General features: G+C 39.0%; 1 protein-coding gene across 1 annotated transcript; it reads left to right on the top strand.

The window, feature by feature from the left end:
* Window positions 1-42,943: 42,943 nt before the first annotated feature.
* On the top strand, window positions 42,944-52,821 carry LOC121474995 (olfactory receptor 2L2-like). The gene is made up of 3 exons (XM_041728141.1): window positions 42,944-42,998; window positions 45,267-45,385; window positions 51,877-52,821. The coding sequence occupies exons 1-3, from the start codon at window positions 42,944-42,946 to the stop codon at window positions 52,819-52,821; spliced, it is 1,119 nt and encodes a 372-aa protein (XP_041584075.1).
* The last annotated feature ends 19,268 nt before the right edge of the window (window positions 52,822-72,089 follow it).

Genomic DNA, 72,089 nt, shown 5'->3' with positions numbered 1-72,089 from the left:
GAAAAAAGAAAGAAACAAAAGCCATCCAAGGGGGAGGGGCCCTGCAAGTAGCCGGGTTAAGACCAGGACTAGTGTCCCCAGGACTGGAAAGCCCGGTCCTGGAGAAGCAGGAGCTGCACCAGTCTTCCCAGGTGGAAAGGCGCTTGCAGGGAGTTAGAGCAGGATCCCAGGAGGCTGGGGATGCCCTTAGGCGCCCAGGAACAATAACAGAGCACCTGCGCCCAGGGGAGAGCACCACACCCTGCGGCCGAGCTCCCTAAAGGGCTGCAGGACATGCCCAGCAGGGCCCCAAGAGCTGCTCAGAGGGGCTCAGGCGAGGCTCCACTCGGAGGGGGCTGCGCCTACGGGAACCGAATCCCACAGTGCAGGCCCAGGAGCACAGGGTGCCTGGGACACAGCTCAAGATCCGGTGCTCCCCCTGGGACAGGCAGAAGCCAGGAAGGCCCAGGACAGCAAGGACGCTCCAGTCTCCAGGCTGCCCAACTGAGCAAATCAGCAGCCCCGCACCAGAGCATCCAGGCCCCTGCAGACGGAAAGCTCCTTAGTTACTGTGGGAGCTGAATCCAGGGCTCCAGAGCTGACAGCTGCCACTGGAGTTGTTCCTCCTGGGGCCTCACAGAATAATCAACCCCCACTGAGCCTCACAGTGGCCTCACAGGATAAACAGGTTAAACATCTTTCATACCCCTGCACCAGGCAAGGGGCTGAGCAGCTCCCCCAAGTGCTAACACCTGAAAATCAGCGCAGCAGCCCCCTCCCCCAGAAGACCAGCTAGACAGACAGGAGAAAAACAAATTATTGACCAAGCATCACTAGAAAGTTCCAGGGGAAGTGGAGTGATTTACAGTATCAGAATCAGAGGATACTCCCCCTTGTTTTTTGATTTCTGTTTGCTAACCACCCCCCCTTTTTCTTTTTCTTTTCTTCTCTTTACTTTTTCCTCTTTTTTCTTTTCTTTTTTTCTTCTTTCTCTTATCCTTTTTATCTTTTTCCCATACAATTTGTTTTTGGCTACTCTGCACTGAGCAAAAACACTAGAAGGAAAATCTCACCTCAAAAAAAAAAAAAAAAAGATTCAGAAACAGTCCTAGCTCCCACAGAGTTAAAAATTTTGGATAATAATTAAATATCAGTAGCCAATATAGAAGCACTATTATAAAGCTACTGGTGGCTCTAGAAGAAAAGCATAAAGGACTCAAGTGACTTCATGACTGTAGAATTTAGATCTAATCAGGGAGAAATTAAAAATCAATTGAATGAGATGCAGTCCAAACTAGAGGTCCTAACGATGAGGGTTAATGAGGAGGAAGAACAAGTGAGGGACATAGAAGACAAGTTGATGGCAAAGAGGGAAACTGAGGAAAAAGAGACAAACAATTAAAAGATCATGAGGATAGATTAAGGGAAATAAATGACAGCCTGAGAAAGAAAAATGTACGTTTAATTGGGATTACCAAGGGCGCCGAAAGGGACAGAGGTCCATAATATGTATTTGAACAAATCATAGCTGAAAACTTTCCGAATCTGTGAAGGGAAACAGGCATTCAGATCCAGGAAATAGAGAGATGCCCCACTAAAATCAATAAAAACCGCTCAACACCTCGAATTTTAATAGTGAAGCTTGCAAATTCCAAAGATAAAGAGAAGATTCTTAAAGCAGCAAGAGACAAGAAATCTCTAAGTTTTATGGGGAGAAATATTAGATTAACAGCAGATCTCTCCACAGAGACATGGCAGGCCAGAAAGCATTGGCAAGATATATTTTGTGTCCTAAATGAGAAGAACATGCAGCCAAGAATAGACTTTCATTTAGAATAGAAGAGATAAAGAGCTTCCAAGATAGGCAGGAACTGAAACAATATGTGATGACCAAACCAGCTCTGCAAGATATTTTAAGGGGGACTCTAAAATATCCTCTTTAAGAAGAAGTCCAGTGGAACAATCCACAGAAACAGGAACTGAATAGGTATCATGATGACACTAAACTCATATCTTTCAAAAGTAACTCTGAACATGAACGGGCTTAATGACCCCATCAAAAGGCACAGGGTGTCAGACTGGATAAAAAAACAGGACCCATCTATTTGCCATCTGCAAGAGACTCATTTTAGACATAAGGACACCTACAGCCTGAAAATAAAAGGTTGGAGAACCATTTACCATTCAAATGGTCCTCAAAAGAAAACAGGGGTAGCCATCCTTATATCATATAAACTAAAATTTATCCCGAAGACTGTAGTGAGAGATGAAGAGGGACACTATATCATACTTAAAGGATCTATCCTACAAAAGGACTTAAGAATCATCAATATATATGCCCCGAATGTGGGAGCTGCCAAATATATCAATCAATTAATAACCAAAGTTAAGACATACTTAGATAATAATACACTTATACTTGGTGATTTCAATGTAGCAGTTTCTACCATCGATAGGTCTTCTAAGCAGAACATTTCCAAAGAAACAAGAGCTTTAAATGTTACACTGGACCAGATAGATTTCACAGAGAGCTACAGAACTTTACGTCCAAACACAACTGAATACACATTCTTCTCAAGTGCACATAGAACTTTCTCCAGAATAGACCACATACTGGGTCACAAATCAGGTCTGAACCGATACCAAAAGATTGGGATCATCTCCTGTGTATCCTCGGACCATAATGCCTTGAAATTAGAACTAAATCACAACAAGAAGCTTGGAAGGATTTCAATCATGTGGATGTTATGGAACACACTGCTAAAAGATTAAAGGGTCAACCAGGAAATTAGAGACTAATTAAAAAGATTCATGGAAACTAAAGAGAATGAAGAGACAACCGTTCAAAAGCCTTGGGATACAGCAAAGGCAGCCCTGAGGGGGAAATACATCACAATACAAGCATCCATCCAAAAACTGGAAAGAAATCAAATACAAAAGCTAACCTTACACCTAAAGGAGCTAGAGAAAAAAGGAAATAGATCCTACACCCAGCAGAAGAAGAAAACTAATAAAGATTCGAGCAGAACTCAATGAAATGAAGACCAGAAGGACTGTGAAACAGATCAACAAAATCAGGAGTTGGTTCTTTGAAAGAATTAATAAGATACATAAACCATTAGCCAACCTTATTAAAAAGAAGAGAGAGAAGACTCAAATTAATAAAATCATGAATGAGAAAGGAGAGATCATGATCAACACCAAGGAAATACAAACGATTTTTTTAAATTATTTTTAAAATTTTTTATTTATTTATGATAGTCACAGAGAGAGAGAGAGAGAGAGAGACAGAGACACAGGCAGAGGAAGAAGCAGGCTCCATGCACCGGGAGCCCGACGTGGGATTCGATCCAGGGTCTTCCAGATCGCGCCCTGGGCCAAAGGCAGGCGCCAAACCGCTGCGCCACCCAGGGATCCCAATACAAACAATTTTAAAAACATATTATGAACAGCTCTATGCCAATAAATTAGGCAACCTAGAAGAATTGGGTGCACTTCTGGAAACCACAAACTACCAAAACTGGAACTAGAAGAAATGAAAACCTGAACAGGCCAATAACCAGGGAGGAAATTGAAGCAGTCATCAACAACTTCCCAAGACAGAAAAATCCAGGGCAAGATAGCTTCCCTGGGGAATTCTAACATACATTTCAAGAAGAAACCATACTTATTCTACTAAAGCTGATCGGAAAGATAGAAAGAGTTGCAGTACTCTTGCAACTTTTTTTTTTTAATAAAAATTTTCATTTTATTGATATCTGTATGCAGATCTCTCTACATCATAAAATCTCAGAATTGGTGGTAAATTTACAAGCCTATCACACACAAACAGAGGTGAACCCAGGATACAATTATAACTGATAATGACTTTAGTCTCCTTCACAAATTCTTTAGTTTTTATAATGACAGGCCCTCCTTAAAGGAATTTCTCATGAAATTATAGCTGATTGTCTTAAAACACACCAAAGCTAATTATAGCTGTTGCTGGTGGTGGTGGTGGAGGAAGCTGCTGATTCTTTCTATGAGGCCAGCATCACCTTAATTCCAAAACTTGAAAAAGACCCCACCAAAAAGGAGAATTATAGACCAATATCCCTGATGAACATGGATTCAAAAATTCCCATCAAGAAACTTTAGGAAGATTATTCACCATGACCAAGTGGGATTTATCCCCAGGATGCAAGGTTGGTTCAACACTCTTAAAACAATCAGTGTGATTCATCATATCAGTAAGATAAAAAACAAGAACCATATGATCCTTTCAATAGATGCAGTTAAAGCATTTGACAAAATACAGCATCCATTCCTGATCAAAACTCTTTAGAGTGTAGAGAAAGAGGGAACACTCCTCAACATCTTAAAAGCCATCTACAAAAGGCCCACAGCAAATAGCATTCTCAGTGGAGAAGCCCTGGGAGCCATTCCCCTAATATCAGGAACAAGACAGGGATGTCCACTCTCACCACTGCTATTCAACATAGTACTAGAAGTCCTAGCCTCAGCATTCAGGCAACAAAAAGAAATAAAGGTCATTCAAATTGGCAAGGAGGAAGTCAAACTATCCCTCTTCGCAGATGACATGATACTGTATGTAGAAAACCCAAAAGCCTCCACCCCAAGATTGCTAGAACACATAGAGCAATTTGGCAGTGTGACGGGGTACAAAACCAATGCCCAGAAGTCAGTGGCATTTCTATACACTAACAATGAGACTGAATAAAGAGAAATTAAGGAGTCAATCCCATTTACAATTGAACCCAAAAGCATAAGATACCTAGGAATAAACCTAACTAAATAGGTAAAGGATCTTTGCCTTAAAAACTATAGAACACAGTTGAAAGATTTAGAGGAAGACACAAAGAGTTGGAAAAATATTCCATGCTCATCCATTGGAAGAATTAATTTAGTGAAAATGTCAACGTGATCCAGGGCAATTTACACGTTTAATGCAATCCCTATCAAAACACCATGGACTTTGTTCAGAGAGAATTGGAACAAACTATTTTATGATTTGTGTGGAATCAGAAAAGACCTTGAATAGCCAGGGGAATATTATAGTTATTTTTTTTTAATTTTTTATTTATTTATGATAGTCACAGAGAGAGAGAGAGGCAGAGACACAGGCGGAGGGAGAAGCAGGCTCCATGCACCGGGAGCCTGATGTGGGATTCGATCCCGGGTCTCCAGGATCGCGCCCTGGGCCAAAGGCAGGCGCCAAACCGCTGCGCCACCCAGGGATCCCTAGCCAGGGGAATATTAAAAGGAAAATCATAGCTGGGGGCATCACAATGCCAGATTTCAGGTTGTACTACAAAGCTGTGGTCATCAAGACAGTGTGGTACTGGCACAAAAACAGACACATAGATCAATGGAACAGAATAGAGAATCCAGAAGTGGACCCTCAACTTCATGGTCAACTAATATCTGACAAAGGAGGAAAGACTATCCACTGGCAAAAAGACAGTCTCTTCAATAAATGATGCTGGGAATATTGGACATCCACATGTAGAAGAATGAAACTAGACCTCTCTCTTGCACCATACACAATGATAAACTCCAAATGGATGAAAAATCTTTTTCTTTTTTTTTTTTTATTTATGATAGTCATATATATAGAGAGAGGCAGAGACAAGGCAGAGATAAAGGCAGAGGGAGAAGCAGGCTCCATGCACCGGGAGCCCGACATGGGATTCGATCCCGGGTCTCCAGGATCGCGCCCTGGGCCAAAGGCAGGCGCCAAACCGCTGCGCCACCCAGGGATCCCCTGGATGAAAAATCTTAATATGAGACTCGATTCCATCAAAATCCTAGAGGAGTACACAGGCAACACCCTTTTTGATCTTGGCCACAGTAACTTCTTTCAAGATTCATCCATGAAGGCAAGAGAAATAAAAGCAAAAATGAATATTGGGACTTCATCAAGATAAGAAGCTTTTGCACAGCAAAAGATACAGTCAACAAAACTAAAAGACAACCTACAGAATGGGAGAAGATATTTGCAAATGACATATCAGAAAAAGGGCTAGTTTCCAAGATCTATGAATTACTTCTTAAACTCAACAGCAAAGGAAAAACAATCCAATCATGAGATGCGGAAAAGACATGAGCAGAAATCTCACAGAGGAAGACATAGATCATGGCCAGCAAGCACATGAGAAAATATTCTGCATCACTTGCCATCAGGGAAATAAAATCAAAACCACAATGAGTTACCACCTCACACCACTGATAATGGGGAAAATTAACAAGGTAGGAAACCACAAATGTTGGAGAGGATGTGGAGAAAGGGGAACCATCCTGCACTGCTGGCGGGAATGGGAACTGGTGAGGCCACTCTGGGAAACTGTGTGGAGGTTCCTCAAAGAGTTAAAGATAGATCTGCCCTACGACCCAGCAGTTGCACTGCTGGGGATTTTCCCCAAAGATACAGATGCAATGAAACGCTGGGACACCTACATCCCGATGTTTATAGCAGCAATGTCCACAATAGCCAAACTGTGGAAGGTTTCAATCAAAAGTTGAATGGATAAAGATGTTGTTTATGTATACAATGGAATATTACTCAGCCATTAGAAACGACAAATACTCACCATTTGCTTCTACGTGGATGGAACTGGAGGGTATTATGCTGAGTGAATTAAGTCAATCGGGGAAGGACAAACATTGGAGTATCATTCATCATCTCATTCATTTGGAGTATATAAAACATAGTGAAAGGGATAAAGGGGAAAGGAGAAATAATGAGTGGGAAATATGAGAAAGGGAGATAGAACATGAAAGACTCCTCCCTCTGGGAAACGAACTAGGGGTGTTGGAAGGGGGTTTAGCGAGGAGTGTGGTTGACTGGCTGACTGGCACTGAGGGGGGCACTTGATGGGATGAGTAATGGATGTTATTGTATATGTTGGCAAATTGAACACCAATAGAAAATAAATTTATTTAAAATATAAATAAATTAAAACATTATAAATTAAAAATAATTTAAAAATTAATAAAATTATAAATGGTATTCTGTTACATACCACAGCATATAAAAATGCTAGGAGAATAACACAGATAAAATACTATTATATATTCTACAGTCAAAAAAATAAAAATAAAAATAAAAAAAGGATGAATATAAAATCACATGGTCATTTCAATATATTCATAAAAACATTTGCTAACGTGTAATAGTGATTTAAAAAATTATCTGAACAAATCGGTTGAAAGAGAATATTCCTCTCTATAATAATGGCCACAACCCACATCATACTTAATAGTGAATATCTGAGAGCTTTTCCTCGAGGATCAGGAAGAAGACAAGGATGTTCTATTTCACTACTTTCATTCAACTCTGGAAGAACTAGATACAGCAATCAGAAGAGAAAAATAAAAACCATCAACGTTGAATAAAACGAAGTAAAAATTTTACTATTTGCAGAGGATATGATACTACATATATAAATTCATATGGACTGGGAAAAGAAAAGCTACTAGGACTGATAAACAAAGTTACAGGATAACAGTTGATATATAAAAATTATTGCCTTAATATTTATTAATAATTAAGTAGCATAAAGAGAAATAAGAAAACACTGCCACTTACAATTGCATCCAAAATAATAGAATACTTAGGAATAAACTTAACCAATCAGAAGACAGACCTGTTTTATAAAATTGCAAAATATTGGTGAAATAAACTGAACATGACACAAATAAATGAAAACACATTCCTTGCACATGGATTGGAAGAAACAATATTGTTAAAATGAGAACTACAACAAATAATCCTAAACTCTGTATAGAACAACAAAAGACTTAAGATAGCCAAAGTAATCTTGGAAAATAACGACAAAATTTGAGGTATCACAAATCCCAGATTTCAAAATATCCTACAAAGCTGTATGTGATTATCAAAATATTGTGATATAGTCACAAAAAAGACACACATATCAAAGGAACAAAATACATTGCCCAGAAATAAACTCATACTTATATGTTCAATTAATCTATGGCAAAGGAGGAGAAAATATATATAGGGAAAAACAGTTTCCTCAATAAATGGCATTTGGAAAACTGGACAGCAACATTCAAAAGAATGAATTTGGAACATTTTCTTAACCCCCCCACACACACAAATTAGCTCAAAATTGATGAAATATCTAATTTTGAGACCTGAAACCATAAAAATCCTAGAAGAGGACATAGGCAGTAATTTCTATGACATGGCCATAGCAACATATTCTAAATATGTCTCATAAGACAACTAAAACAAAAGCAAAAATAACCAATTGGTAGTGAATAGGAGAAAATGTTTGTAAATGATACATTCAACATAGGGCTAATATCACAAATATATAAAGAACCTGTACAACTCAAAACTAAATTAGCAAATAATCCAAATAAAGAATTAAAAGGGAATCTAAACAGATATTTTTCCAATGAAAACATCCAGCTAGACTACTGATACATGGAAAGATACTCAATAACACTAATCATCAGAGAAGTGAAATTTATTTACTTGAAGATTTTTAAAATCCATTTATTAATGAGAGACACACACAGAGAGAGGCAGAGACACCGAGATAGGGGCAGCAGCAGGATCCCCAAATGCAGGCCAATGCAGGACTCTATCTCCAGACCCGGGATCATGCCCTAAGCTAAAGGCAGATGCTCAACTGCTGAGCCACCCGGGTGTCCCAGGGAAATGCAATTTAAAACTAACATGAGATGTCACTTTACATCTTTTAGAATGGCTAAAATCCAAAATAAATAAATAAATAAATAAATAAATAAATAAAAATGTTGGCAAAGATGCGGATAAAAATGAACACAACAATGTGCATTGTTGGTGGGAATGTACTGGCATAAACCACTGTGGAGGACAGTAAGGATATTCCTCACAAATACCAACAAGAAGTTGTGTACTGACCAGGGACAGGCACTTCAAGATGTGTCTCTGGTATGTGCAGCATGCAATATGTTGTTATGTTTTTGCTGCTATATCAATCAGCATGGTCATTTGAAGAGGCTCTCCTTTCTTGCTGTGGGCAGTGTTTGGTTGCTGATATGAATGTGGCCACATTTTGAATAAGTGTGTTCTGGTCTGCTTGTGAAATGAGACCTGACACCAACTCTATCAGAACTGAAATTCTACAGAACTCTCTAGTTGGAATCTCCAACTCTCTAGTTGGAGATTCTCCTGGCCTTCTGGGAGAAGGGCCTCTGTGCTGGGATTGAGACAAGATTCACTGAGGAGGACAATTATGCCAGAACACATGATGGTGGGGCTTGTTGTAAGCAAATTAGGCAGCCAGTGCTGTGCTGCTTCCCTTGGTGACTGAGTTTAGTTGAAGAGCAGGAGAAGGAATTGTTACCAACCAGTCCTTTGTTCCAGGAGAGGAATCTCTTTGAACAATTCCTCTCAAGAAATGTTCCTAGAAAGGTGAATAATTTCCCCCATGTGTGCACAAAATGTTTTTCAATTTACTTTTTCCAAGCCTTCTGTCTCCAGGTTGTTTTCTGCCTTTTCTCTAGGAGCAAAATTCTTCATAAGGCCATCACTTTCAGAAGGAGTCATAATGGGATTTTCTCACACAGAGAAGAATGCAGAGATCCCAAATGAATGAACAAATAAGGCCACATTTAGATATATAAGATAAAGAGATATAAGTAACATGTCTGATGGAGAATTTAAAGAAAAGTCATAAGGATACCGACTGGGCTTGAAAAAAAAATAATTAGAGATGCCTGGGTGGCTCAGTGGTTGAGTGTCTACCTTCGGCTCAGTGTGTGATCCTGGAGTTCTTGATAGAGGCCCATATTGGCCTTCCTGCATGGCGTCTGCTTCTCCCTCTGCCTATGTCTCTGCCTCTGCATGTGTGTGTCTTTCATGAATAAATAAATAAAATCTTCTAAAAAAATAAAATAATTAAAGACATCAAGCAGAACCTTATTACAGACATAATATTTTTTTTAATGCTGTGAAACTTTTATTTATTTATTTTTTATTTTTTTTAATTAACTTTTATTGGTGTTTAATTTACCAACATACAGAAAAACACCCAGTGCTCATCCCGTCAAGTGTCCACCTCAGTGCCCGTCACCCATTCCCCTCCAACACCCACCCTCCTCCCCTTCCACCACCCCTAGTTCGTTTCCCCGAGTTAGGAGTCTTTATGTTCTGTCTCCCTTCCTGATATTTCCCAACATTTCTTTTCCCTTCCTTTATATTCCCTTTCACTATTATTCATATTCCCCAAATGAATGAGAACATACACTGTTTGTCCTTCTCCAATTGACTTATTTCACTCAGCATAATACCCTCCAGTTCCATCCACGTTGAAGCAAATGGTGGGTATTCAGACATAATATTTTTAAAGTATTAATCAGAGCTGAATAATGCAATGAGATTAGAAACAAGCTTGATGCAATAAAGAACAGATGAGAAGAAACAGAGGAATGAATTAGTGATATGGAAGACAAATTAATGGAAAATATTAAAGCTGAACAAAAGAGAGGAATAATTTGGAACATGAGAATAGACTTAGGGAAATCAACAAATCTATCAAATGTAATAGCATTCATATTACAGGACTCCCGGAAGAAGAGACAGAAAAGAGGGAAGAAATTTTATTTGAAGAAATAATAGCAGATAATTTGTCTAATCTGGGAAAGGAAACAGACATTGTGATACAGGAGGTATAGAGAACATAGACATGGCCCACAAGCACATGAGAAAATGCCCCGCATCACTTGCCATCAGGGAAATACCAATCAAAACCACAATGAGATACCACCTCACACCAGTGAGAATGGGGAAAATTAACAAGGCAGGAAACAACAAATGTTGGAGAGGATGTGGAGAAAGGGGAGCCCTCCTGCACTGTTGGTGGGAGTGAGAACTGGTGCAGCCACTCTGGAAAACTGTGTGGAGGTTCCTCAAAGAGTTAAAAATAGATCTGCCCTATGACCCAACTATTGCACTGCTGGGGATTTACCCCAAAGATGCAGATGCAATGAAACGCTGGGACACCTGTACCCCAATGTTTCTAGCAGCAATGTCCACAATAGCCAAACTGTGGAAGGAGCCTCAGTGTCCACCAAAAGAGGAATGGATAAAGATGTGGTTTATGTATACAATGAAATATTACTCAGGCATTAGAAACAAAAAATACCCACCATTTGCTTCAATATGGATGGAACTGGAGGGTATTATGCTGAGTGAAGTAAGTCAATCGGAGAAGGACAAACATTATATGGTCTCATTCATTAGGGGAATATAAAAAATAGTGAAAGGGAATAAGAGGAAAGGAGAAAAAATGAGTCTGAAATATCAGAAAGGGAGACAGAACATGAGAGACACCTGAATCTGGGAAACGAACAAGGGGTGGTAGTAAGGGAGGTGGGCAGGGGGTGGTGTGACTGGGTGATGGGCAGTGAGGTGGGCACTTGATGGGATGAGCACTGGGTGTTATGATATATGTTGGCAAATTGAACTCCAATAAAAAATTTAAAAATTAAGAATATAAAACAGAAAAAAAGAGAACTCCCTAAATTCAACAAGAGCAGACCAACACCAAGATATATTTAATTAGGTTGGCAAAATACATTGATAAAGAAAAAAATCTTAAAAGCAGAAAGAAACAATATAAGGGAAAACCTATAGGGCTAGCTGTACATTCCTCAACAGAAAATTGGCAAGCCAGAATGAGTGGCATAATATACTCAAAGTGCTGAAAGGGCAAAATCTGCAGCCAAGAATACTCCAACCAGCAAAACTAACATTCAGGATAGAAGGAGAGATAAAGAGGTTCCCAGAGAAACAGACACTTAAAGGAGTCCATGACCACTAAGCCAGCTTTTCAAGAAATATTAAAGGTACTCTTTATGTACAAAGGAAAGAACAAAGGTCAAAAAGCCAAGAAGGGAACTGAGAAAATTTCCAGAAACGATGACAAAACATGTAATAAAATGGAACTAAATACATATCTATCAATAATTACTTTGATTGTAAATGGGCCAAATGCTACAATAAGAAAATACAGCCTATCAGAATGGATAAAAAGAAGACTCATATATACGTTCCCTAAAAGAGACTCATTTTATATCTAAAGACACCTGCAAAATACATGGGAGCATTGGAGAAACATATATCATATAAAGGGACATCAAAAGAAAGCCAGAGTACTTCTATCACACAAACTAGATATTTAAAAAAGACATCAAGAATAGGCAAAGAAAGGCATTATATAATCATAAAGGGAATACTCCAACAAAATCTAAATATTAATGCACCCAATATGGGAGCACCCAAAAATATATAATGATAACTAATAAACATAAAGGAACTAATTGATAATAATAAAATAATAGGATAATTTTTAACACTCACTTATATTAATGGACAAATCATATAAATATAAAATAAACAAGGAAATAAATGTATTGCATGTCACACTGAACCAGGTGTACTCAACAGATATGTTTAGAGGATTATACCCTAAACCAGTAGAATAGACATTCATTTCAAGTGCGCATGGCATATTCTCCAGAATATATTACATATTAAGTCACAAAACAGGCTGAAAAAATACAAAAATATTAAAATCATACAATGCATCTTTTCTGACCATGATGCTATAAGACTTGAAGTGAACCAGAAGGAAACAAAATTTGGAAAGACCCAAATATATAGAGGTTAAAGATCATCCAACTAAACAATGAATGATTAACCAGAAAAAAAATCAAAGAAGAAATAAAAAAAAATACATGGATCCAAATGAAAAGGAAAGCATAATAGCCCCAAACCTTTGGGATGCACCCAAAGCAGTTCCTAATAGAGAAATACATGGCAGTACAGGCCTACCTCAAGAAGTAAAAAAAAAAATAATAATAATAAACAACCCAACTTTACACATAAATTAGTTAGAGAAAGAGCAAAAAAAACAACGCTTACTCGCAGCAGAAGGAAGGAAATAATGAATATTAGAACAGAAATAAATGATATAGAAAATTAAAAGAAAACCACAATGGAACAGATCAATGAAATCACGAGCTGGATCTTTAAAACTGTTAAAAAAAAGAATAAAGGTCTAGTCAGATTGATGGAAAGCAAGAGAGAGGAAGAAAGAGGTAAAGGACTCAACTAATTAAACATCACAAACAGGAAAGAAGAAGTAACAATCACCATGATAGAAATGCAAACAATCATAAGACAATATTATAAAGCTCTATATGCCAAAAAACTTGATAATCTGGAAGAAATGGACAAATATCTAGATAGATATAACTACCGAAACTGATGCAGGAAAAACTAAACATGAACATACCAATAACAAATAAGGAGATTTTTTTAAAAATATTTATTTATTTATTTATTTATTTATTTATTTATTTATTTATTTAAAAATTAAAAAAAAATAAAATAAAAATTTTAAAAAAAGCTACAAACAAACAAAAGTCCAGGGCCAGATGTCTTCACAGACTAATTATACCAACCATTTAAGTCATATGTATTCTTATCAAATTACTCTAAAAATACAAAAGTAAGGAAAACTTCTAAATTTATTATATGAGACCAGCATTACTCTGATACCAAAACCAAACAAAAATTCCACTAACCATGAGAACTACAGGCCAATATCACTGACAAACATGAATACAAACATTCACAATACAATACTAGCAAAATGAATCCAACAATACATTGAAAAACTATTCACCATAATCAATGTATTCCAGGGAATACACTGCAACTTTCAATATTTTCAAATCAATGAATGTAATAAGCCATTTTAATAGATGAATGGATAAGAACCATGTGATCACTTATCAATAAATGCAGAAAAAAAAAACATTTGTTAAAGTAAAATATCCACTCATGGAAAAAACCCTCAACAAAGTAGGTTTTCAGGGAACATACCTCAACATAATAAAGACCATCTATGAAAAACAATGCAAACACAAAAACAGTATCGTTCTCAAGAGAACTTTTCATCTATGATCAGGGAGTAGATAGTTATGTACAATCTCAACACTGTTATGTAACATTTTGTTGTAAGATTAACCACAAGTAATAGGCAAATAAAGGAATGAAAAACATAGAAATCAGCAATAGGTAGTCAAAATTGCACTATTTGCAGATGATATTATATGCTATACAGAAAACTCAAAAGATTTGGGACGCCTGGTATCAGTGGTTGAGCACCTGCCTTCGGCCCAGGACATAATCCTGGAGTCCCAGGAACAAGTCCCACATCGGGATCCCTGCATGGAGCCTGCTTCTCTCTCTGCCTATATATCTGCCTCTCTCTGTGTATTTCATGAATAAAAAAATAAAATCTTAAAAATAAGAAAACCCAAAATACTCCAACAAAAAACACTGAAAATAATACAAAATTTCAATAAAGTCACAAGATATAAAACCAAAGTGCAGAAATCTGTTAAATCTGTTAAATTTATAAACAAAAATAATAAAGCAGCATAAATAGTAATTAAGAAATCAAACCTATTTACAATTGCACCAAAAAAAATCTTAGATGAAGAAGGAAAGAATAGTCAATGGAAAAAAAAGTCTCTTCAACAAATGGTGTTGGGAAACTTGCATAGCCACGTGCAGAAGAATGAAACTGGACCACTTACACGATACAAAGAAATAAACTCAAAATGGACCTAAATGTGAGACAGGAATCCATCAAAATCTGATAAGAGAACACAGGGACCTCTTTGACCTTAACAACAATAATTTATTTTTAGATAATTCTCCAAAAGTAAGGTAAACAAAAGCAGAAATGAAAAATTGGGGCTTCAAAAAGATAAAGAGCTTTTGTGCAGCAAAGGAAGCAATCAATAAAACTAAAAGACAGGCTACAGAATAGGAAAATATATTTGCAAATGACATATCAGATAAAGCACTAGTATCCAAAATCTATAAAGAGCCTATCAAAATGAATGCCTAAAAAGGAAACAAACAATCCAGGCAAGAAATGGGCAGAAGATATGAACAGATATTTCTACAACTAAGACATACAAATGGCCAACAAACACATGAAAAAATCCTCCACATCACTTGGTATCAGGGAGATATACATCAAAAGCATAATGTGACACCACTTCACACTGGTAAGAATGTATAAAACTAACTCAGGAAAAACAGATGGCAAGGAAGCAGAGAAAGGTGAACCCTCTTACACTGGTGGTGGAAATACAAACAAAACTGAAACAGGAGGAAATAGAAAACCTGAACAGGCCTACAACCAGGGAGGAAATTGAGGCAGTTATCAAAAAACTCCCAAAAACAAAAGCCCAGGGCCAGATGGCTTCCCAGGGCAATTTTATCAAACATTTAGAGAAACAATACCTATTCTACTAAAGCTGTTCTGAAAGATAAAGATGGAGTACTTCCAAACTCATTCTATGAGGCCAGCATCACCTTATTCCAAAACAGACAAGGACCCCACCAAAAAGAAGGATTATAGACCAATATCCCCAATGAACACAGTTGCAAAGATTCTCAACAAGACACTAGCCAATAGGATCCAACAACACATTAAGAAGATTATTCATCATGACCAAGTGGGATTATCCCTGGGATGCAAGGCTGGTTCAACACTCATAAAGAAATCAACGTGATAGATCATATCAACAAGATGAAAAACAAGAACCATAGGATCCTCTCAATAGACGCAGAAAAAGCATTTGACAAAATACAGCATCCATTCCTGATCAAAACTCTTCAGAGTGTAGGGATAGAGGGAACAATCCTCCACATCTTAAGTCATTTACAAAACCCCCACAGCAAATATCATTCTCAATAGGGAAACGCAGGGACCCTTTCCCCTAAGATCAGGAACAAGACAGGGATGTCCACTATCACCACTACTATTCAACATAGTACTGGAAGTCCTAGCCTCAGCAATCAGACAACAAAAAGACATTAAAGGCATTCAAATTGGCAAAGAAGAAGTCAAACTGTCCCTCTTCGCCGATGACATGATACTCTACATAGAAAAACCAAAAGCCTCCACCCCAAGATTGCGAGAACTCATACAGCATTTGGTAGCGTGGCAGGATACAAAATCAATGCCCATAAATCAATGACATTTCTATACACTAACAATGAGACTGATGAAAGAGAAATTAAGGAGTCAATCCCATTTACAATTGCACCCAAAGCATAAGATATATAGGAATAAACCTAACCAAAGACGTAAAGGATCTATACCCGAAAAACTACAGAAAACTTCAGAAAGAAATTGAGGAAGACACAAAGACATGGAAAAATATTCCATTCTCATGGATTGGCAGAATTAATATTGTGAAAATGTCAATGTTACCCAGGGCAATTTACACATTTAATGCAATCCCTATCAAAATACCATGGACTTGGATCCCTGGGTGGCGCAGCGGTTTGGCGCCTGCCTTTGGCCCAGGGCGCGATCCTGGAGACCCGGGATCGAATCCCGCGTCGGGCTCCCGGTACATGGAACCTGCTTCTCCCTCTGCCTGTGTCTCTGGCTCTGTCTCTGCCTGTGTCTCTGGATCTGTCTCTCCTTCTATCTCTCAAGAATAAATAAATTAAAAAAAAATCTTAAAAAAAAAATACCATGGACTTTCTTCAGAGAGATAGAACAAATTATTTTAAGATTTGTGTGGAATCAGAAAAGACCCCGAATATCCAGGGGAATTTTAAAAAAGAAAACCATAGCTGGGGGCATCACAATGCCAGATTTCAGGTTGTACTACAAAGCTGTGGTCATCAAGACAGTGTGGTACTGGCACAAAAACAGACACATAGATCAAGGGAACAGAATAGAGAACCCAGAAGTGGACCCGAAACCTTATGGTCAACTAATATTCGATAAAGGAGGAAAGACTATCCATTGGAAGAAACACAGTCTCTTCAATAAATGTGCTGGGAAAATTGGACATCCACATGCAGAAGATTGAAACTAGACCACTCTCTTTCACCATAAACAAAGATAAACTCAAGGTGGATGAGAGATCTAAATGTGAGACAAGATTCCATCAAAATCCTAGAGGAGAACACAGGCAACACCATTATTGTACTTGGCCACAGTAACTTCTTGCAAGATACACCCACGAAGGAAAAAGAAAGGAAAGCAAAAATGAGCTATTGGGACCTCATCAAGATAAGAAGCTTTTGCACAGCAAAGGATACAGTCAACAAAACTCAAAGACAACCTACAGAATGGGAGAAGATATTTGCAAATGAAGTATCAGATAAAGGGCTAGTTTCCAAGATCTATAAAGAACTTCTTAAACTCAACACCAAAGAAACAAACAATCCAATCATGAAATGGGCAAAAGACATGAAGAGAAAACTCACAGAGGAAGACATAGACATGGCCAACATGCACATGAGAAAATGCTCTGCATCACTTGCCATCAGGCAATAAAAATGAAAACCACAATGAGATACCACCTCACACCAGTGAGAATGGGGAAAATTAACAAGGCAGGAAACCACAAATGTTGGAGAGGATGTGGAGAAAAGGGAACCCTCTTACATTGTTGGTGAGAATGTGAACTGGTGCAGCCACTCTGGAAAACTGTGTGGAGGTTCCTCAAAGAGTTAAAAATAGACCTGCCCTACAACCCAGCAATTGCACTGCTGGATATTTACCCCAAAGATTCAGATGCAATGAAACACCGGGACACCTGCACCCCGATGTTTCTAGCAGCAATGTCCACAATAGCCAAACTGTGGAAGGAGCCTCAGTGTCCATCAAAAGATGAATGGATCAAGAGATGTGGTTTATGTATACAATGGAGTATTCCTCAGCCATTAGAAACGGCAAATACCCACCATTTGCTTCGAGGTGGATGGAACTGGAGGGTATTATGCTGAGTGAAGTAAGTCAATCGGAGCAGGACAAACAGTATATGTTATCATTCATTTGGGGAATATCAATAATAGTGAAAGGGAATATAAGGGAAGGGAGAAGAAATGTGTGGGAAATATCAGAAAGGGAGACAGAACATAAAGACTCCTAACACTGGGAAACAAACTAGAAGTGGTGGAAGGGGAGGAGGGTGGGGGGTGGTGTTGACTGTTGACGGGCACTGAGGTCGACACTTGACGGGATGAGCACTGGGTGTTATTCTGTATGTTGGTAAATTAAACACCAATAAAAAATTAATTTATTAAAAAAAACAAATTGGCAAAGAAGAAGTCAAACTCTCCCTCTTTGCCTATGACATGATACTGTACCTAGAAAACCCAAAAGACTCCATCCCAAGATTGCCAGAACTCATACAGCAATTTGGCAGTGATAGGATACAAAATCAATGCCCAGAAGTCAGTGGCATTTCTATACACTAACAATGAGACTGATGAAAGAGAAATTAAGGAGTCAATCCCATTTACAATTGTACCCAAAAGCATAAGATACCTAGGAATAAACCTAACCAAAGAGGGAAAGGATCTATACCCTAAAAACTACAGAACAATGCTGAAAGAAATTGAAGAAGATACAAAGAGTTGGAAACATATTCCATGCTCATGAATTAGAAGAATTAATATTGTGAAAATGTCAATGCTACCAAAGGCAATTTACACATTTAATGCAATCCCTATCAAAATACCATGGAGTTTCTTCAGAGAGTTGGAACAAATCATCTTAAGATTTGTGTGGAATCAGAAAAGACCCTGAATAGTCGGGGGAATATTAAAAAAGAAAATCATAGCTGGGGGCATCACAATGCCAGATTTCAGGTTGTACTACAAATCTGTGGTCATCAAGACAGTGTGGTACTGGCATAAAAATAGACACATAGAATAATGGAACAATAGAGAATCCTGAAATGGGCCCTCAACTCAATGGTCAAGTAATATCAACAAAGCAGGAAAGACTATCCACAGGATAAAGGACAGTCTCTTCAATAAATGGTGCCTGGAAAGTTGGACATCCACGTGCAGAAGAATGAAACTAGACCACTCTCTTTCACCATACACAAAGATAAACTCAAAATGGATAACAAATCTAAATGTGAGACAAGATTCCATCAAAATCCTAGAGGAGAACACAAGCAACACCCTTTTTGAACTTGGCCACAACAAATTCTTGCTAGACACATCTATGTAAACAAGGGAAACAAAAGCAAAAATGAACTATTGGGACTTTATCAAGATAAAAAGCTTCTGCACAGCAAAAGAAAGAGTCCACAAAACCAAAAGACAACCCCAGAATTGGAGAAGATATGTGCAAATGACACATCAGATAAAGGGCTAGTTTCTTAAACTCAACAGCAAAGAAATAAACAATCCAATCATGAAATGAGCAAAAGACATGAACAGAAATCTCACAGAGGAAGACATAGACATTGCCAACATGCACATGAGAAAATGCTCCGCATCACTTGCCATCAGGGAAATACAAATCAAAACCACAATGAGATACCACCTCACACCAGTGAGAATGGGGAAAATTAACAAGACGGGAAACAACCAATGTTGGTGAGGATGTGGAGTAAGTGGAACCCTCTTGCACTGTTGGTGAGATGTGAACTGGTACAGTCACTCTGGAAAACTGTGTGGAGGTTCCTCAAAGAGTTAAAAATAGATCTGTCCTATAACCCAGCAATTGCACTGCTGGGGATTTACCCTCAAGATACAGATGCAGTGGAATGCTGGGACACCTGCACCTGGATGTTTCTAGCAGCAATGTCCACAATAGCCAAACTGTAGAAGGAGCCTTTGTGTCCACTGAAAGATGAATGGATAAAGAAGATGTGGTTTATGTATACAATGGAATATTACTCAGCCATTAGAAATGACAAACATCCACCATTAGCTTCGACATGGATGGACTGGAGGGTATTATGCTGAGTGAAATAAGTCAATCGGAGAAGGACAAACATTATATGGTCTGTTTCATTTGTGAAATATAAAAATTAGTGACAAGAAATACAGGGGAAAGGAGAGAAAATGAGTGAAAATATCAGTGAGGATGACAGAACGTGAGGCTCCTAACTCAGCAAAACGAAGAAGGGGTAGTGGAAAGAGAGGTGGGTTGGGGGTTGTTGTGACTGGGTGATGGGCTCTGAGGAGGGTACTTGACGGGATGAACACTGGGTGATATGCTATATTTTGGCAATTGAACTCCAATTAAAGAAAAACAACAAGAAAAAGTTATAGCCATCTTGAAAACAGTATAGAGGTTCCTCATAAAGTTAAAAATAGAAGTATCCTGTAACCCAGCAATTGCATTTCTAGGTTTTCTCCAAAGGACACAAACATAGTGATTCAGAGAAGCATGTGCTCCCCAATGTTTATAGCAGCAATGTCCACAATTGTCAAAATATGGAAAGAGTCTTGATGTCCATCAACAGATGGGTTGACAAAGAGGTCGTATATATACATAATTGAAATCTCCTCAACTATCAGAAAAAAAGAAATCTTGCCATTTGCTACATTGTGGATGGATGATTTCACTCATATATGGAATTTAGGAAACAAAGTAAATGAACACAGAAGAAGGAAAGGAAAAATAAAATAATAAGAAAACAGAGAAACAAATCATAAGAGACTCAACTATAGGAAGCAAACTGAGGGTTGCTGGAGGGGAAGAAGGTGGAGGGATAGTGTAAACTGGGTAATGGGTGTTAAGGAGGGCACTTGATATAATGAGCCCTGGGGGTTATATGCAACTGATGAATCACTAAATTCTATCCAAGAAACTAATTATACAGTATATGTTAAATATAATGAAGTTAAATAAAATATTAAAAAGAAAAACAATTGCACCCAAACCAACAATTTACCTAGGACTAAACTCAATGAAAGCAAGTGAATGATCTCTACTCTGAAAATTATAAAACATTATTATAAGAAATTGAAGATAACATTAAGAAAGAAAATCATGCTCATGGATTAGAAGAAAAAATATTGCTAAAATGCTACCCAAAGCAACCTATATATTTAATACAATCCCTATTAAAATACCACCAGCATTTTTCACAGAGCTAGAACAAACAATCCTAAAATTTCTATGAAACAGAAGCCTCCTGAATAGCCAAAGCAATCTTTAAAAAGATGAATGGATAAAGAAGATGTGGTCTGTATATACAATTGAATATTACTCAGCCACTAGAAACAACAAATACCCACCATTTGCTTCGACGTGGATGGACCTGGAGGGTATTATGCTGAGTGAAGTCAATTGGAGAAGGACAAACATTACATGGTCTCATTCATTCACGGAATATAAAAAAAATAGTGAAAGGGATTATAGAGGAAAGGAGAAAAAATGAGTGGGAAATATCAGAGAGGGTGATGGAATGTGAGAGACTCCTAACTCTGGGAAATAAAAAAAGGGTAGTGGAAGGGGAGGTGGGTGGGGGTATGAGGTGACTGAGTGATGGGCACTGAGGGGGGCACTTGATGGGATGAGCACTGGGTGTCATGCTATATGTTGGCAAATCTAACTCCAATAATAAAATATATATACAGGGATCCCTGGGTGGCTCAGCAGTTTAGCACCTGCCTTCCAACTAGGACAGGATCCTGGAGTCCCGGAATCTGGTCCCGCATCAGGCTTCCTGCATGGAGTCTGCCTCTCTCTCTGCCAGGTGCCCTGCCATTCTGAGTCCACACACACAGAGGACTCTTCCAGCATCCAGCCAACGAGGCGATGGTAGCTTTGGCAGAGGCAGGCGGGGGGAGGGAAGGGATCCTATATTTCCTGTTGGCTCTTGTTAACAGAGTTAGCATTTCCAAATCTTAGACTTGAACAAACAAAACACCCAACAAAAAAGGACAAGAGAATAATTTAAAAGTTGAATCATTACTTGATTAACAGACTTCCGTCCACCATGTCCTTTTCACAGCCCCTTCTGGAACAGTCACCTCGTTAATTTTATTTTTGAAAATTCCTTTCCTTCTCTGCCCTTTTGCCTCTGACTTTCCTAGTCTGTCCCTGCCATTCTGTTTTTATAAGTGGCTACACTTGCCTTCTGAGTGATGGAAAGAAACTTTTACATCTTCTCTTCCAAAATAAAAGTAACAAGCTGACTGTGATACTTAAGTTGAGACTAGAGCAGCAGACAGAGGTCTCACTTTAAAGTTGTCTTTTTTTTCTTTCTTTTTTTCTTTTTTTGCACAGGGCATGGCTTGAATTAGTTTTATTTTTCTTAACTTTATTTTTTTCTTAACTTTAAATATATATATGAAAATATATATTAAAATGTTCTCTAAATATATACATAAAGAGAGAAATAAAATATATATAAAGAAAAAGAGAGAAGTTTGCTTCTGGATGCACCACGATTCCAAACTTGTAGTTATATTTCAAAGGTATAGTAAACAAATCAATATGGTATTAGCACAAAAATACACACATAAGTTAATAAATGAGAATAGAAAACCCAGAAATAAACTCACAACTATATGGCCAATTAGTCTTTAACAAAGTAGGAAAGAATATTCCATGGGGAAAAGACAGTCCCTTAAAAATATTGTTGGGAAAGCTAGACAACGATGTGCAAAAGAATGAAACTGGACTACATTCTAACATCATATGCAAAAAATAAGCTCAAAATGGATGAAAGATCTAAATATGAGACTTGAAACCATAGAAATCTAGAGGAGAACACAAACAGTAACCACATTGACACTAGTCATTGCAACTCACACATACACACACTCAAATATTTCTCCACCATAAAATATAGTAAAATATTGTCATTTCTAAGGACATGGTTGGAGCTAGAAAGTATTATGCTAAGTGAAATAAGTCAGAGAAATACAAATACCATATGATTTTACTCATATGTGGAATTGAAGAAACAAATGAACAAAAGGGAGATAATAGTGAAAGGCAGTCAAATCAAAACATAGACAACAAACTGATGGTTACCAGAGGGGAGGTGGGAGAGATGATGGATAAAATAAATGGTGAAGATTAAGGAGTGCACATGCTGTGGTAAACACTGGGTGATGTATGGAAGTTTTGAATCACTGTATTTTGCATCTAAAACCAACATTACATTGTATGTTAAATGGAATTTAAATACAAACTTAAATAAAAAGTAAAAATTAGAGGTACCTGAGTGGCTAAGTTGGTTAAGCTTCTGCCTTTGGTTCAGGTCATGATCCCAGAGTCCCAGGATGCATCGAGTTCCCTACTCAACAGAGGTCTACTTCTCCTTCTGCTCCTCTCTCTCCCATCCCCTCTATCTAAATAAATAAAATCTTTTAAAAAAGTAATTAAACAATAAATAAGCAAACACACCTACAAAAGGGCTGAGTTCTTTTAAAAAGTACAAGTACTGATTCTTGGGGGGTCCTCTCTATTTCTTGGTTCTGAATGCCTGTTTCCTTTCCACAGATTGGAGAAGTTCTTAGCTATGATTTCTTCAAATATACTTTGTGATCCTCTCTCTCTCAGCCTCTTCTGGAATCCAAATTAAATGAATATCCTTCCTTCTCAAGCTATCATTTACTTCCCTAAGCCTTTTCTCGTGGGTTCTTAATTGTTTTTCTCTCTTTTCCTTAGCTTCCTTCCTTTCCATCAACTTGTCTTCTTTGTCACTCACTGTCTCTTCCACCTCATTAACCCTAGGAGTTAAGCATCCAGTTTGGATTGCATCTCGGTTAAAGTATTATGCTGAATGAAATAAGTCATTCAGAGGACAATCATCATATGGTTTCACTCATACATAGAATATAAGAAATAGTGAAAGAGATTATAAGGGAAAGGAGGGGAACTGAGTGGGAAAACTTAGAGAGGGAGACAAACCATGAGAGACTCTTAACTCTAAAAAGCAAACAAGGTTTGCAGAAGTGGTGGCAGGTGGGGGGATGGGGTAACTGGGTGATGGGCATTGAGGAGGGCACTTGATGGGATGAGCACTAGGTGTTATACTATATGTTGGCAAATCGAATTTAAATTATGCTGAGTGAAGTAAGTCAATTGGAGAAGGACAAACAGTGTATGTCCTCATTCATTTGGGGAATATAAATAATAGTGAAAGGGAATATAAAGGAAGGGAGAAGAAGTGTGTGGGAAATATCAGGAAGGGAGACAGAACATAAAGACTCCTAACTCTGGGAAATGAACTAGGGGTGGTGGAAGGGGAGGAAGGCGGGGGGTGGGGGTGAATGGGTGACGGGCACTGAGGGGGACACTTGACGGGATGAGCACTGGGTATTATTCTGTATGTTGGTAAATTGAACATCAATAAAAATTAATTTATTAAAAAAAATAAACATCCCAGATTTATTTTAAAAAGGTAAAGAAAAAATAAAAAGTACAAGTACAATTATCTTGATAAGCACTGAGTTATATAAAATGACTGAATCCCTATACTGTAAAATTGAAAGTTATGTAACACTGGAAGTCAATTATAGGTGATTTTTTAATGGAGAAAATAATAAAAGTTAAGAAAAAATAAAGTGTTAATATTGTGGGGATAGGTGCTATTAGAAGGACTAAATTGTGAAGTATTTCTTTAATTTCATAGGCTCTTTCTAAAATAATTCTTTTTCAGATAAATTGTGTTCAATATAAGTGAAAAAATAAAGATTTAAATCATTTTTTGAATCTTACAGTTTATATCATGCAATGCCAGTGTTAAATGTAAATATTAAAGCATTAAATCTTTATGCAGACATCAAAATTACACAATTTATATTTTATTACATTGAATTATACATGTATTTCTTTTTCTTTCCAGAACAGTGGAAACCCTGCACAAATCTAACCTAACTATTGTTATTTCACTACAGCATACATGGACAGTCTCCCTAATTTCTGTATTAGTCTTGTTGTGAATGAGTAGAGACTGAAAGGAAAAGTAAGTGTGGATTCTCTTGTGGTAGTTTTTCCTTTCATATAAGTATTTTTATTATAAGTGATTATATAACCACTTCTATAAGTGTTTAAGCAGCCAACTCTTGACTTTGGCTCAGATTATGATTTTGAGTCCTGGGATTAAGCCTACTGCTCAGAGGAGAGTCTGCTTAATGATTCTTTCTCTCCCTCTGAGCCCCCCTACCTCTCTCACTCCCAAATATATATATATTTTTAAGAAATAACATCCTCAAGCCTCCTGGGTGGCTCAGTGGTTAAGCATCTGCCTTTGGCTCATGATCCTGGGGTCCTGGTATTGAGTCCCACATCAGGTTCCCTGCATGGAGCCTGCTTCTCCCTCTACCTGTGTTTCTGCTTTTCTCTGTGTGTATCTCATGAATAAATAAATAAAATTTAAAAAATAAATAACATCCTCATCTTGTTCTCACTTTGAATCTTACTGAACTACCATAAATTGTCAGTCCCTCAGAACTCTGCATTCATGGTTCACAATAGATACTATATAAGAGCAAATAAAACAAAAAACAAAACAAAAACCATGAAATAATGGTGGATATATTCTGCTGATACACATGCTCCATCATACCACAGCATTTAAAACACACAAGTTAAAAGTTTAAAAACTTTAAATCAGTGATATTAAAGTCTTTAACCAAGGAGGGATATGTGTTACTGCACATGTCACACACTTATGAAGCCATTCCTAAGTATAAATGTTTATTTACCTCAGAAACTACAGTAGATACTTTCCTACAGGAGACAAGTTGTTTCTTCAAATGTCATTAGGTTGTGACGAAGCTGCCATTATTATGTTTCAACCTATCCATATAAGGGGTTATAAGCATGTAATCCAGAGCATATTTTCTAAAATGCAATTCATGGAGCATTATTTTCATGAATTTACAGTAAGCACAAATAAGAAAGAAATGTTTTATGAGCCATATGAGTTTGGGTAATATGGCAGGGAGCAGTTGAATCTCAAGTTATCCAGAGCTATCCAGAGCCTTCACACATTTCTGTGATGGTAAGTCCCTGTGAGGGGCTTTGATTGGGAGGCCTTCCAAACTTACTTAACCACAAAACCTTTTGGTAAAAAATCAGTCAACTCATGGGATTGATAATCCATTAAATATAATTTAGGTAATATTAACACCTACCAGTTACATTCATGTGGATGTACCTGGAGGGTATTATTCTCAGTGAAATAATTCAATTGGAGAAAGACAATTATCATATGGTTTCAATCATATGTGGAATATAAGAAATAGTGAAAGGGACCATAAGGGAAAGGAGGGAAACTGAGTGCGGAAAATTAGAGAGAGAGACAAACCATGAGAGACTCCTAACTTTGGGAAGCAAACAAAGGGTTGTGTATTAGAAGGTGGGCAGGGGGATGGGGTGACTGGGTGACAGACATTTAAGGAGGGCACTTGATGGATGAGCAGTGGGTGTTATATGTTGGCAAAATGAATTTAAATCATATATATGTATATATAATTTATATATATATATAATTAACTTGGTATTTCTAAACATTTTGGGAAACTGAACATTTTCCCTATACAGTTTTATAATATAAGACCAGAAAAAATCACTTGGGAGTCCAATTAGAGAGTGCAGGAAACAGTAACAGGAGATTAGAATGCATAGGCACCAAAGGAAATGTCCACAATTCAATAATAGCCCCCTGAGGCTCTTGTTTATCAAGTTAGCCTAATATGTTGTAGACTATCAGACCAAAAAGAGAGAATTTATAAGATGCCACACATTAAATAAAATGAGCCACCTAAAAGATTCCTAAGGAGTGACCTTGGCAAGCTTTATGATTAGGAAGCCCTTAATCTATAAGAGAAACATCAATTTAACAATATATGGATCAAAATATTTTTGTTTTTTATTTTAAAATTATTTTTAAAATTTTTTATTGGTGTTCAATTTGCCAACATATAGAATAACACCCAGTATTCATCTCATCAAGTGCCCACCTCAGTGCCTGCCACCCAGTCACCCCCACCCCCTGCCCACCTCCCCTTCCACCACCCCTAGTTCGTTTCCCAGAGTTAGGAGTCTCTCATGTTCTGTCTCCCTTTCTGATATTTCCCACTCATTTTCTCTCCTTTCCCCTTTATTCACTTTGACTATTTTGTATATTCTACAAATGAATGAGACCATATAATGTTCTTCTCTGATTGACTTACTTCATTCAGCATAATACCCTCCAGTTCCATCCACGTCAAAGCAAATGGTGGGTATTTGTCATTTCTAATGGCTGAGTAATATTCCATTGTATACATAAACCACATCTTCTTGATCTATTAATCTTTTGATGGACACCGAGGCTCCTTCCACAGTATGGCTACTGTGGACATTGCTGCTAGAAACATCGGGATGCAGGTGTCCCGGCGTTTCATTGCATCTGTATCTTTGGGGTAAGTCCCCAGCAGTGCAATTGCTGGGTCATAGGGTAGGTCTATTTTTAACTCTTTGAGGAACCTCCAACACGGTTTTCCAGAGTGGCTGCACCAGTTCACATCTCACCAACAGTGCAGGAGGGTTCCCCTTTCTCCACATCCTCTCCAACATTTGTGGTTTCCTGCCTTGTTAATTTTCCCCATTCTCACTGGTGTGAGGTGGGATCTCATTGTGGTTTTGATTTGTATTTCCCTGATGGCCAGTAATGTGGAGCATTTTCTCATGTGCTTGTTGGCCATGTCTATGTCTTCCTCTGTGAGTTTTCTATTCATGTTTTTTGCCCATTTCATGATTGGATTGTTTTTTTTTTTTTTTTTTTTTTGCTGTTGAGTTTAATAAGCTCTTTGTAGATCTTGGAAGCTAGCTCTGTATCTGATACGTCATTTGCAAATATCTTCTCCCATTCTGTAGGTTGTCTTTTAGTTATGTTGACTGTATCCTTTGCTGTGAAAAAGTTTCTTTTCTTGATGAAGTCCCAATAGTTCATTTTTGCTTTTGTTTCTTTCGCCTTCCTGGTTGTATCTTGCAAGAAGTTACTGTGGCCGAGTTCAAAAAGGGTGTTGCTTGTGTTCTCCTCTCAGATTTTGATGGAATCTTGTCTCACATTTAGATCTTTCATCCAGTTGAGTTCATCTTTGTGTATGGTGCGAGAGAGTGGTCTAGTTTCATTCTTCTGCATGTGGATGTCCAATTTTCCCAGCACCATTTATTGAAGAGACTGTCTTTCTTCCAGTGGATAGTCTTTCCTGCTTTATCGAATATTAGGTGACCATAAAGTTGAGGGTCCACTTCTGGGTTCTCTATTCTGTTCCATTGATCTATGTGTCTGTTTTTGTGCCAGTACCACACTGTTTTATTTTTCATTTATTTTATTTATTTATTCATGAAAGACACACACATAGAGAGAGAGAGAGAGAGAGAGAGAGAGAGAGGCAGAGACATAGGCAGAGGAAGAAGCAGCCTCCATACAAGGAGCCCAATGTGGGACTCCATCTCAAGTCTCCAGGATCACAACCTGAGCCAAAGGCAATAGCTCAATCACTGAGCCACCTAGGCATCCCACAAAATATTTTTATTAAAAGCCCAGACTACAGTTAAGGAATTGTACTACCTCAAATTGGCACAAAATTGGGGGAAAAAAGAGAATTGAAACATGTTCAAAGAGAAATTTTATGTTACTTGCCCTAACCGAACCCTTAAGGAAGTACAACTGAAGGCTGGAAAACATACTCTCAGCCCATGACATCTCCTTTGAGAAGAGAAGAAAAAGAGGGGCAACCGTCCAGCATTCAGCATTTTGGATGCATTGACTGTTTCATCTGACACAAAGCACTGATAAATCAATATATTTCACACTAAGACAGCTAAGAATAAGGGAAACAAAAAGATTTCTAGCAACCCAGCAAAGCCCTGTAAGATTCAGTGACATAGCCTTATGCTTCACTCCGGGGAGGGAGGAAAAACAGTGCTCTCTGCTTCCAAAGTCCCACCCTTTCAGTTTGTGACCAAGAAACCAGATTTTATGTTATGCCACCATGAGAACTGATTGAACATAATTTGGCGGGTACAGCTAAGAACAGAAGTACAGAAGTTTGGTGTTTAAGGGCAACCAGAATCTCTACTTAGGCTGATTATTGGAGGTGTTTTGTATTTAGAGTAACTTCATGAAGACTAATGGATAACTGGTTCTTTAAATGTATAGACACCAAATCAAAGCTGCAAGAAACATGAAGAGTCAGGAAAAAAAGACTCAATAAATGAAAATTCCTAAGTGAAAGTTGGAGCCTTTGAATCACATTCACCTGTGTTGCTTATCTCCCTATGCTCCATCACTTGATAACCTTCAATTTATTCTCCATATTAATGAGTCTCTTTTTCATTTATATGTTCATATGTTTATATGTTTATTTTGTTTTATAGATTCCACATATAAGTAAATTTATATAGTATACATATATATATGAGAGACACACACACACACAGAGAAAGAGATAGAGAAAGGCAGAGACATAGGCAGAAGAGAAGCAGGATCCCTCCAGGGAGGGTGATGTGGTACTAGATTTCAGGACCCCAGGATCATGACCTGAGCCAAATACAGATACTCAAACACTGAGACACCCAGATACCCTACATTTCTCTTTTTTTGGAATCCTTGTCTGGTTGTTCTATCAGGATTATGGTAGCTTCATAGAAAACTTCAAAGGAGTTTTCATTCCTTTTCTATTTTTGGAACAGTTTAAATATTTGGTACAATTCACTTTTTGAATTTATTTTTATTTTTTTAAAGATTTTATTTATTTATTCATGAGAGACACAGAGAGAGGCAGAAAGAGGCAGAGACACAGGCAGAAGAAGAAGCAGGCTCCATGCAGGGAGCCCAATGTGGGACTTGATCCCGGGACTCCAGGATCACACCCTGGGCTGAAGGCAGGTGCTCAATCACTGAGCCACCCAGAGATCCCCCCAATTCACTAAAAAAAATATTTATTCATGAGAGACACACAGTGAGAGTCAGAGACATAGGCAGAGGGAGAAGCAGGCTCCATTCAGAAAGCCCAATTTGGGACTCGATCCCAGGACTCCTGGATCACACCCTGAGCCAAAGGCAGATACTCAACTGCTGAGCCACCCAGGTGCCCCAAGTACAATTCACTTTTGAAGTCATGTGGTTCTGGACCTTGCTGGAAATATTTTGATTATTGATTCAATTTGGTTATTTACGTGTACCATTTTTCTATTTCTTCTTCTTACAGTTTTGGTAGTTTATGTTTCTAGGAATTTATCCATTTCTTGCGGGTGGTCCATTTGATTGGAATATAGTTTTTCATAAAATTCTCTGTAATTGCTTGTATTTCTGTGGTGATGGTTTTTATTTATCCTTTCATTTGTGATTTTATCCCATTGTGTCCTTTCTCTTTTCTTTTTGATAAGTCTAGTTAGGGATTTATAACTTTTACTAAAATTTTCAAAGAACCAGCTCCTGGTTTCATTTGTTCTTCTTTTACTTGCTCTATAAGTATTAGGTTATGCTGCTTATTTGAGATTTGTCTTACTTCTTCTTGCTAGGCCTGTATTGTTATTAACTTCCCTCTTAGGACTGCCTTTGCTGCTCCTGAAGATTTTAGAGCATTGTGTTTTCATTTTCATTTGTTCTCATGTATTTTTTTTAATTTCCTCACCCCAGTGCTCATCCCATCAAGTGCCCCCCTCAGTGCCCCGCACCCAGTCACCCCCAGCCCCCACCCACCTCCCTTTCTACCACCCCTTGTTCGTTTCCCGGAGTTAGGAGTCTCTCATGTTCTGTCTCCCTTTCTGATATTTCCCACTCATTTTTTCTCCTTTCCCCTTTATTTCCTTTCACTATTTTTTGTATTCCCCAAATGAATGAGACCTTCCTGGTTGACACATTCATTGTTTAGTAGCATGTTGTTTAACATCCATGTATTTTTGGTCTTCTCAAATTTTTTTCTTGCCAATCACTTCAAGTCTCACAGCATTGTGATCAGAAAATATGCATGTTTTAATCTCAATATTTTTGTACATTCTGATTTATGACCTAAGTTGTGATCTTTTCTGGAGAATGTCCCATGTGCATGTGAAGAGAATGTATATTCTACTGCTTTAGGGTGAAATGTTCTGAATATATATGTGAAGTCCATCTTGTCCAGTGTGTCATTCAAACCATTGTTTACTTGTTGACTTTTTCTTAGATGATCTGTTCATTGATGTAACGGTGGTTTTAATGTTACCTATTATTGTATTATTATTAGCTAGTTTTTTGATGTTTATTATTAATGGTTTAATATATTTGAATGCTCCCATGTTGGGCCCATAAATATTTAGTTGTTACATCTTCTTGTTGGATGGTCTTCTTGATTATGACATAGTGCCCTTCTACATCTCTTGTTATATATTTGGTTTATTTTTAATTTTTTTTTATTTATTATAGTCACAGAGAGAGAAGGAGAGAGGCAGAGACACAGGCAGAGGGAGAAGCAGGCTCCATGCACCGGGAGCCCGACGTGGGATTCGATCCTGGGTCTCCAGGATCGCGCCCTGGGCCAAAGGCAGGCGCCAAACCACTGCGATCCCATATATTTGGTTTAAAATCTATTTTGTATGATATAAGTATTGCTACTCTGGTTTTCCTTTGATATCCTTTTGTATGATGAGTATTTCTCCATTCTCTTTCCATCTTCAGATAACGTTTGGTCTCTGTAGGTTCCATTTAGATTGGATCTGTCTTTCTCTCTCTCTCTCCCCCCCCCTCTCTCCCTCATCCATTCTTATACTCCATATCTTTGGATGGAAACATTCAGGCCATTTATATTTAGAGTAATTATTAATAGATATGCATTTTTTTGCCATTTTATTGCTTGCTTTGTCCTTTTTTTTCTGGAGATTTCCTCTGTTCCTTTCTTGCTTTATTACTTGCTCTTTCCACTCAAAGTATACCCTTTAATATTTCATGTAGGACTGTTTTAGTGTCCTTAGCTCTTTGGTTTTATCTGGAAAACTCTTTTCTTTAATAATAAATTTATTTTTTATTGGTGTTCAATTTGCCAACATACAGAATAACACCCAGTGCTCATCCCGTCAAGTGCCCCCCTCAGTGCCCGCCACCCAGTCACCCCCACCCCCCGCCCTCCTCCCCTTCCACCACCCCTAGTTCGTTTCCCAGAGTTAGGAGTCTTTATGTTCTGTCTCCTTTTCTGATATTTCCTACTCATTATAAATAATAGTGAAAGGGAATAGAAGGGAAGGGAGAAGAAATGGGTATCTGGAAAAATCTTTATCTCTCCTTCTGTTTTGGATTATTAGCCTTGCTGGATAGATTATTCTTGTATGCAGATTTTTCCCATTCAGTACATTGATATATCATGCCACTCTCTTCTGCCGTCCAAATTCCTATTAGGAAATCTCTAGCCAGTATTACTGTAAGGTCTTTTCTTGTAAATTAAGGACTTTTTGCCTTTGAGTTTTAAGATTTTTTTCCTTTTTTGCATATTTTGTCAATTTAATTACTGTATGCCTTGATGTTATTCTGATTTTGTTGATTTTGATGGGAATTATCTTTGCCTCCTGGAATTGGATGTCTGTTTTCTTCTCTAGAGTAGAGAAGTTTTCAGCTATTATTTCCTCAAATAAATTTCCTGCCTTCTTTTCTCTATTCTTCCAGGACTCCGATAGTATGAATGTTAATGCATTTGATCTAGCCACTCAGTTCCGTGTCTATTCTCATGTCCCATTCTTCTTTCTTTCTTTTGTTCAGCTTAGTTTCTATTATTTTATTTTCTATATCACTTATTTGTTCCTCTGCTTCTTCCATCCTTATGTTCATTGCAGCCAATCAGTTTCAAATCTTAGTTATTGCATTTTTCATTTCTGACTTTTTTTTAACTCTTTATCTCTATGGTAAGAGCCTGTTTGAAGTCTCCATTCTATGGACCCCTGAGTGGCTCAGTGGTTGAGCATTTGCCTTAGGCTCAGGGCATGATCCCTGGATCTGGGATCAGGTTCCTTGTTGGACTCCATGTAGGGGGCCTGCTTATCTTTCTGCCTATGTCTCTGCCTCTCTCTCTCTCTCTCTCTCTCTCTCTCTCTCTTTGTGTGTCTCTCATGAATAAATAAATACTTCTTTAAAAAATAAAATAAATAAATGCAGTCTCCATTCTTTTCTCAAGCCAAATATTATCCTTATGATTATTGCTTTAAATTATCCATCAGGCATGTTACTTATATTTTTTTATTATATTCCTGGCTATAATCATTTATTTTTCTTTCTTTTGGGGTGAATCCCTCCATCTTGGCATTTTGTTATGTCTATGTGTTAGGAAAGCCTGTGATGTTTCCCACTCCTGAAAGTAATGGGTTTATGAAGAAAAATCCTGGGCCTGGTACCTCAGAGAGTGTCTCTCACATTTTTTGGGTGCACTCTGCTGCTGTGTTTTGGCTTCTGTATCCTTCAGGTATGTGCAGAGGCTCTTCTTGCTTGCAATGGGCAGTGTGTAGTACTTGGCTAGAGTGTGGTAAGTTTTAACTAGGTGTGATCTGGTCTGCTTATGAAAAGAGACCTGATGGTACTTCCATGATTCTCTAGTTAGGATACTTGGTGTGGGAGGGATTTCTGCTGGTCTTCTGGGGAAGGGGCCTGCCTCCCTGGGACTGAGGCAAACTTCACATGAAGGGCAGCACTGACAGAGTGAAAGGGTATGGGGCCTGGTATAAGCAGGTTTGAGTTAGGCAGTCAGTGTCAGCATTGTGGCACCAAGGTGGTTTTGTGTTTATACCGAGGTATAGGGGAGGGAAATGGTCTCAAGTATCTGCTTTGTTCCTGGAGTGGTGTCTCCACACTTAGTGCTCTCAGACAATGACCCCAAATACAAAAAACAATCCCCCCATGTGTCTCAGGCGTGCGTGAGCGCGCGCGCGTGCACACACACACACACACACACACACACACACACACATTATAACCTACACGTTGTCTGTCCCTGGGCTGTTTGCTTGCCTTCCCTCTGGGAATAGCAAAGCACTCTTTATGCTCTATCCCAGCCAAGCCTGCTGACATTCAAACTCTAAGCTCTGTGGATGTTGGTGTTGGCAGGGTCCTGTGCAGACCCCTTGGGGAGGCTCTCAGTGTGCTGGGACCAAGGGAGGCTTGACAAAAAAGAGAGTCTTGTCAGAGTGCAGGGGCATAGTACTTGGAGCAGGCAGGCAACACAGCCAGCCAGTGTGCAGGCTCCACTGCCTTTGCCAGGTGGCTCTACATTTATGCTGAGGATGGGGGAGGAAAACAGCACTCGGTAGCTCCTTTGGTCCTTGAGGGGAGTTCCATGGAATGCTACCTCTCAGGGTTGTGTTCCAAGAAAAACAAATAATCTCTTCACTGTGTGCCCTGGGTGTTGCTCAGATCATGCCATCTTCCCCTGGCTTGTATGCCTGCCTTCTATCCAGAAGCACAGCAGCACCCTCAGGGCTCGATTCTAGCCAAGCTTGCTGACCTTTAAAAGTCTAGTCTTCAAACTATGTTGGTTACAAATACTCATGAAAATCAGCTTCTCTCATTTTTCCAGCCAGTGGCTTTGGGGAGGTGTGCTCCTTATGCATTCCCTTGTATGATCCTCTCTCTCTCCCTCTCATCTTTCTCCACAACAAGGGCTTCTTCTCTTATGCATCACCTATGATCCATTTCTCCCCCAAACTTTGTCTCTGAACTTTTTACCTTCCTCAATGTGGCCTATTCTTTCCTTGTAGTTGCAAAGTTTATTCTCTCAGTCTTCATGTTGATTTCTTGGATATTCTGAATGATTTAATAAGTATCCAGTTATGTTCCGTGGATGAGACAAGCCCAGTGTCCTCCTACTGTGCCATCATCTTAGCTTCCTCACACCCACTGGTTTTTAAAACTCTTGGAGTTAGGGCCCACTAAATTTTAAAGCTACTAGAGTTAAGCCTTGTTGATTATCAAAACCAAATATTTTGGGAACTCATTTTCCCTCCATGAGTCCCCAGTACCAGAGGTTTTAAGTGTGGGGTTTTATTTTCTCACCTCTCTGTGCTTGTGATGTCTCTTCTGTTTGCAGTTAGTGGGATTTGGTTTAGTTCACAACTACATCTCTTCCTCTTTTACCCTCTTCAGCCTGGCCTTCTTTCCAACTGTGGATGATCTATTTTCCAGTCTTTGTGTTTAAAGTTAATTGCATAGGTGCAGTTGTTGCCTCATTGTGTCCATGGGTACTCTGCTAATCTGTCATCTTCCATCCACTCTCTCTAGGAATTATTAAACTTGAAATAGAAACAGGCTTAAAAATGCACAATAATGTAAAGAAGTTTAAGACTCACTAGTGAAAAATCTATTGACAAATACAGACTACTGTAATACTACAATAGTGGTGTGTAATTCATTTTTAAATTTGGTATACAGGTAACAAACATATTAATAACAGTGACTGAAAACATGTTTTTGGATATACAATATAAAATATATAAATTAACATAAAGTGTGGAAGGGAGAAGATTGTAGAGCTTTGCAATTAAAGTAAGTTGCTATGAAGTTTCCATAAAGAAAGCATCTCTAGAAGATACACAAAAGAGCAAGAACAAAAAATCAAGGTGTATCATTACACAAAACTAACAAATTATAAAAGAAGACAGTGAGAGAGGGAAAGAGATACAAAAATCTTTTTTTAAAAGATTTTATTTATTTATTCATAAGATACACAGAGAGAGGGAGAAGAAGGCAGAGACACAGGCAGAGGGAGAAGCAGGTTCTATGCAGGGAGCCCGACATGGGACTCAATCCTGGAACTCCAGGATCATGTCCTGGGACAAAGGGAGGTGCCAAGCCACTGAACCACCCAGGGATCCCCAAGATACAAAAATCTAAGAGACAAATGGAAAACACTTAACAAAATGACAATAGCAATTCATAACTATTAATAATTATTTTCAATCAAAAGGATTAAACTCTCCAATTAAAAGACAAATGGCTGAATGGTTTTAAAAAAATGATAGAAGTCTATGCTACCTGCAAGGCAAACATAGGCTGAAAATAAAGAGATAACAAAAGATATTTTATGCAAATGATAACCAAAGTACCACAAGAATGTCTATATTTATATTAGACAAAATAAACTATTTGAAAAAATGACAATGAGATAAATATGGTCATTATTTAATGATGATCAGTTTTTTTTTTCAGCTGAAAGGTCTCACATTTATTACTGAACCAACCTACTGGTATAGAGGCATTGTAACAGAGAAAATCATTCCCTTGATAAGACATGTCTATTGGCCAGGTAGGAAGATATAAAATTATAAGTATGTTTGAACCTGAATAGGAAGATCTGAATGTATACAATATACATTGACAGACTTAAAGGGAGAAATAAATAGCAAAATAGAATAATAGGAAAATTAATTGTCTTATTTTTAATAATGGATAGAATACCAATAGAAAATCAACAAGGAAATAGTAGGTTCTACTACACTATAGAAAAAAGATAAACCTAGGAGATGTATGCAAGTCATTCTTCCCAACGGGAACAGAATACACAATTATTCACAAGTGTTTTTGGGAACTTCTCAAGGATAGGTCACATTTCAAGTTTAAAAATTCTTTAAAAATATGAGAAGATTCAAATCATATCAAGTATATTTTCCAATCACAGTGATATTAACCTAGATATCAATAACAGATGGGAAACAAGAAAATATACAAATTACATAACACACTTCTGAACAACAATGAGTCAAAGGAGGGAATAAAGGGGAAAGGAGAGAAAATGAGTGAAAATATCAGTGAGGGTGACAAAATATGAGAGACACCTAATTCTGGGAAAAGAACAAGGGGTAGTGGAAAAGGAGGTGGGGGGGGGTTGGGGTGACTGGGTGATGGGCACTGAGGGGGGCACTTGGCGGGATGAGCCCTGGGTGTTATGCTATATGTTGGCAAATTGAACTCCAATAAAATAAATAAAATATAAAAACAAAGGAGAAATCAAAATTGAAGTTAGTAAATATTTGGAAGTAAAAAAAAAAGAAATGAAAACATAACACAGGAAAAGTTAAATGATGCAGCAATACAAAGATGGAGAATTATAAGTTTAAATTCTTAAATTAAAAACAAATATTCAGGGATACTTGGGTGGCTCTGTGGTTTAGCATTTGTTTTTGGCTCAGGTCCTGATTCTGGGGTCCTAGGATTGAGTCCAGCCTTGGGCTCCCTGCAGGGAGTCTGCTTCCCCCTCTGCCTCTGTCTCTGCCTCTTTCTCTGTGTCTCTCATGAGCAAATAAATAAATCTTTAAAAAAACATTCAAATAATGTAACCTTACACCTTAGAGGTTCAGAAAAGTAAAACAAAATTAAGCCAAAGTTATAGTAAGGAGGTAATAATAATAAAGATTAAATTAGAAATGAACAAAATGGAAAACGAAATACGATAGAAAAAATTAATGAAACTAAAAGTTGTTTTTTTGGGCAAGCTCTTAGTTAAGCTAGCTTAAAAATAATCCTCATCTTATTAAAATTATTAAAATTGTAAATGAAAGAGGATAAACTACAACTCTAACCAAGTGGCACAAAGAATTTTAAGAGACTACTATGAAAAATTACATGTCAACATATTGGATAATCCAAAATAAATGGATAAATTTCTAGAAAAATGAAATCTACAAAGACTCAATCACGAAGAAATGGAAAATCTGCACAAACCAATAATGCATAAGACATTTGACTCAATAATTTTAAATTTCCAAACAAAATAAAGCCCAGAATCAGGTAGGTTCAGTGGTCAATTTTACCAAATACTTAAAGAAGAATTAACACCAACACTTCTCAAAATTTTTCAAGAAATATAAAAAAGAAGACTTCCAAATTTAAAGTGCAGCATTATTCACATATCAAAGAAAAACAAAGACTGTAACAAAAGAAAACTACATACCAACATCCTTGATTAATATAGATACAAAAATCCTCAAAAGCTACTAGAAACTAAATTTAATGGTACATTAAAAGGATCAAACACCATGAACAACTCACTTAGGATGCAAAAATGGCTCAATATATCTGAATCAATCAGTCAAATCAATTAGCAATCCAAATCAATCAAACATCATGTTAAACAGAATTTTTTTAAATGATCATCTCAAAACTCTCAGAAATCTCAGAGTAGACATAATTTACCTCACTATAATAAAGCTGTTATGTAAAAAGTCCACAGCTAGCATCATACTCGATGGTGAACATTTTTCCTTTAAGATCAGAAACTAGGCGGGGATGCATCAGTGGCTCAGTCAGTTAAGTGGCTAGCTCTTGGTTTTCAGCTCAGATTATGATCTCAGGGTCGTCAGATTGAGCCCCATGTTGGGCTTTGCACTCAGTGAGTAGTCTTCTTGAGATTCTCTCTAATCCTCTTCCTCGATCTCTCCCCCTACTCATGCTCACTCTCTAAAATAAATAAATCTCAAGGAAAGAAAAAAAATCAGGAACTAGACAAAGATGCTCACTCTCACTACTTCTATTCAATGCAAGTTTTAAATCAACCAATTATGCAAGAAAATAATAGTCACTCAAATCAGAAAAGCAGCTATTTCTGTGTGCAGCTGACATTAATATTATATGTAGGAAAATTTGAAGACCACTAAAATAATGAAAGGTAATAAACAAATTTAGCAGATTTTCAGGATGAAAAATCAAAATTTAAAAATCAGTTGCATTTCTATAACTAACAACAAGCTATACAAAAAGGAAATTTAAAAAGGGTCCTATTTAAATTAGCATAAAAATTATGTAGACAAAAACTTAACCAATGAAACGAAAGGTTTATACACTGAAAACTATATGTTAATGAGAGAATTTAGAATAAGAAATAAATTGGAAGTTGTTTATTTTTATGAATTTGAAGAAAAATATTACTGAAATATTCATAGTACCCAAAGCAGTACACATATTGAATGCAACCCCTATCAGAATCTTAATGATATTTTTTAACAAACATAGAAAAAACTACTAAAATTCATATGGAATCACAAAGACCCAGAATAGACAAAGCAATCTTGAGAAGGAAGAATAAGACTAGACTTACATTTTCTGACTTCACTATCTGTTACAAAACTAGAGCAAAATAAAATTAGAGGATGGTGCTGGCAAAACAAAAGACAAAACAAAAACAGACATATAGACCAATGAAACAGAATACAGCCCATAATATAACTGCATACATACAGTCATCTGATCTTTGACAAGAGTGCCAAGAATACACAATGAAGAAAGAAGATATTTTTAATAAATTGTGTTGGTAAAAGGGAAAAGAGTGAAAACAACCTTTCTCTCACATCACACACAAAAATCAACTCTAAATGGATTAAAGACTTAATTGTAATACCCAAATCTCTCAAACCCCTAGAAGAAAACATAAAGAAAATCTTTATAAAACTTATCTTGGAATTATTTCTATGACAACACAAATTTTTTAAAAAGTAGACAAGATCACATCAAATAAGAGCTTCTGCACCAAAAGGAAACAGTCAACAACATAAAGGGCAAGCTACAGATTGGGAAAAAATATGTTCAAATGACATATCTGATGACACATTAGTATCTAAATATACAAAAAAACACTCCTACATTCAATATAAAATTTTTCCACAAATAATACAATTAAAAATGGGCAAGAGATTGAATAAATATTTCTCCAAGAAGATACAGCAACAATTATATGAGGAGATGCTCAGTACCCCTAAATCTTCAGGGAAATGCAAATCAAAACCATAAGATATCATCTCATTCCTATTAAGGTGGTCAGTATCCAAAATGACAACACCACCAGAAAATGATGTCCTGGTAAGCATTTGAATAAACTGAAGCCTTTGTACACTGTTGGTTGTAATGCAAAATGGTGCAGTTCCCATGTAAAAATATTGTGGAAGCTCCCCAAAAAATTACAAATAGAGCTCTGATATGCTTAGCCATCCCACTTATGGGTATTTATCCAAAAATCTTGACATTAGGGTCTTATAGAAATATATACACTCTCATAATCATGGAAGTTGGCATTTTCATGGTAGCTAAGAAATGGAAACAACCTAAATATCTCTCAATAGATAAATAGAGAAAGAAAATGTGGTATATACATACATTAGAATATTTAGAATATTATTCAGTTTTAAATACTAAGGAAATTCTTTGATATGAGACAATATCTATGAACCTGGAGGGCATGTGCTAAGTGAAATAAACCACTAACAGAAGAAAAAAATGCTTTATAATTCCAATTATATGCAGTATCTAAAACTGTCAAATTCATGGAAGTAGCAGAATTGTGGTTGCCAATAGCAGACAAATACAGGGGATTATGATTGCTCTTCAACAGGTATAAAATTTGAGACACTAGATGAATTAGATATCTGCTGTATAAAAGTATGTCTATAGTTAACAATTCAGTATTTTGCAGTTAAGATTTTGTTTAGAGTGTAGCTCTTATGTGTTCTTACTACAACAGAAGAGACATTTTTAAGAGGATGAAAAGAAAGTTACAGACTTGGAGGAAATATGTATAAACTACCTATCTGACAAAGGATTATACCAAAATATATATTAGACTTTGAATTCAATAAAATAATCTACTTAGAAAATAAGCAAATAATATGAACAGGCACTTTACTGAAGAATATCCATATATTGCAAACAAACACCTGAAAAAATGTTTAACATCATTAGCCATTAGAGAAATGCAAATTAAAGTCACAAGGTATCACTGTACTCCTATCAGAAGAACGGAAAGAAACCGCAGTTCCAACAAAAGCAGGAGAAGTTACAGAGAATCCAGATGTCTCATAGATTGGCTTTGGCAAAACAAAATGGTATAGCCATTCTGGAAATGTCATTTCATAAGTGCATTCTTGAGCATGTATCCCAGAGAACAAATGCTTATGTTTACACCAAAAAACCCCCCCAAAAACCTATATATAGTAACAGTGAATTTAGTCATAATGGCCAAAACCAGAGATAAACTAAATATCCTTCAACATGGAAATAGTTAAGCAAACTGTGATACATCCATAGCATGAGATACTACTTAGCAATAAAAGTAAATGAGTGATTGATATATTAAAAAACTTACATAGATTTCAAAGGAATTATACTGAAGGAAACAAAAAATACCAAAGGGTCACATAATGCATTATCCTATGTGTATAGCATCAAAATAACAAAACTACAGAGATGGGGAGCATATTAGTGGATCGGGGCTAAGGAAGGAGCATAAAGAATGAGATCAGTGTTACTATAAAAAATTTGTATGAGGGATCTCTGTGATGGAGTCATTCTGTATCTTGCCTGTGTTGGTGGTCACACAAATTTACACATATGAAAAACTATATAAAAAACTGGTGAAATGTGATTAAGGTTAGTGGATCATGTCAATTCCTGATTGTAATTAAGGGAAAATGTGTGAAGCATAGAATAGATCATTGTATGTTATTTCTTATAACTGCATATAAATCTATATCTTAAAAGTTAAAGTTAAAAAATGGTAGTTAAGACCTATGCATACCAACAACTTGTGGTGTTTCCAGGGGAGAGAGAGTCAAAACATGATTGTTTTTCCAAAGTATAAAGTCTGTGACTTCATACTGACATAAATTAGTGAAAAGGAAAAAAAGGAAGCAAAGAGAAGGAAGGAAGGAAGACAAAAAAAGAAGGAAGAGAGGGAGGGGAAAAAACAGTTTGTATAAGATAATTCCAAATAATTTATGTAGATACTCCACTCCTCATGAAGGTGAAGATTGACCTGCCTCCTACCTTGAGTGTGCACTGTACTCAGTGGTTTGCTTCCAAAGAGTAGGACATAGGTCCAAGTCCCTGCTCCGCTGTGTTGGGTATACTTGGACCCAAGCTCAAACTTGTAAACAAACCCTCCTGTGTTTGCATCGGTGTCGGCTCCTTGGTGGTTTCTTGGATTCGCAATCTTGGGCACAACATTTGGGGGCTTGTCCAGGATCCGAGAAACCCCCAGGACCCCATCCTGAGGGTTTCACACGTGGTGAGTGCACTCAACTTTTTCCACATTTTGTGCGCATATTCTCTGAGAGCTCTAACCGGTAGGAATTCCAATCTATATTGGGTCGGCATTGGCTTAGGTGGACACGCTGGCGGCCGTCGACCAGGGGTCTTGAGGAGATATCCCTTGCCCCCACCGGGAGGACAGGGTCCTCATCTGTATGGAGGACGGAGGTCCTCATGTAAGGAGGGCCGGCTGCCAGCCCTCCGGGTTGCTTTTTGTTTTGTCTACGTGGCCGCACTGGAACGTTTGTCTGTTACCGTGTTCTTGTTACCTGTTTGCACGCTGGTCTGTGTTACTGTGTCCTTGTTAACTGTTTGTGCGTTTGTGTTATTTGTTAATTGTCATAATTGTCTGTGCCTTGGTGTGGATGGGGGACATAATGAGGCAGATGCAAACCACACCCTGTCCCTTATGCTCTCCCACTTCTCGGATGTTAGGGAAAGAGCTTGTATTCTGAGCATAGATATACGGAGAGAGATTCCAAATTTATTGCATATCAGAATGGCCAACCTTCAACGTGGGATGGCCCCGAGAAGGAACTTTTCACCTACCTATTATCTTACAGGTTAAGGCCGTGATCTTCAGGGACAAACTGGACGGCCACCCTGACCAGGTGCCCAACATCCTAGACTGGCAGGACATGATGAAAATTCCCCTCCTTGGCTAAAACCCTTTTTACCCCCCAAAGTGCACAACTCGGCTGAAGGTAAGGAGAGACTCTGGGTCCACCGCCAGACTCTAATGGCAGGTCTCCAGGCTGCCGCGCAAGCCTACCGATTTGGCCAAGGTCTATGATGTGAGACAGGGTAAGGATGAGAGTCCAGCAGCCTTCTTAGAAAGAATCATAGAGGCTTTTAGGCAGTACATCCCTATGAACCCAGAAGTCCTGGAAACAAAGACCGCAATTACATGGCTTTTGTTAACCAGGCAGCTCCAGACATCGAAAAGAAATTGCAAAGAGTAGAGAGACTGGGAGAGAAGAGCTTGCAGGACTTAGTGATAGCAGCAGAATGAGTCTATAGTAATAGAGAAAGTCCGGAAGAACAACAAACCAAACTAAGTGACCAGCAGACTCAAAACCTGGCCAAGATCCTGCTGGCCACAACCATGGATGACCCACAGGAAAGGTGGAGTCACCTCAAGAAGCTGGCCTCAGGGACAGGTAAGGAGGGTGGCCCTGGTCCCCGTCGGGAGCACCCTAAGCTGAACAAAAACCAATGTGCTTATTGCAAAGAAAAGGGCCACTGGATAAAAGAACTGCCCTAAGAAAAGATCTAAGGCCCCTGCCAAGATCTTGGAAATGGAGGACCTGGACGATTAGGGGAGTCACGGTTCGGCACCCCTCCCCCCGAGCCCAGGGTAACTCTTAGAGCAACCTGTTGAATTCCTAGTGGACACTGGGGTACAACATTCAGTTTTATTACAACCCGAAGGGAAATTGGCAAGCAAGACTTTATGTAAGGGGCTACGGGCACCGAACAGTACTCATGGACTACCCGAAGAACTGGGGATCTCGGCATGGGCTGGGTATCCCACTCCTTCATGGTCATCCCTGAGTGCCCCTACCCGTTGTTAGGTCGGGATTTGCTTACCAAGATGGGGGCACAAATTCACTTCCACCTCAAAGGGACAAAAATCCTAAAAAAAGAGGGGCACCCGATTTAGGTGCTTGTCCTGAGTTCAGAAGACAACTATTGTCTCCACCAAACACCCTCAGCCCCAATGACTGACATTGACTGCTGGCTGCAGGAATTTCCCCAAGTATGGTCAGAACCTGGGGGATTTGGGCTGGCCTGGCACCGACGGACCATAACTAAAACCGGGGGCTGACCGTGTCAGGGTCAGCCAATACCCCATGCCTCTCATCTCCCTAACCCAGACTGGGACCCCCGTCTGCATGACTGTCAAGAAATGTTGGCACAGGTGCATGGAATCAGAGCTGATCTCCAGGACCAGCCACTGCAGAATGCGGTCGCCACATGGTACACGGACGGCAGCAGTTTCCTCTGAGAAGGAATCGGATTCGCGGGGGGCAGCTATAACCATGGAAACGGAGACCCGATGTGGGGGCACCGACCCTGCCCTGTTGTGCCCAAGATTGCGAATCCGAGAAACCACCAAGGAGCTAACACTGATGCAAACACATGAGGGTTTATTTGCAAGCTCGAGCTTGGGTCCAAGTGCACCCAACACAGCGGAGCAGGGACTGGGACCCTGAGGTGGGTTTCAGCTTAGTTGTAAGGGCTGGTCTCAGGGACCTCCAGAAGGGCTGGAGGAATTTCTCAAGTTCTGTTTACATTCTGATATGGGGCCTTCAAGGGCATTGAGCTCTGTTCTTATTCTAATATGGGGCTTTCTAGGACATTAAGCTGTAAACTGTTTTCTTCCTGTAACTGAAGTAAGGTAAAGTTCAGCTCTTATTCACATGGGCCTGGGATGGCTGGACGTGTGCTACTACACTAACGCTGAACTTAAAGTGGAATGGCCTTAATTTTCTCAGCCTCCACAGCCGACACCCCCAACTATACTGATGCTGACTTACACTGGATCAAACGCTTGCCTGTGACCCAGTGCTTGCGTGGCTGGTGGAGGGCCGCAGACTCCAGCATCATCCTGCCAGAGGAACTAGGATGGCAGGTCCTATCCAGAATGCATCGGAGTACTCATATGGGAACAAGGAAGATGGAAGACCTCATAGGACATGCAAAGATCACTATTAAAGACTCTGGAACAAAGATGGAGCAGATTGTGGCGAGCTGCCACACATGCCAGGTAACTAATGCCTCTACCCATGGATCTAACCCGGCTCCGAGGGGACTGCCCAGGAGCCTACTGGAAAGTGGACTTCACTGAGAGGTAAAACCTGGAAAATATGGATACAGGTATTTACTGGTGTTTGTAGATACTTTTTCAGGATGGACAGAAGCATTTCCCACCAAACATGAAACAGCACAGACCGTGACCAAGAAACATCTGGTCAGAAGATGGCTGGAAGACATCTCACCGAGGTATGGTTTTCCTGTTAAGATTGGGTCAACGGCCCAGGATTCGTCTCTAAGGTAACACGGGGAGTGGCACTAGTACTTGGGGCAGATTAGAAATTACATTGTGCATATAGGCCCCAGAGCTCAGGACAGGTAGAGAGGATGAACAGAACATTAAAGGAGACCTTAACTGAATTAGCCCTGGAGACTGGCGGGGACTGGGTGATTCTCCTCCCCTTCACCCTATAGGGTGAGGAATTCCCCATATAAGATGGGACTGACTCCCTACGAGATCATGTTCCATCTTCCTCCACCTGTTATCCCCAATTTAAAACCTGAAGTGCTTGCTGAATTTGATGATCACCAACTTCTTTTCTCCCTCCAATGAACCCATGAGCAGGTGTGGCCTAAGCTGAGGGCCCTCTATGAGACTGGGCCACCCCCAGACCCCCATCGATATCGGCCAGGTGACTGGGTGTACGTGCGGAGATACCAGCACCAGACAGTTCAGCCTTGCTGGAAGGGACCTTACATCCTGATTCTGACCACTCCCACTGCTCTAAAGGTCCATGGGATTACTCCCTGGGTCCACTACACCCACGTCCAGCCAGCTGACCCACACGCTGTTCTCAAGGACTTTGTTCAGAATGGAAAAGCCAACCGGACAAGGACAATCCCCTAAAGCTAAGACTGCACTGTTCTCACTTATTTCCCACCTTCAAGACTCCCTAGTCTGAGGTTGTCCTTCAAAATAGAAGGGGATCAGAACATGAAGATTCCTAACTCTGGGAAATGAACTAGGGGTGGTGAAAGGGGAGGTGGGTGGGGGTTGGGGGCGAATGGGTGACGGGCACTGAGGGGGGCACTTGACAGAATGAGCACTGGGTGTTATTCTGTATGTTGGTAAATTGAAGACCCATAAAAATAAATTTATTATTTAAAAAAAAAACAACAAAATAGAAGGGGATTAGACTTAGTCTTCTTATAACAAAGGGTGGGGGTGGGGGTTACATGCTGCCTTAAACTTAGGATGTTGCTTCTTTGCTGAAATGTAAATGGGAGCAAGAACAGCAACAAGGTTGGTTCGAATCCTGATTTAATCATTCCCCCTGGCTCACTCTGAGAGCAACCTGGACCCATGATTGGGTCCTTCCTTAGGTTCCTCTGAGAGGGGAAAATGTGGAGGCTGAGAAAATTAAGGCCATTCCACTTTAAGTTCAGCGTTAGCACAAGTCCAGCCATCCCAGGCCCCTGCGAAGAAGAGCTGAACTTTACATTACTTCAGTTACAGGAAGAAAACAGCTTGCAGCTTAATGTCCTAGAAAGCCCCATATTAGAATAAGAACAGAGCTCAATGCCCTTGAAGGCCCCTTATCAAAATGTAAACAGAACTTGAGAAATTGCTCCCCCCCTTCTGGAGGTCCCCTAGACTAGCCCTTAAAACTAAGCTGAAACCCACCTCGGGGTCCAAGTCCCTGTTCCTCTGTGTCGGGTATACTCGGACTCAAGCTCGAGCTTGTAAATAAACCCTGGTGTGTTTACATCAGAAAAAACAAACAAACAAACAAACAAACAAACAAAAAACAAAGAGTAGGACATAGGGACACCTGAGTGCCTCCGTGGTTGAGCATCTGCCTTTTGGCTCAGGTTGTGATCCCGGGGTCCTGGGATCAAGTCCCACATTGGACTCCTGCAGGGACCCTGCTTCTCCCTCTGCCTGTGTTTCTGCCTCTGTGTCTCTCAGGAATAAATAAATAAAATCTTAAAACAAATTTTATTTTTAAAAATATTTTATTTATTTATTCCTGAGAGACACAGAGAAAGACACAGGCAGAGGGAGGAGCAGGCTCCATGCAAGGATCCTGATGTGGGACCCGATCCCGGGTCCCCAGGATCACACCCTGGGCTGCAGGTGGTGCTAAACCGCTGTGTCACCGGGGCTGCCACAAAACACATTTAAAAAAAACAACAACAAAGAGTAAAGCATATAAAAGGGGAGAAGGAGTAATTTTACATTGGAAAAATCTGGTGAAAATTACCCCAGACAGGTGACCAAGATTAACATCATCAGTAGTAGTTCATATAGGCATAATGCACCCCTAAGAAGACATGATAATTAAGGGCACTTAATCTATGCAATCTTCTTTTCTGAAACCCATAACCTTTGTCTAATGATTAAAGCAAAAACAAAAACAAAAAACACAAAAAAATTGAGGGACATTGTATAAAATAGCTGTCAGTACTCCTCAAAATTGTCAGGGCCATTAAAAACAAAGACCTGAGTGGCTCTCACACCCCAGAGGGTCCTAAGGGGACTTGCTGACTAAATATAAATGTGATTCTTGAAAAGCAATCTGAAAAAGAAGGACATTAGGAAAGTGAGTGAAATATGAATAAAATATAGAATTTAGTTAATATTGGGATACCTGGGTGGCTCAAAGTTGAGCATCTGCCTTTGGCTCAGGTCATGATCCTGGGATCTGGGATCAAGTCCTGCATCCAGCTCCTTGCAGGGAGCCTGCTTCTCCCTCTGCCTATATCTTTGCTTCTCTTCATCTGTGTCTTTCATGAATAAATAAATTAATTTTTTTTAAAAAAGAATTTAGTTAATATTAATGTACAGATATCAGTTCTTTGGTTTTATGAAAGAACCAGGATTGGCTCCATAGTAATGTATATGTTAGCAATAGAGAAATCTGAATGAAAGATCTATGGTACTACACAAATTAATCCCTTTGTCTGTTTGCTGCTGTAGTAATATCTACCTACTTTTATTGCAGTACTCATATCCCATACGTGATCTCTTTCTTCATTAATCAATCTCCCTCATTTTAAAATGCTTTAGTGAATTTATTTTTTTCAATTTTGAATTCTGTATATAGTATATAGCATTTGTTGATCTTAATGAAATCTAATTTAATTAGTAGTGTCAAGTCAGTGTGTACTAAGAATAAGATAATCTTCCAGGAATAGGAAACCATAGGAACATTTAGGCAAAACCTAGACTTTCCATGGCTTGACATCTTGCTAACTGTAAGAGAGTGTTAAAATATCACTAACAGTACAAAGTAGATAATAAGCCAAAAGAGAAATGACATAGTTAACTAGGAAAAATATGTTGATATTTACTGCAGACATAAAGGAAGTTTTCACTGAGGAGGTGACACTTGCATCTGACCTTAAAGAAAAGAAAAAAATTAGCTAACAAGATAAAGTAGAGGAGGTAATTCTAGACAGAGAAATTAGGAATAGAGTGTGAATTCTGGGAATACAAAGGAAGGAGAAAATAAGAGATGTTAGAAAGGAAAAGTCAATAACTGGCTTTGTGGTTACATGGGAATAATGACCAAAATGCAAGAAAATTCTAAATTGGACCTCTGGGAAAACAATAGTGGTGCTGACAAAAAAGAAAATCAGAGCTTGTACTAGTAGATGGTTTGAAGACCTCTAATCATATCCTGGAGAGAATATTTCTCCAGGATGCTATACTTGGATTCCTTAGCCCTTAATCAGAAACTGGCATGGCTGTCATGAAGCTGTCATGAAGCTGGTCTGACCAGGCATTCCATAGTAAACCCCATGGCATTGAGGAATTAGGGAGATCTTAGCTCTGCCCACAATCCTACAGGCTGAGGACAGACATCCTATCAAGACCTACTCAGTTATGTGCTTTTACCTATTAAAAGAGTTTATGTTTTCCTCTTTAATAGTATATTCAGCATTTCCATTTAATAGTATATTCAGCATGCTGGAGTCTGCGGTACCCAGTTAGCAGTAGGAATTTTGAATATTTTATATTTTGTAAGAAATTTCAATGACCGAATACAAATTACAAGGTAAGTGTCTTGATAAGGTAAGTAACCCAGTTTTCCTAGATTGTGAAAATCTGTTTAAGCTAACTCTATAGTTATTTGTCACTAGTATTTGTGAAGCTCAATCTTGGTAAGCAGATGATTTACCTAGGAATAGGACAGTGTTATTTGACTACGACCCAGTTCTTTCTGTATATCACTTAAGTAGACATAATGATGTTGAGTCTCTTCCCATATAGCCCAACAAAATAAAATGCTGGAAAGTGCTTTGAAAGCAATAAGAGATCATAAGTCAAAATGAAGTAATACATTTCAGTAGAAAAATAATTGTTTGTGCTAAAAGCATCTAGTTTGGTCCAGGTACAACATCCAGTGTTCAAAGGCCTGGATTCCAGCCCTAAGGTGATTGTGTATTTAACTCATTTTCAGTGACAGCAACATGCTAAATTTAGAGAGAAAAATAACTTACCAGGGCCTTCCATCATAAATTTCATGGTTTAAGGGGTGAGACATATAAGAAAACATATAGTCACAAACAATGATGAGGGATCCCTGGGTGGTGCAGCGGTTTGGCACCTGCCTTTGGCCCAGGGCGCGATCCTGGAGACCCGGGATCAAATCCCATGTCGGGCTCCCGGTGCATGGAGCCTGCTTCTGCCTATGTCTCTGCCTCTCTCTCTCTCTCTCTCTGTGTGACTATCATAAATAAATTTAAAAAAAAATTAAAAAAATTAAAAAAAAAACAATGATGAAATTTAGGTTTCAATCCAGGCTGTGATGAACATAGTTTGGAAGGAAAGTTTATAATAGAACCTAGCCAAGCCTTGGGATACCCAAAAGTAAGGAAATAGCTCTTGAACTAGACATTGGAAGCTGTATAGCATAGCACTTAAATCAGAGCTGTGCTCTACTTTTCTGAAAAGTTAGAGAATTTTCAAAGATCTGGACATTCTGAAATCTCAGTTTCTCACCATCTGATGAGTCTAATTCAGGCATAAACAAACCAGTGACTACACCAAGATTCACTTTAAGACAGGAGAGAGTAAGATGCATTCTGGCCAATTTTGCCATTATTATTACTATTATTATTATTAATTATTTATTATTATTATTATTATTATTATCTTAAATTATGTCCACATCTAAAAGCAGGCTAACTCATCCAGTCAATCAAACACCCAGTGACAGGAAGCAGATTATGATTGGCATGTGATCTCTTGGTTTGAAGGGGATCCACACAGAATGCCATAATAAAAGTTGGGTATGTAAAGAATATTGGCTATCAGTCCGCTATTTTCTGGCAGTGCCACCACACAGAGGCCTTAGGTGCTTCACAAGAAGTCTCAGGCTCTTAGTGTGAGCAAAGGGAGCAGATTTTGGTATTTTTGTTATCATAATTTCTTCAAAAGTGGTTACTCTTTTTGGTGAACAAATGAATATCAAGTATCCTCATGGAAGCAATGAGTTGAAATCAAACTGTGCAAGTGTTAGAAAAGTAATCAATGACCTAGTATTTGAACATACTGTTTCTAAGGAGAGAGTACTGGATAAACATAAGCAACAGGTTCTTTTAGTCCTTCTGTAAAAAACAAAAAAACAAAACAAAACAAAAAAACAAAGGAAACTTTAATTTCACTGTTAATGTTTACACACATACATACACACAGGTTCCAGAAGAGAGGAGTCACCTAACAATTTAGAAATAATATTTTCAAGAATTTCATGAAAAAATAAATTTCACAGTTTTTCAAGAAGGTAAGATAATAGGACACTGTATTTTATTTCACTACCATTTTGTTAGGATGGTTTTAAAATAATGATTTAATAATAGATTTTATCAAAATTTTGTTGCTAATGCAAAAGGCATAGACTTTTTTTTTCTTTAATCTGTTCTAAATGGTGAACCAACTTTAGACATATTCTGATGTTAGTCTTTCCTTATTTTAAATTTGAGTGATTATTTTTTTATACACCAGTATGGTCGATTCGCTATTTTCTTTATAGTTTTGGAAACTTTTCATGAATACAGTTTCTCTTTTTTGTACTGTCATTGTCTGGTTTCTAACAAGGTCATATGAGTCTCATACAAAAAGTGGAGAATTTTCCCTCTTGTAATAAACTTATCAAAGGTTGTGTAGATATTTAAAACATTTAAAGGTATTAGAGGAGAAGACTAAATATGACTAAGATAGTCTAAAAAGGAAAAAAAAATGTAAATGTGAGGGAAAGAAGCCCTAAAGATTTTCCCTGTTCCCATGAGTGGTATAATAGTTGTACCTAGTGGTTAAGAAGAGTATGAATTCTACAACATAAAGAACCCTATAAGATCATGTAGAAAGAAAAATTTCTGGGGCACCTGGACAGCTCAGTCAGTTAAGCATCCGCCTTCAGCTCAGGTGATGATCCTGGGGTCCTAGGATCAAGTCCTACATTGGACTCCCTGCTCAGAATGGAGCCTGCTTCTCCCACTGATCCTTGCCCTGCTCATGGTCCCCTCCCCACTCTCTCAAATAAATAAATAAAATGTTATAAAAAGGTAAGAAAGAAAGAAAACTTTCTCCCTTACTGATAATCTGAATTTACTATAGACCATGTGAATACAATAAGTGTTTTCTCTGGGTGGAAAATAAGGCTAATTAGATTAAAATTTTAAATAATCATAAATGCCTATAACACAAGATGTAGCTATAATGATCAATTTTTCCTTAAATTATAGTGGCCAGAGCCAAAAGACTTGAGTAAAGTAGAAGTGTTTTAGAATCAGAAAAATTCTTCTATAAATTAAATGAGCAACTTTTTTTTTTTTCCAAAGTCAAATAAAGCCTACGATATTTGACCTGGAAATAAGCATACATTTTTTCTTTCATTATAACATGTACACTCTGGTTTCTAAAAGTACATTAATTCATGGATAAGGGGGTGCCTAGGTGGCTCAGTTGGTCAAGTGTCTGCCTGAGTCCCACCTATGGGGCAGGAGTGGGGGGGGGCGGTCCCTGCTCAGCAGGGAGTCTGCTTCTCTGTTTCCTAGCTCATACTCTCTCTTTCACTCTGTCTCAAATAAATAAATAAAAATCTTTTAAGAAAAATCATGGATAAAGAGTATAGAAAAATATTAAGAACTGATTCAAGTGATTATGGATGAGTCGTTTTATATTTGCCATTGTTATCATTCTTAAATTTTAATAAGAAACCACTTTATTTCTATAACATTTTGAATAACTCTGTTCTCTTTCTGTTATTACAGAAAGACATGAGAAGTAGGAATGAGACAGAATCCACAGACTTCATTCTCCTGGGCTTCTTCCCTGAATTTAAACACATCACAGTCGTGGTCTCCATCATTCTTCTGATCTACATGGCCGCCTTCACTGGCAACACTCTTCTGATCCTCCTCATTTGGTTGTACTCCCATCTCCACACCCCCATGTACTTCCTGCTCAGTCAGCTCTCCTTAATGGACTTGACTTTGACCTCTAGCATTGTTCCCAAGATGGTGGCCAACTTCTTCTCTGGTTGGCGGAACATATCATTCCTGGCTTGTGGGACTCAAATTTTCTTCTCCCTGACTGTGGCCATTGCAGAATGCATCCTTATAACTCTCATGTGCTTTGATCGTTACGTGGCTATATGTGATCCTCTGCGGTACCCAGTTATCATCAATCCTAGAGTCTGCTTACTGATGATTGCCATGTCTTGGGCTGGAGGGGCACTTACTTCTCTGGGTCACACTCTTTTTACCTTGCATTTTAATATCTGCAACCCTAGAGAGATTCCCCACTTCTTCTGCGAAGTCATGGCTGTGCTTAGGATCGTCTGTGAGGATATCTCAGCCTATGAGAAGGCAGTGGTGATAACAAGCATCCTTGTTCTGCTTCTGCCATTATCTCTCATTTTGTCTTCCTATGTTCTCATATTCCTTGCTGTACTCCGAATGAACTCCCCAGAGGGCAGGAACAAGGCTCTAGCCACCTGCTCTTCTCACCTCTGTGTGGTGGGTCTCTATTTTGGTCCAGGTATGTGCATCTACATGAGACCTGGTTCTGCCAAGACTCCAAAGTTGAATCAGGGTCTCTTTCTATTTGGAACTGTCCTCACTCCACTCCTAAACCCTCTTGCCTATAGTCTCAGGAACAAGGATGTTTTAAGTGCACTGAAAAAGTTAATGGGGAGGTATCAGTCCTCAAAGTAAATTACAGAAATCCCAATATCAGTCATAGACAAAATAGAGATGCACCAGCAAAGGGGTATTTTGCCAGTTAAAAAAATAATCCCTTCAAGATCTTGGAAAAGTCAATTCATTTTACTGAGTTTATCTGCAGGAAAAAATGTTTATCCTTTCCTCTCTCCATCTTAGAATTTCTTTCCAATTGTCCTAGATGATGTGCTGATGAAGGAAAGAGAACTGTGCACATTAATTTTCTTCATGATTTATAATTGATGGTAGTCTGCAAGTTAGTATTTCCAAAAGTTTCAGGTTGATCCCATGAAAGAAAAGCCAGTTTTTGCATCCCTGGTTGAAAAAGAAAAAGAAAAAAGAAATTCACCTAGCACATAGATACTTCAGGATAATTCCTGGGTAAAATAAATTAATGGACACAATGATAAATAATCAAGAATCAGATAAATTTACCAGTGTTGTTTTGCTCTAACAGGACTCTGAATTTTTCTTAAACCTGTGAAAATAGTCTTCACTCTATGTCAGTGCTTCCCAAGAGTGGTTTTCTGATGACTTGCATTAGAATCATCTACTGACTTCATAAAATATACTACTTTTGTGCCCATATCAGATTAGCAGAATTATAAACTGTTAAATTGGGCTCAAGAATCTGACTGGCAGGCCAGTTAGTGCTTGCCATGTTTGCCAAGGGTTATGAGCCACTGATCTAATTATTGACCTAATTTTCTAGACTTGTAATGCAAAGTAATTTACTGATTGTAAAGTTTCCTGATGTCATTATAATGTATGTAATAGAATGAGTTAAAGTAGCTAACAAAAACTAATATTATTTTTAAGATAATAGAGAATAAACTTTGTGTTTGGAATAGTTCATGATTTAAAAAAAACATTGAGCACACATGGTAAAAACAAACATTATATGGTCTCATTCATTTGGGGAATATAAAGAATAGTGAAAGGGAATAGAGGGGAAGGGAGAAGAAATGGGGAGGAAATATCAGAAAGGGAGACAAAACATGGAAGACTCCTAACTCTGGGAAATGAACTAGGGGTGGTGGAAGGGGTGGAGGGTGGGGGGTGGGGGTGACTGGGTGGTAGGCACTGAGGGGAGCACTTTATGGGATGAGCACTGGGTGTTATTCTGTAAGTTGGCAAATTGAACACCAATAAAAAATAAATTTATTATTTAAAAAATAAAATTATATAATTTGATTTAAAAAAGTAAAAATAAAAACATAGGTTTATGATATAAAAATATTAATGCTTGAAAATATTTTAACAATAAAATTTTAAGCAGGAGGTATTATAGATGTTTCCAAAGTATTGATATATATCAAAAATTGAAAATACAATATATAGCTGTTACACTAGGAACTTATTATATGTTATTTTTTAAAATGACTGAAATAACAGAAAAGCAGTTTTTCAATCAATAGGAAACACTCAGAAGGAGCAGTAACGACCTAACAACTTATCCCTTAATTATTTCAGAAGCCATCCATTGGACATTGTATTACAGAGATACAAAGCTGAGTTTTGGAAAACTTAAAATCTATGTCAAATTTTAATTGTGCCAACAATATTAACCATGGCCCCTTCATAATTGCTGAAGAGAATGAGGTGAGAGAATCTGGTACAGAGAAGGGCCCTGAAGTTTCCATTGAAATTGAGTCAAAATACCACTTAAGTGAAGGATAAGAATTATATTTGATCCATCTCAAATAAGCAGGCTGTGTCATTTAATGGTTACTATCATGGGTTCTCACCAACCTGTTAATGATGCTGTAACACTCTGGTACTCCAAAGGGAGTCCACAGATAAGATTGTATTTAGAAGATGACACTAGGAAGAGGGAAGAAATACTCAATGAAAGAAGACAGTGCTAGCTGAAGAGTTTCTATTGAATAATATGTGTTCATAAAGCATGTTATTTATGTTTGACAGTTTTAAAAGTTTTATTTTTATACATAACTCATGTAAATGAGCATTTTTTATTTTTATAAATTTATTTTTTATGGGTGTTCAATTTACCAACATATAGAATAACACCCAGTGCTCATCCCGGCAAGTGCCCACCTCGGTGCCCGTCACCCAGTCACCCGCACCCCCTGCCCACCTCCCCTTCCATGACCCCTAGTTTATTTCCCAGAGGTAGGAGTCATTCATGTTCTGTCTCCCATTCTGATATTTTCCCACTCATTTTTCTCCTTTCCCCTTTATTCTCTTTCACTATTTTTTATATTTCCCAAATGAATGAGACCATATAATGTTTGTCCTTCTCTGATTGACTTATTTCACTCAGCATAATACCCCCCAGTTCCATCCACATCGAAGCAAATGGTGAGTATTTGTCATTTCTAATGGCTGAGTAATATTCCATTGTATACATAAACCACATCTTCTTTATCCATTCATCTTTCAATGGATACCAAGGCTCCTTCTACAGTTTGGCTATTGTTGACATTGCTGCTATTAACATCAGGATGCAGGTGTCCCGGCATTTCATTGCATCTGTATCTTTGGGGTAAATCCCCAGCAGTGCAATTGCTGGGTCATAGGGCAGATCTATTTTTAATTCTTTGAGGAACCTCCACACAGTTTTCCAGAGTGGCTGCACCAGTTCACATTCCCACCAAAAGTGCAGGAGGGTTCCCCTTTCTCCACATTCTCTCCAACATTTGTGGTTTCCTGCCTTGTTAATTTTCCCCATTCCCACTGGTGTGAGGTGGTAAAACATTCACCAGCCTTATTAAAAAGAAGAGAGAGAAGACTCAAATTAATAAAATCATGAATGAGAAAGGAGAGATCACTACCAACACCAAGGAAATACAAATGATATAAAAAACATATTATGAACAGTTATACACCAATAAATTAGGCAATTTAGAAGAAATGGACACATTTCTGGAAAGCCACAAACTACCAAAACTGGAACTGGAAGAAATAGAAAACCTGAACAAGCCAATAACCAGGGAGGAAATTGAAGCAGTAATCAAAAACCTCCCAAGACACAAAAGCCCAGGGCCAGATGACTTCCCAGCGGAATTCTATCAAATGTTTCAATAAGAAACCATATCTATTCTACTAAAGCTGTTCTGAAAGGTAAAAAGAGATGGAGTACTTCCAAACTCATTCTATGAGGCCAGAATCACCTTAATTCAAAAATGAGACAAAGACTCCACCAAAAGGGGGAATTATACATCAATATCCCTGATGAACATGGATGCAAAAATTCTCAACAAGACACTAGCCAATAGGATCCAACAACACATTAAGAAGATTATTCACCTTGACAAAGTAGGATTTATCCCCAGAATGTATGGCTGATTCAACATTTGTAAAACAATCAATGTGATTCATCATATTAGCAAAGGAAAAAGGAGAACCATAGGATCCTCTCAATAGATGCAGAGAAAGCATTTGACAGAATACAGCATCCATTCCTGATCAAAACTCTTCAGAGTGTAGGGATAGAGGGAACATTCCTCGACATCTTAAAAGCCATCTATGAAAAGCCCACAGCAAATATCATTCTCAATGGAGAAGCACTGGGAGCCTTTCCCCTAAGATCAGGAACAAGACAGGGATGTCCACTCTCACCACTGCTATTCAACATAGTACTGGAAGTCCTAGCCTCAGCAATCAGACAAGAAAAAGACATTAAAGGCATTCAAATTGGCAAAGAAGAAGTCAAACTCTCCCTCATCGCCGATGACATGATACTCTACATAGAAAACCCAAAAGCCTCCACCCCACGATTGCTAGAACTCATACAACAATTTGGTAGCATGGCAGGATACAAAATCAATGCCCAGAACTCAGTGGCATTTCTATACACTAACAATGAGACTGAATAAAGAGAAATTAAGGAGTCAATCCCATTTACAATTGCACCCAAAAGCATGAGATACCTAGGAATAAACCTACCCAAAGAGGTAAAGGATCTATACCCTAAAAACTCTAGAACACTTCTGAAAGAAATCGAGGAAGACATAAAGTGATGGAAAAATATTCCATGTTCATGGATTGGCAGAATTAATATTGTGAAAATGTCAATGTCACCCAGGGCAATTTACATGTTTAATTCAATCCCTTTCAAAATACCATGGACTTTCTTCAGAGAGTTAGACAAATTATTTTATGATTTGTGTGGAATCAGAAAAGACCCCGAATAGACAGGGGAATTTTAAAAAAGAAAGCCACAGCTGGGGGCATCACAATGCCAGATTTGAGGTTGTACTACAAAGCTGTGGTCATCAAGACAGTGTGGTACTGGCACAAAAACAGACACATAGATCAATGGAACAGAGTAGAGAACCCAGAAGTGGACCCTCAACTTTATGGTCAACTAATATTCGACAAAGGAGGAAAGACTATCCCCTGGAATAAAGTCAGTCTCTTCAATAAATGATGCTGGGAAAATTGGACATCCACATGCAGAAGAATGAAACTAGACCACTCTCTTTCACCATACACAAAGATAAACTCAAAATGGATGAAAGATCTTAATGTGAGACAAGATTCCATCAAAATCGTAGAGGAGAACACATGCAACACCCTTCTTGAATTTGGCCACAGTAACTTCTTTCAAGATACATCCATGAAGGCAAGAGAAACAAAAGCAAAAATGAACTATTGTGACTTCATCAAGATAAGAAGCTTTTGCACAGCAAAGAATATAGTCAACAAAACTCAAAGACAACCTACAGAATGAGAGAAGATATTTCCAAATGATGTATTAGATAAAGGGCTAGATTCCAAGCCCTATAAAGAACTTATTAAACTCAACAGCAAAGAAACAAACAATCCAATCGTGAAATGGGCAAAAGACATGAACAGAAATCTCACAGAGGAAGACATGGACATGGCCAACAAGCACATGAGGAAATGCTCCGCATCACTTGCCATAAGGGAAATACAAATCTCCTTTTTCAAGATTTATTTATTTATTTATTTATTTATTTATTTATTTATTTATTCATTTGTTATTTATTTATTCATGAGAGACACACACACACAGATAGAGAGAGGCACAGACACAGGTAAATGGAGAAGCAGGCTCCATGCAGTGAGCCTGACGTGGGTCACAATCCCCAGTCTCCAGGATCAGGCCCTGGTCTGAAGGCTTGCTAAACTGCTGAGCTCTCCAGACTGCCCATGTTTTCATCTCTTATTCCTTTTTTTATAAAATTTTATTTTATGTAAATTGAACTAATGAACTTATGGTGTATTGTCAGTTTCAGAGGTAGAGTTCGGTGATTGATCAGTAGCATACAGGACAATGTGCTGTTCACATCATGTGCCCTCCTCATGCCCATCACCCAGTTACCCCATCCCACACTCACCTCTCCTCCAGCAACCCTCAGTTTGTTTTCTAGAGTTGAGCCTTTTTTGATTTGTCTCCCTCTCTGATTTCATCTTATTTTATTTTTCCCTGTCTTCCCCTATATCCTGTTTTGTTTCTTAATTCCACATGAGTGCAAATGATATTTTTCTTTCTCTGATTGACTTATTTTGCTTAGCATAAGACCATTTAGTTTCATCAGTGTCATTTCAATTGGTAGGATATATTACTCAGCCAGCTATTATTTCTTATTTCTTTTTGTTTTGAAGGTTTTATTTATTTATTCATGAGAGACATGGAGAGAGAAGCAGAGACACAGGCAGAGGGAGAAGCAAGGAACCCAATGTGGGACTGGATCCCAAACTCCAGGATCACGCCCTGAGCCAAAGGCAGACATTCAACCACTGAACCACCCAGGAGTCCCAAAGCCAGCTATTATTTCTGTTTCCTCTCTTCTCTCCTTCTGAGATCTTTATAATGTGAGCGTTACTACATTTGATGTCACTCACTGTGTCCCCTTAAGTTATCATAATTTTTTATTATTCGTTTTTTTTTGTCTTTTTGATGTTCAGCTTATTTGTTTTCCATTACCTTGTCTTGAAGATTGCCAAATTGTTAATCTACACCCTCTAATCTGTTTTTTATTTCCTCTAGTGCATTTTTGAAATGTCTTTTGTTGGATTTTTCAGCTCTGATTAATTTTTTAAAGATTTTATTTATTTATTCATGAGTAACACAAAAGAGAGAGAGGAAGAGATATAGGCAGAGAGAGAAGCAGGCTCCATGCAGGGAGCCTGATGTGGGACTCGATCCCAGGACTCTGGGATCATGCCCTGGGCCAAAGGCAGGCACTAAACCACTGAGCCACCCAAGTGTCCCTGAAATTTTGTTGTTGTTGTTCTCACTGAGTTTATCCACTTGTTCTACAAGTTCAATGAGTATCTTTATGACCTTTTTTTTAAAGTTGTAAGTTGTTTATTTATCAAGATAAACTATTTCATAAGTTAATATATATGTTTCATGGTTCAGGAACACAAGGCAGTGAAAATCATCCATGGGACTCAACCCAAAGCAATTCTTTTTTAAAGGTTTTATTTATTTTTCAGAGACAGAGCACAAGGAGTGGGACTGGCAGGCAGAGGGAGAAGCAGGTTCAGCAAGGAGCCTGATGTAAAATTTGATCCCAGGATCCTGGTGTCATGATGTGAGCCAAATGCAGAAGCTTAAAGGACTGAGCCACCCAGGCATCCCCAAAATAATTCTTTACATTACAAAATCACTTTGCACTCTGAAAGATACCAGCTTTCTTTATCTCCTCAAAATCGTTTGTGGAGTCATAATTTCTGTAGAAATATGCATATACCTTCTTTCTTGATTCAGCCATAACAAACTTAGAGAAAGCTGAAATCCACAAGAATACAGTGAATGCTTTAGCAAAATGAAACCACAGATGTCTGGCCAGAAGGCCTCACACTGGAGGTTTCATTGAAGCACTGAAATTCACAGTAGTTACTCTCCTCAACACTAACTTCAAACCCAATGTCCTTCTAACTGATACAGAAATGGATGTATGATCATTACTTTGAATTGTTGACAAATATATTGTTTATCTCCATTTTATTTAGCTATTTTAATGTAATCTGGTCTTGTTCTTTCATTTGGAATATACTCATCTATCTCCTCAGTTTATATATCTCTTTGTGTTTGTTTCTATGCATTTGATAGATCAGCTGCATCCCTCGGGCTTGTCCCCTATTCTTGAAATCAGGGACTTTCTGTAGAATTGGTCCCATGATACCCTATAGTACAATCTCCCCAGTCACTGAAACCAGGTGTTCCAGGAGTATCTTTTGTGTGGGCTGTGTGCACCCTCCTGTTGTGGCTGAGCAATGATTGCTTTCAGCCCAGCCAACTGCAACGATCCACCTTTCTTCTGTGGATGCATCAGGAAGAATTTGGTTCTTGTGGTATAGACATGTCTTTCTGAGGCTGCTGCAGGCATCTTGGAGAGTGAGGCAGGCATCTAGCTTAACTGTAATTATTCTGTCTCACAGTTGCAGACACAGCAAAGGACAAAGCATGCTTCCTGCACAACCACTAAGGGGTCACACAGCTGATGAATGTGTTTATTTACTACCTACCCAAATCCCCCAGAGCAGCAGATACTTTGTAGTGCAGATCTGGATAGACCTATCTGCAGGATGTGGTGGAGAAGGACCTGCTTTGAGAGAATGCATATCTTGGTTAGATGTGAGGGGGAATAGAGGGATTAGGCACTTGGCATTAGCAAGGTGGATGGGGAGTGTTAGTGCTGACTCCCCCAAGTGTTCTGTTATCTAGGCTGATTGAGTGGAAGAGAAATGGTACAAATTAACCCCTTTGGTTCTATAACTTTCCTGCAGAACTCTGTCCTTCTGCCACACGTTCTAAGATTAGTCAATACCCTAAGCACTTTGAAAACTGCTTCTTTTGTGCTGTTTCCCAGATGAGTTATTTAGTATGCTAGCTCTTTAAAGGTGTAGACTCTTTTCTATTGTCCTGTAGCTCTCTTGGAGTTAAGTACATTGACCTTTAAAGCTAGCAGAGTTAAGCCTCACTGAGTTTTAGAGCTCCCAGAATTTAGCTCTGCTTGTTTTTAAGACCAGATGTTGTAGGGACTCATCTTCCCAAAGCAGATCCCCAGTGGGTTCCTGTGGTGGGTCTGATGCTCTGGCTTCTTGATGCTTGTGATGTCCTTCCCAAATGTAGTTAGTCATGCTGGGTATCTGGTTCCCAAATATGTCTCCACCCCTTCTACCATTTTAAAAAATATTTTATTTATTTATTTGAGATAAAAAGAGAACAAACGAATTCGGCCTGAGATTTAAAGAGAGAACAGCTGGAATGCTACAGTGAGAAGAGTTCACGCTTCCATCAAGGTAGGAAGACAGGGAAAAAGAAATAAAGACACAAAAGGCCTCCAAGGGGGAGGGGCCCCACGAGGAGCCGGGGGCGGAGGCCGGGGCGAGTGTCCCCAGGACAGGAGAGCCCCGTCCCGGAGAAGCAGGAGCTGCACCAACCTTCCCCGCGGAAAGAGGCCCGCAGGGAGGTGGAGCAGGACCCAGGAGGGCGGGGATGCCCTCGGGCTCCCTGGGACACTAACAGGCACCTGCGCCCCGGGGAGATGCGCTGAGCTCCCTAAGGGCTGCAGCGCGCACGGCGGGACCCGGAGTAGCTCGGAGGGGCTCGGGCGGCGGCTCCAAGGAGGGGGCTGCGGGGCGGGAGCGCGAATCCACCAGCGCAGGCTCCGGAGCACAGGGCGCCGGGACACAGCCCAGGATCTGGCCTCCCCGGGGACAGGCAGAGGCCGAGAGGGCCCAGGATAGGGAGGACGCTCCTGCCCCGAGCTGAGCAGATCAGCGGCCCCGCCCTGGAGCCTCCAGGCCCTGCAGACAGAGAGCCCCGGAGCTACTGCGGGAGCTGACTCCAGGGCTGCAGAGCTGGCCCCGCCACTGTGGTTGTTCCTCCTGGGGCCTCACGGGGTGAACAGCCCCCACTGAGCCCTGCACCAGGCAGGGGCAGAGCAACTCCCCCAAGTGCTAACACCTGAAAATCAGCACAACAGGCCCCTCCCCCAGAAGCCCAGCTGGACGGACCAGTTCCAGGGGAAGTCAAAGGACTTAAAGTATACAGAATCAGAAGATACTCCCTGTGGTTTTTGTTTTTTTTTCTTTTGTTTTGTGTTTTTTTTTCTTTCTTTTTGATTTCTGATTGCTTCCTCCACCCCTTTTTTCACCTTTCTTTCTTTTTCTTTCTCTTTTTCTTCTTTTTTCCCTTTTTCCTTCTTTCTCTTTTTTCTTTTTCTCTTTTCTTTCCTTCTGTCTCTTTTTCTCCTTTTCCCAATAAAACTTGTTTTTGTCCACTCTGCACTGAGCAAAATGACTAGAAGGAAAACCTCACCTCAAAATAAAGAATCAGAAACAGTCCTCTCTCCCACAGAGTTACAAAATCTGGATTACAATTAAATGTCACAAAGCCAATTCAGAAGCACCTTTGTGCAGCTACTGGTGGCTGTAGAACAAAGCAAAAAAGACTCAAGAGACTTCATGATTGCAGAATTTAGATCTAATCAGGCAGAAATTAAAAATCAATTGAATGAGATGCAATCCAAACTGGAAGTCCTAATGACTTAGGCTTAACGAGGCGGAAGAACGAGTGAGTGACATAGAAGACAAGTTGATGGCAAAGAGGGAAACTGAGGAAAAAAGAGACAGACAATTAAGAGACCATGAGGACAGATTAAGGGAAATAAACGACAGCCTGAGGAAGAAAAACCTATGTTTAATTGGGGTTCCCGAGGGCACCGAATGGGACAGGGGTCCAGAATATGTATTTGAACAAATCATAGCTGAAAACTTCCCTAATCTGGGAAGGGAAACAGGAATTAAGATCCAGGAAACAGAGAGATCCCCCCCTAAAATCAATAAAAACCTTTCAACACCTCGACATTTAATAGTGAAGCTTGCAAATTCCAAAGATAAGGAGAAGATCCTTAAAGCAGCAAGAGAAAAAGAGTCCCTGACTTTTATGGGGAGGAATATTAGGGTAACAGCAGACCTCTCCACAGAGACCTGGCAGGCCAGAAAGGGCTGGCAGGATATATTCAGGGTCCTAAATGAGAAGAACATGCAACCAAGAATACTTTAGCCAGCAAGGCTCTCATTCAAAATGGAAGGAGAGATAAAGAGCTTCCAAGACAGACAGGAACTGAAAGAATATGTGACCTCCAAACCAGCTCTGCAAGAAATTTTAAGGGCGACTCTTAAAATTCCCCTTTAAGAAGAAGTTCAGTGGAACAATCCACAAAAACAAGGACTGAATAGATATAATGATGACACTAAACTCATATCTGTCAATACTAACTCTGAACGTGAACGGGCTTAATGACCCCATCAAAAGGCGCAGGGTTTCAGACTGGATAAAAAAGCAGGACCCATCTTTTTGCTGTCCACAAGAGACTCATTTTAGACAGAAGGACACCTACAACCTGAAAATAAAAGGTTGGAGAACCATGTACCATTCAAATGGTCCTCAAAAGAAAGCAGGGGTAGCCATCCTTAGATCAGATAAACTAAAATTTACCCCGAAGTCTATAGTGAGAGATGTAGAGGGACACTATCTCATACTCAAAGGATCTATCCAACAAGAGGACTTAACAATCAATCCTCAATATATATACCCCGAATGTGGGAGCTGCCAAATATTTAAACCAATTAATAACCAAACTGAAGAAATACTTAGATAATAATACACTTATACTGGGTGACTTCAATCTAGCTCTTTCTACCCTCAATAAGTCTTCTAAGCACAACATCTCCAAAGAAATGAGAGCTTTAAATGATACACTGGACGAGATGGATTTCACAGATATATACAGAACTTTACATCCAAACTCAACTGAGTACACATTCTTCTCAAGTGCACATGGAACTTTCTCCACAATAGACCACATACTGGGTCACAAATCGGGTCTGAACTGATACCAAAAGATCGGGATAGTCCCCTGTATATTCTCAGACCATAATGCCTTGAAATTAGAACTAAATCACAACAAGAAGTTTGGAAGGACCACAAACACGTGGAGGTTAAGGACCATCCTGCTAAAAGATGAAAAGGTCAACCAGGAAATTAAGGAAGAATTAAAAAGATTCATGGAAACTAATGAGAATGAAGATACAACGGTTCAAAATCTTTGGGATGCAGCAAAAGCAGTCCTGAGGGGGAAATACATTGCAATACAAGCATCCATTCAAAAACTGGAAAGAACTCAAATACAAAAGCTAACCTTACACATAAAGGAGCTAGAGAAAAAACAGCAAATGGACCCCACGCCCAGCAGAAGAAGAGAGCTAATTAAAATTTGAGCAGAACTAAATGAAATCGAGACCAAAAGAACTGTGGAACAGATCAATAGAACCAAGAGTTGGTTCTTTGAAAGAATTAATAAGATAGATAAACCATTAGTCAGCTTTATTAACAAGAAGAGAGAGAAGACTCAAATTAATAAAATCATGAATGAGAAAGGAGAGATCACTACCAACAGCAAGGAAATACAAGCGATTTTAAAAACATATTATGAACTGCTATACGCCAATAAAATAGGCAATCTAGAAGAAACCGACGCATTCCTGGAAAGCCACAAACTACCAAAACTGGAACTGGAAGAAATAGAAAACCTGAACAGGCCAGTAACCAGGGAGGAAATTGAAGCAGTCATCAAAAACCTCCCACAATGCAGGAGTCCAGGGACAGATGGCTTCCCAGGGGAATTCTATCAAAGGTTTAAAGAAGAAATCATACCTATTCTACTAAAGCTGTATGGAAGGATCGAAAGAGATGAAGTACTTCAAAATTCGTTCTATGGGGCCAGCATCACCTTAATTCCAAAACCAGACAAAGACGCCATCAAAAAGGAGAATTACAGACCAATATCCCTGAGGAACATGGATGCAAAAATTCTCAACAAGATACTAGCCAATAGGATCCAACAACACATTAAGAAAATTATTCAGCATGACCAAGTAGGATTTATCCCCGGGACACAAGGCTGGTTCAACCCTTGTAAAACAATCAATGTGGTTCATCATATCAGCAAGAGAAAAACCAAGAACCATATGATCCTCTCATTAGAAGCAGAGAAAGCATTTGACAAAATATAGCATCCATTCCTGATCAAAACACTTCAGAGTGTTGGGATAGAGGGAACATTCCTCGACATCTTAAAAGCCATCTACGAAAAGCCCACAGCAAATATCATTCTCAATGGGGAAGCGCTGGGAGCCTTTCCCCTAAGATCAGGAACAAGACAGGGATGTCCACTCTCACCACTGCTATTCAACATAGTACTGGAAGTCCTAGCCTCAGAAATCAGACAAGAAAAAGACATAAAAGGCATTCAAATTGGCAAAGAAGAATTCAAACTCTCCCTCTTCGCCGATGACATGATACTCTACATAGAAAACCCAAAAGCCTCCACCCCAAGACTGCTAGAACTCATACAGCATTTGGTATCGTGGCAGGATACAAAATCAATGCCCAGAAATCAATGGCATTTCTATACACTAACAATGAGACTGATGAAAGAGAAATTAAGGAGTCAATCCCATTTACAATTGCACCCAAAAGCATAAGATACCTAGGAATAAACCTAACCAAGGAGGTAAATGATCTATATCCTAAAAACTATAGAACACTTCTGAAAGAGATTGAGGAAGACACAAAGAAATGGACAAATATTCCATGCTCATGGATTGGCAGAATTAATATTGTGAAAATATCAATGTTACCCAGGGCAATTTACACGTTTCATGCAATCCCTATCAAAATAACATGGACTTTCTTCAGAGAGTTGGAACAAATTATTTTAAGATTTGTGTGGAATCAGAAAAGACCCAGAATAGCCAGGGGAATTTTAAAAAAAGAAAACCATAGCTCGGGGCATCCCAATGCCAGATTTCAGGTTGTACTACAAAGCTGTGGTCATCAAGACAGTGTGGTACTGGCACAAAAACAGACACATAGATCAATGGAACAGAGTAGAGAACCCAGAAGTGGACCCTGAACTTTTTGGTCAACTAATATTCAATAAAGGAGGAAAGACTATCCATTGGAAGAAAGACAGTCTCTTCAGTAAATGGTGCTGGGAAAATTGGACATCCACATGCAGAAGAATGAAACTAGACCACTCTCTTTCACCATACACAAAGATAAACTCAAAATGGATGAAAGATCTAAATGTGAGACAAGATTCCATCAAAATCCTAGAGGAGAACACAGGCAATACCCTTTTTGAACTTGGCCACAGTAACTTCTTGCAAGATGCATCCACGAAGGCAAAAGAAACAAAAGCAACAATGAGCTATTGGGACTTCATCAAGATAAGAATCTTTTGCACAGCAAAGGATAGAGTCAACAAAACTAAAAGACAACCTATAGTATGGGCGAAGATATTTGCAAATGATGTATCAGATAAAGGGCTAGTTTCCAAAATCTATAAAGAACTTCTTAAATTCAACAGCAAAGAACAAACAATCCAATCATGAAATGGGCAAAAGACATGAACAGAAATCTCACAGAGGAAGACATAGACATGGCCAACATGCACATGAGAAAATGCTCTGCATCATTCGCCATCAGGGAAATACAAATCCAAACCACAATGAGATACCACCTCACACCAGTGAGAATGGGGAAAATTAACAAGGCAGGAAACACCAAATGTTGGAGAGGATGTGGAGAAATGGAACCCTCTTGCACTGTTGGTGGGAATGTGAACTGGTGCAGCCACTCTGGAAAACTGTGTGGAGGTTCCTCAAAGAGTTAAAAATAGACCTGCCCTATGACCTAGCAATTGCACTGCTGGGGATTTACCCCCAAAGATACAGATGCAATGAAACGCCGGGATACCTGCACCCCGATGTTTCTAGCAGCAATGTCCACAATAACCAAACTGTGGAAGGAGCCTCGGTGTCCATCAAAAGATAATGGATCAAGAATATGTGGTTTATGTATACAATGGAATATTCCTCAGCCATTAGAAACGAGAAATACCCACCGTTTGCTTCGATGTGGATGGAACTGGAGGGTATTATGCTGAGTGAAGTGAGTCAATTGGAGAAGGACAAACAGTGTATGTCCTCATTCATTTGGGGATTATAAATAATAGTGAAGGGGAATATAAAGGAAAGGAGAAGAAATGTGTGGGAAATATCAGGAAGGGAGACAGAACATAAAGACTCCTAACTCTGGGAAACGAACTAGGGGTGGTGTAAGGGAGGAGGGCGGGGGGTGGGGGTGAATGGGTGACGGGCACTGAGGGGGACACTTGACGGGATGAGCACTGGGTTTTGTTCTGTATGTTGGCAAATTGAACACCAATAAAAATTAATTTATTAAAAAATTAAGAATTAAAAAATAAATTAAAAAAGAGAACAAAATGAGAGAGAGGGAGGGACCATGATCAGGAGGAGAGGCAGTAGTAGAGGGAGAAGCAGGTTCTCTGCTGAGCAGGTAGCCTGACACAGAGTCACTGGGACCATTCCCTGAACCTAAGGCAGATGCTTAAATGACTGAGCCACCCAGGCATACCCCCACCACCACCACCACACTACAATTTCTGATGTAGCTTTCATCTATGACTAGCTATGGAAGGTCAACTTTGCTAATTGTCAGGTTATTTTCAGATTTAGTCATATAGGTGTAGTTTTTGCCTTAGTGTGTCTGTGGAAGAGGTGATCTCAGGACCCTCCCACTCTGCTGTCTTCAAACTCCCCAATTAATTAATTTTATGGAAGAGTCTAAAGAAAACATTACGATAAATATAGTTAGAAGTTTCAAGGATAAATGTTAAAGTGTGATACAAAATAATAATAACAATAAATTATTAGAGAATGACATCAACAAAATGTAGGGATATGATGTCTCACTTGCTGAACACTACATTTGAGAATAATGGTGTACTATATGCTGGCTAATTGAATTTAAATTATAGTGAAAGGGAATATAAAGGAAGGGAAAAGAAATGTTGGGAAATATCAGGAAGGGAGACAGAACATAAAGACTCCTAACTCTGGGAAACGAACTAGGGGTGGTGGAAGGGGAGGAGGGCGGGTGTTGGAGGGGAATGGGTGACGGGCACTGAGGCGGACACTTGACGGGATGAGCACTGGGTGTTTTTCTGTATGTTGGTAAATTGAACACCAATAAAAATTAATTTTAAAAAAAAAGTCTCAGGCCTCATCTCCTCATGGAAACATTAATTTGATAGCCACACACACACAAATTTATGAGAGTTTCAGAATCCATCTAGAATCCATCTGGATTCTGAAAGGTGGAGCACAGAAAGGAGAAAATATGCAGTGAAAAGGATAGGAAAAACAGTTTCACTGTACCTACATTACCCCGTCTCGAAGTGCCTGTAGCATAGTGCTGAGAAAGATAGAGGAAGAAAGAAAGAAACAGGAGAAGAAAAAAGAATGAACTAGACTTCCGACTTCACTATGGACCCCAGCATCAGGCCCACCTCAGTAAACCTCAATGCCAGGGGATAGGATATGATCTCCTGAAGCCCCAACCTCCAGCCTGTCTCACAAACCCAGGCATCAATCTGTCACCAAGACCTAGTTCCAAGCCAAGCCCAGGAGATTCAGATACAAATTTGGTTCCACAAAATTATGCCACAGGGATCCCCTTAAGATTTCAGGCTCCAATCCCCTATAGTAGACGCCCATGACAGTCTGGCTTCAAGGGAGTTGGGCTCTAGGTCTGCCCCAGTGTCAGGCCAGGTCCTATGAAACAACATTTCAGGTTGGTCCCCATAGATCTGTGCTCCAAGTTTATCCACATGAACTGAGATAAAAAGCTGATTCTACTGAATTTTAGTACTGATCAGCCCCAGCAGATTCAAGTTCTACATACCACCCCCTCAATAGACCCCAAAGCCAGACCCACCCAACTAGGTCTTGTTATCAGGACTGTCCCTAAAGTTCCAGATATCATGTTTTCTGTCTTGAACCTAGGCTCAAATCACGTTTCAGTGGACTTTAGTGCCAGATTGGCCCCAGTGGAGTCTAGTACCAAGCTGGCCCACACAGCCCCGGGCCCCAAGCCACTCCCTGAAAACTTAGTCTCCAGGAGGGCCCCAATGTCCCAGGCTCCCAGACAAATTCCTATAAGCCCAGATTCCAGACAGACCTCGTGAACCCTGGCTCCAGTCCAGAAGTTGTACCCAACACAAAATAGGGCCGTATAGAACCAAGGCTCCAGGACCTCTCCTGAGGACCCAAGCAAGCCTCAGGCATGCCATTGGAGGCCAGACTCTAGACTGTCCCCCATGGACCCAGGCTCCAGATATACCCCCCCATGGACTCAAGTACCAGGCATGTCTGCCTATGGACTCTAGCAGTAGATCTTTTAGGAATCAGTCGTCAGACTCTCCAGTGAAGGATGAAATAAGATCAATTATTCAAAATGTCCCATGTGCATCTGAGAAGAATGTGCAAGTTGTGTTTTTGAGTGTTCTGTATATATATATGCCAGCTTTAGTTATTGTATTGTATTATGTCCTCTTTTTTTTCAACGATATTTTAACTGGCTTTCTATCTAATATTTAGTGTGGGATAACAGATGAATCTCTTTGGATTTTGGAGAGAACATATTCCACATTTGGGTGTGGTACTCTAGCCTATTTAACAAATGTTCTGAAAAGCTTCTTTTTCAGTGGAGTCCAAAATAAGGGAAGGGTTTGCATCAGACCTAGGCTGCTGTAAAAGCTACTCTACCATTTGGGCCATAAGATCCATCGCACCCAATGGTTCTTGAAGTGTTGGTGGAATACAGTTATGTCATTTGGAGCCTTTAATTGGCCTTTTCAAGCGAATCACAGGCCTTTAGGATTTTAAAGCAATTCTCTGCTTTCATTCATAGATAACTACTCCTTTTTTGAGAAATAGCTCTTGGTATATTACTAGGCTTAGGTACAAACTGAACACTTGAGCTACCAAGTTATTGTGCAATGTGAGCTGCCAGTGATAAACTGGATATTTTCCAAGCCATCAAGTCATAGGGTTGGGTATGTACATCAACACTTCATTGTTGAATAGAAGTAACATATATGTGATTGACTCAGACAAGCTCTGAAAGCACAAGTAAATTTACATATAGAAGTGGCCCAAATGCCCATTATCCCCTTTCCATTTTTTTAAAAAAATATTTTACTTATTTATTCATGAGAGGCAGAGAGAGAGAGAGAGAGAGAGAGAGAGGCAGAGACACAGGCAGAGGGAGAAGCAGGCTCCATGCAGGGAGCCTGAAGTGGGATTCGATCCCAGGATCCCAGAATCACGCCCCGGGATGAAGGTGACGCTAAACCACTGAGCCACCAGGGCTGCCCTCCTTTTCTGTTATATGGTCTTTCCTCTATCAGTCTCATGGACATTTATTCCAATCAATTGACAGAAGAAGGAAAGATTCGGGCCTAGTTTACAGATGATTCTCCACTATATGCAAGGATCACTCAAAAGCAGATAGCTGCATCACCAGAGTCTCCCTTAGAGACATCCTTGAAAAACAGTGATAAAGGAAAATCCTCCCAGCAGGAAGCATTTTGGGCAGTGAATCTGGTTGTTCACTTTGCCAGGAGAAAGAAATAGTCAGATGTGTGATTATATACCAATTCTTGGTAAATGGCCAAAGCTTTGGCTGTAAGATCAAGGACTTGGAAAGAACATGATTGGAAAATTGGTCACAAGGAAATTTGAGGAACAGGTATGTGGATAGAACTCCCTGAATGGGCAAAAAATATAAACATTTGTGTCTCGTATGAATGATCACCAACTGGTAGCATCAGCAAAAAATTTTACTAATCAATTGGATAGGAAAACACTTTCCTTGGGTACTAGTCAGTCTATTTCCATAGTCACTCATGTCTTCACCCAAATGGGCTCATGAACAAAGTGGCCATGGTGGTAAGGATAGGTTACACATAACCTCAGAAGCATTGATTCCAACTTTCCAAGACAACTTCACTATAGCCAATGCTGAGAGACCAATCTACGAGAAGCAAAGACCAGCTCTGAGTTCTTCAAATGCCATAATTTCCTGGGGTAATCAGCCAGCCACTTAGAAGAAGGTTAATTACATTGAGGCACTTCTATCATGGAAAGGGCAGCATTTTATTTTGGCTAGAATAAATAAACATTTATTCTGAATACAGATTTGTCTTCCCTTCATGCAATGCCACTGCCAAAACTACTCTCTGTGGACATACAGAAGGATTTATCCATTCCCATGATATTTCACATAGTATTGCTTCTGACAAAGGAACTCACTTCACAGCAAAAAAGGTGGCAGTGGGCTCATGATAATATAATTCACTGGTCCTTCTACTTTCCTCTCCACCATGAGGCAGGTAGCTTGATAGAACAGTGGAATGGCCTTTAGAAGACTTAATTAGTTATAGTGCCAGCTATGTGGCAATAATTGGAAGGATTGGAGAAGATTCTCCAGAAGATTGTATATACTCTGAATCAGTGTCCAATATATATGTTGTTTCTCTGATAGCCAGGTCCAGAAATCCAGGGGTGCAAATAGAACACATCTCATTATTATCCTTAGTTATTACTAGTATAATTTTTCCTTCCTTTTCCAGGTCTTTAAAGTTTTGTTGACCTAGAGGTCAATGTTTCAATTAAATGCCTCCAACAGGAGACACAACAATGAGTCCAATGAACTAGAAGATAAAACTGTCTCCTGGTCACTTTGGGATCCCTAAACAGACAAGGAAGTAAGTTACTGTAATGGTGGCATGACTGATTCTGGTTATATTTTAATTTCCTTAACATGAGGGAAATTTAAAATTTTATTATACTTCTTGACAGCAATATGTCAAAAAAGAAAAGAAAAGTATATTTAATTAAAAAGAAAAAAATTAGCTACAAGTTTGATCTAGTCAGACTAATCTTTGAGATATCAAAGGCATAGAAAAACCCACTTCTGATAAACAAGAATTAAGGGACTTTTGTTTTCATAAGAACATCCTCAGGCTATGAGCTCCTTATTTTTTTTTAATTTTTTATTTATTTATGATAGTCACAGAGAGAGAGAGAGAGGCAGAGACACAGGCGGAGGGAGAAGCAGGCTCCATGCACCGGGAGCCTGATGTGGGATTCGATCCCGGGTCTCCAGGATCGCGCCCTGGGCCAAAGGCAGGCACCAAACCGCTGCGCCACCCAGGGATCCCTATGAGCTCCTTATATATGAACTTTAGACAATGAAGAAATTATATGAAGAACTGTGGTGTAATGTTTAATGGTGAACTTTGAATAACAACAAAAAAACCATACAACGTTATGGGGAAAAACATAATGGGAAATACTGCCAGAGATAAAGAAGATATTTC

The sequence above is a fragment of the Vulpes lagopus genome, chromosome 13 (genome assembly GCF_018345385.1).
Source record: "Vulpes lagopus strain Blue_001 chromosome 13, ASM1834538v1, whole genome shotgun sequence".
Lineage (NCBI taxonomy): Eukaryota > Metazoa > Chordata > Mammalia > Carnivora > Canidae > Vulpes > Vulpes lagopus.
This window is presented reverse-complemented; position numbering and strand designations above follow the sequence as displayed.

Excerpts from the sequence above, each read along its gene's own strand:
- LOC121474995 (XM_041728141.1), top strand. The coding sequence starts at position 42,944 with ATGGATGACCCACAGGAAAGGTGGAGTCACCTCAAGAAGCTGGCCTCA. Across the intron at positions 42,999-45,266 it reads GAAGCTGGCCTCAGGGACAG|ACCCCCATCGATATCGGCCA; the intron begins GTAAGGAGGGTG and ends GGCCACCCCCAG. Across the intron at positions 45,386-51,876 it reads CCACTCCCACTGCTCTAAAG|AAAGACATGAGAAGTAGGAA; the intron begins GTCCATGGGATT and ends CTGTTATTACAG.